Source organism: Euprymna scolopes, chromosome 5 (assembly GCF_053919585.1).
Source record: "Euprymna scolopes isolate OS-2025 chromosome 5, ASM5391958v1, whole genome shotgun sequence".
Taxonomy (NCBI): Eukaryota; Metazoa; Mollusca; class Cephalopoda; order Sepiida; family Sepiolidae; genus Euprymna; species Euprymna scolopes.
The window spans coordinates 64,020,575-64,092,663 of NC_136486.1; the positions used below are offsets into that span (position 1 = coordinate 64,020,575).

The following is a 72,089-nucleotide window of genomic DNA, read 5'->3' on the forward strand; positions in this document are numbered from 1 at the left end:
CATAACTCTGGGTGGTTCCTATGTCGAGAAAGACTAATAACTGTACCAAGTTTCGTTGCTCTACTACTATGGGAAGTGGGTCAGAGGCATTATTTATTGCATGCCCCTCGTGTGTATATATATATATATATATATATATATATATATATATATATATATATATATATATATATATATATATACTCTTTTGGTTTTACATAAGCAGTAATATGCTGCTATAGAGTCTTAAATATATTACTACTTAGCTGACCGAAAACTTCCTCTTGAATATGCAGCAACATATTTCTGCTCATTTAACAAAGAAATAAAGAGTATACAACTTCGGTATTGAACACTCTTGTATTAACCTCGCTCTATTGGTTACTTTTCCTCTTAAAATAATAAATGCAGAGTATCCATGTATGTATGTATGTGTATATATATATATGTATATATATATATATGTATATATGTATATATATATATATATATATATATATATATCGCACTCATGAAGGGAAGACTTTTATAGTTCTTGATTAAAAACGTTTTAAAATACAGTGAAGAAACAAAGATCGGTATCGTTGTCGCTTTCTCAAAACTATATCGAGGGTTTTTATTTTCAAAAAAAAGGTGGGGAATCGAGAATATGTTCTACCCTCCCCTACACAATAATAATGTAATTTATAATTTTGTAATGTAGTGGTAGTGCCAATCATATGGGTCGAGCCACATTGACATTGGATGGAAGAGTCCAACAGTACCTACCTTCCAAAATCAGATATCGTACATACCAAGCAACAGATATACTTGCCAACACATACGAATCTTCAATCACTTACCATTTCATTAAAACTCCGTAATGTGCAGCGAACTTTACAATTAACTTTTTTTTAATCCTGCGTCATTCTCACTCATTATTTCATTCAAAGATCTTGGAGAATGTTCACGGTGAGTCCGATTAGTCTCTAGGATCCTCGAGTAATATAACGTTGCTTTATTTTAATCGCTTTCCCCCATTTTTTGTTTTTCCCCACACATAACGTAACGCTACCAGATTTTATTTTAAACTGTACATATTTTCGATTCTTTCATCCACCCTAGTTTTTAAACAAAAATCCCTCGAACAGCATTAAGAAAGCGAGGAAGAAACCGGTCAGCTGGTTCCTTCACCGCGTTTACTTTAATTTAAGACGTTTTTAATAATGAATTTTAAAATACTTCCCTTCATGATTGCGATATTTAAATTCTGTACCCCACCCAAAAGAATCTTGAAATATCTCATAAAAAGGTATGATTTTGCTCCTTCTGAACTATGTATACTTCATCATGGTCTAGAATATTATATTCCATTGCCTAGCGTTAAAGAAGAACAGGTATTTTAAAACGGTTTTAATCATGAATGATTTAAATTCTGTACCCCTCAAAGAATCATTTTATATCTATATATCAATAAACGTGAAATCATCTCTGTGTGTGTGTCTGTGTGTGTATTTCCCTACCAAACTATTTTGTCAATTTTCATTCTACAGACTCGAGATTTGGCATAAGTGGTACTGAGACTTAAGAAAATCTTGGGAGATTAAACAGCATATCAAGTATGTGGGGATATTTACTTCGAGGGGATCCAAGTGCTTGTAGTTCGTCAGAGCATTCACAATATACGTACTTGTAGAACAGGCAGAGGGATGTAGCATCTGGTCGATGGGATAAAATCCGAAGCTTAGATGACAGAACAGAACCTATCAGGTTGGCGACTCTCTTTTGAACCCTGTCCAGGAGAGAGAAACTAGTAGCAGATGCACCGACCCAAATGTGATAACATTGTTCAATACATGGGCGAATGGTGGCTTTATAGATGTTCAAGATAGTTTCATGCATAAGTACCTTTCTAGAACGGTAGTGAGAACTCCCCTTCTTCGCAGCAGCCTTGGCCATGCTCTCAATATAGCTGTTCCAATTCATGTTCCTTGCGAAAATTAGGCCGAGGAGTTTAATAGAAGTACTTTCAGGTAATGTGTTTTGGCCATTGCTACTAGTAGTAGAGAAGGTGTCTTGTAATTATTGAAGGAAGCACGCTTAGTCTTGGCAGCATTTAATGTGGTCATCCATTTTGTCCCCATTTCACTACAGATTAGAAGCATTCCTCTAGTGTTCCTGCAATTTTCTTAGATATGTGTTCATTTGTTTTATCCTCGTGCCTGTTATAAAACCTGGTGTCATCAGTAAATAGACCCATCTACGAGACCATTTTATCAGGGACGTCATTTATGAATATTAGGAATAATAAAGGTCTAAGAATAGACCCCTGAGGTACACTTACATTTATATCAACTTGTTTAGATGTACGAACGTCCAGGACAACCTATATACATCCCTTTCTAAAGAAATATTAAACTATGTTATGTACACTTCCAGTGATATTATATGATCTGATTTTCCTAAGAAGACCATAGTTCCATACCCTATCCTAAGCCTTAGATAGATAAAGGGCTACCAATCAAGCCTCCCTTGCTTTGTCCAGTGAACGGTATATACGTTCAGAAATTACCGTAAGGATATCTCAAATATTTTGGCGACAAGCCGGAGGAAGCTAATGATGTGATAATTAAGTGTGTCAGTACTTTCGAAAGAAGTCTTAAAAACTGTTACCTCAGAAGCAGTTTTCTAGAGGTCACTAAAGCGAGATTCGTTAAGGCCTTTGTTTTAAAGTTTGCAGCGAATTAGAGTAAACTCACATGAGCATATTTTTAATAAAACAGCCGGGATAAAATTCGTTCCACAGTAAAAAAAGAATAAAACGTTCTTAATACGTTAGTAGACGTGAATATTTTTTTTTTGTTTTGCAACCTCAAAATATAAGGTTAGACTATTAAAATTGTTTCAGCAGATAGAGGAGATTTCTGTCTGATCCTTCGGATGGTTAAGGTGTTTCACTGTTACCGTCTGAAAAAAACAGACAGGAAAATCCTCTGTATGCCGAAACAATTGCAATAATATATTGAGATTCTAAAATGAAACACACACACATGCATAAGTGAACGTGTCTGTGTGTCTGTGTGTACATTTCGTTACGCAATAACTATGTCAATTTTTAGTCTACACACTCGAAATTTCATATACAGGGTACTGAGATATGGAAAAACTATGTAATCGGTTTTCATCGAGAAATTTGGCTATTAAGGGGTCAAAGATCAATGATCTGACATTTTAGAACTCTAACAAACTCCTCCGATAATTTTGGGTTTAAACAATTGAAATTTTAGACATAGGTCCCTTGGACATGGATCTAACTGAATAACATGATTTGAGCTCGAAACAATAAATTTTAAAGGGTCATAATAAGGGTCAAAGTTTTTGACCTCTGCGGTCTCTACTAAATTACTCATACAATTTCTGATATATATATTTGAAATTTTCCATAAAGGGTAATAAGAGATAGGGCAAGCTTTTTCATCGGTTTGGGTCGAAAATGTTTAGTTACCAATATATAAATGTATGTATGTATGTATGTATGTATGTTTGTATGTCTGGCTAAAACTTTCGACAAAGGCGACGGATTTTACCAAGATTAGTATAGTTTTGAAGTTGTACCTTTCATACGACAAATATCGAAAAATTAGCTAAAAACATTAACATCTTCATCTTCAACTAGGTACTTTTCTACATGGAGGCGTCGCTTTTTCCGCCGATATCCTCTCCTTTCGATTGTTTAGCCTTAATGTAAACATTTCACTTCAGGTTTGGCAGTGGTCGTAACCGTAAAGACGTCAGGGTTTTCCCCCGTTCTTTTCCTCTTTCGCAGTAGGGGTTCGAGCCTTCCTTCCTACTACCACCTTTTTTTTTTTGCTCGACATACACATCCAAACATCCAGGCAACGCCGGATTGAAATCCTAGTTTATATATATATATATATATATATATATATATATATATATATATATATATATATATATATATATATATAACTATCAATACAGTAAATTCATAAGTAAGTAAAGCTTCATTATTTTTCCAAGCTATTTTTTAGTAAGAGTGTTTAGCAGAAAAGCTAACCAAAGACTACCTGAAAAAATAAATATACAATAAATAAATGTTTCCATAGTCAATAAAAGTTCAGTTCATGTTTTTTGTTGTTTTTAAATAGTTTTTAATGCTCTTTACTTGAAATAATTTCAGCGAACCGAAATTAAAACGAAATTTGAGGCGATAACTACTTAAATGAATTTTTATATAAACTACACATGCCATAATCGAATATTCCTCAAGCACAAAATAACGGAAAATATTAAAATATGCTTATAAATATTCCTTACGTTGACGTAACTCTCTTAATTTCAAAGTCGCTGCCATTTTGATATCGTTTAAAACCGGTTCGTGAATTAAAAACAATTTTTTTTTTACAAACTACTTAAAAATACAAACCAATTAAATTTTCTTCCATAAAGGTAACTTTTATTGACTATGGTAACATTTATTTCTTGTATATTTATATTGTTATATATATAACATTTTCTCTTTGTAAGGAAACATCATTTTGTTGGTTACTCTTGGCTACGAATGGAAACAAAGTTGATATTAAAAACATATTTTCGCGAAAATTATCTTTACTTTCATCATATTTTGCTTAGGGTAAACTTTTTGAATATCAAAACCTATCTCTTTACAACCCCCTCCTTTTCATAACCTATCATACTTTCATCAATCGCAGTCCATTTTCTGTAGGATGTTTTTGAACAAAGTCAACGACGGGTACTTCTGCTAGTATATATATATATATATATATATATATATATATATATATATATATATATAAACTTGGAAGCCAGTCTTGCGTTCTATCGAATCGTGTTATTAGCTACCGTTCTCAATCTCTTCACTCATTTTTTGCAAGCTTATCGACGTCATGGACATTCAAATCCGCACAATTTTCTTTTTCCAGTTCAAACTAGGCCGAAAACTGCCGAGACTTTTCGAGATATCAATGAAGCGTTTGGCCGAGGAACCATAAAGGTACGTGTGGTACAACGGTAGTTCAAGAAATTTCGCAATGGTGACGTTGTTGCTGACTGTGGTTGATAAAGAACATTTGACAACCTTAATTGAAGCTGATTCTCGTACCACCAAGTTGCGGTGGACCACTCAAAGGCGTTCGACATTTAAAGCAAATGTTTAAAAGTTATGATTACGGATTGTCTTCGGCCGGTCTCATCAATCGCAGCTTCTTTAATCCGGGCGAAACGATTAGGCGGAGAAATACTGCCGACAAATCGAGGAAATGCACCAGAAGCCCCAGCATATGTGCCCGAGATTAGTCAATATGTAAGGGACAATTTCTCCTCCATGACAACGCTCGATGTTGCTAAACTGACCCTGCAGAAGCTGAATGATATGGGCTACGAGATTCTGCCTCATCCGCCATATTCACCGGACCTTCCGCCCACTGATTATGACTTCTTCAAGCATCTCATAAACTTCATGTTCGAAAAAATTCTTCAAATCCGAATAGATGCCGAATCGGCCTTCATTGACTTCATCGCTTCCAGACTCAGAATTTCTATCTTTGATCTGAGAAATAAACTTGTTTCTGGTTGGAAGATGTGTGTCGATTCTAATGATGCTTGTTTCTGGTTGGTAAAATGTGTCGATTATACTGGTTCTAATTTCAATAAATAATATGATATTATGAAAGGATTTATGATTTTTGAAGCTAAACGTAAAAAAAACGATATTATATTTGCACCAATCAAATATTACTGGGCGGAATTCGCCTATCAGGCTATCTTTGCTGTTTTAGGAGGTCACGTGGGTGATGTTTTAGCGGTATGAACAAATAAATTACTGCAGCAGCTCCAAGTTGAGTGAGGAGTGGGACCAGTGTAAGAAGCATACAAAGTCATATAACTACTTCTGAAGACAAACCGGGGTCTCTGTTGACTTGTGGACCGGCGCCAGATTATGTTGCCACACTCAGGGTCTGCTAACGGTCACCTAACATCACAAGGGGAACATCACATTCTTTAGCACAACAAATTACACATTAGTAATGACTTTCAAGTCGACATCACTGATGTCAGGCTGCATGGTGTGGTCTTCACTTAAAAACTTACCGATGACAATAACCGTGGCCAGAACCTTTTTTGTCATGACTCTGGCTACGTCACTATAAGTCGTTGCAATTCAGTAATGCAGTTGCAAACGTAAAGTTGTCAGCACCTTCGTAAGATCAGTAAAGTTTGCAGCACACTTCTCGGACCGGTAAAGAGCATCTATTGTACAGTAGCGCATTTTCGATCTCGCTCGTAAAACATTGTGTTATTTAAGGCATGGTAGAAGGTCCTTATCAGTCTTGGGATTTTTACATAACTGGACTACTAATAGATAATCGTTAACCAAAAAAAAAAAAAAACGGTTTTCATCAAATGAAAATGGAAATATACCATCTTTTCTAGAATAATAATTTTTATCGTTCCACGCCATATAATAATTTCGAGGAATGTACTACTTACAATCACTTGCATAATATATATATATATATATATATATATATATATATATATATATATATATATATATATATATATATAACATAAAGCTGAATGTCTGTCTGTGTATGTGTGTGTCTGGTCACGAATAGGCTCCGATATGGTTGACGATTTAAAAAAACTGATTACACATAACGGTAAAGATGTATCGAGACATAGGAATGGGTATGTTTGATCTGACAGAATGGTGGTTCATTAAAATTTGTGGGGCCTGCGTTCGCGCCTGGTCCACAAAGTATGGAAATAAAAAACTTAAAAAATTAAAAAAAACGTTTACAAGTGTTTTTGATATAGATTTACATAAGAATACTGTGATAAGTATGTTTACTTAAATAGGGATGATATAATAAAATTGTGGGGTCTGCGTTCGCGCCTGGCCTCCATAAAATGGAAATAGGCACACACTTTAATGAAAACTTTTCATATCTATCTGCGTTAGTATACTTTGATAATTATGTTTCAGTTTGAAGAAATATGGTATAATAAAATGATGGGGTGTTTGTTCGCGCCTGATCTCCATTGAATGGAAATATGTCACAAAGTTTAACAAGGTTTTTTTTAATATAGATCCACAGAATATTGTGATAAGTTTTTCAGTGTGAACACGTATGGTATAATAAATTATGGGGTTTATCTATTTTTACTTTCATCATATTTTGCTTTGGTTTTGATACCCCAAAATTCGAAGTAATCTCTTTACAAGCCTTCCTTTTCATAACTTATCATACTTTCATAAATCAAACTCCATTTTCTGTAGGCTGATTTTGAACCTAGTCAACGACATATACTTTTGCTAGTATATATATATATATATATATATATATATATATATATATATATATATATATACCTACAACACGTTAGTTTTATCGTATTACGATGATTCTAAATATTCAGATCATTGTCGAATATTAAAAAAAATGATATCTACATTGAATTAAAGTTGTAGATAGATTAAACAGCCATGTGAGTTTAAAGTCATGCGTTTGTATTTCATATTATAATTGCGTCCAAAAGCAGCCCTTAGATCACAAAAAGCATTCTCCCGTTGTAATTTTAGAAAATCAATGAACAATATTTAAGATCGGAAAATGAGTCTAGTGTTTTCCATGCAAATGTATGTTCAGGATAAACCGAGTATCCGTTTTCTCTTCAGTTAATCTTATTTTCATTCAGTCAAGGTCGAAACAAATGAAGGTCAAAAAGATGCATCACTTGCTTTATTCAATGAGTTTATAATCATAGGAAATTTATGGTAAACTAAAAACTGAATTAAAATGTACATTTCATCAATATTATCTCAATCATCAATTAAAGATCGATTGATATGATCCTTAGATGAAAAATGTACGCTTTGGAATATTAATTTGAAGCTTGGAGGCATACGTCTATCTGACATCTTTGTACTCATGTAATGGAATCCACAGCTAACATAATAAACGAAGGAAAATATGCAAATTAATTACAAGAAATAAATGACACGGACGATATTATCAACAAATATTTTTGGGGTAAATGAGCAATGAAATTCGTATATATATATATATATATATATATATATATATATATATATATATATATATATATATATATATATATATATACTAGCACTGATGCTCAGGGTTGCCCGGGTGTTTGGAGGTGTGTGTTGAGCAAAAAAAAAGTGGTAGGAGGAAGGCAGGTTCGAACCGGTACCGCGAAGGAGGAAAAGAACGCGAATAAAATGGGACGTCTTTTCTGTAACGACCACCGCCAAAACGGAAGTGACGTAGGTTTAAATTAAAGCTAGACAATCGAAAAGAGGGGACAGACACACAGAAACGTTCACTTTTATATATACTCGCAAATATGTGTTCAGCAAAAAAAAAAAAAATGTGGAAGTAGGAAGGCAGGCTCAAACCCGTACTGCAAAGGAGGAAAAAGAACGGGAAAAAAACTGACGTCTTCGATGTTACGACCACCGCCAAACCAGAAGTGGTCGTAACGTCAAAGACGTCAATGTTTTTTTCCGTTATTTTCCTATTTCGCGGTACGGGTTCGAACCTGCCTTCCTACTTACTACCATTATAGTAACGCCGGGCTGAAATGCTAGTATAGTAATAAAAGTGTCTGTCTGTCTGTCTGTCTCTCTGTCTGTGTGTCTGTGTAAATTTTCCTACACAATAACTCCGTCAACTTTCAGCCTACAGACTCGAAATTTAATATACAGGGTACTGAGATTTGGGAAAATTTGTAATCGGTTTTCGGCCAGAGATTTGGCTGTTAAGGAGTAAAAGTTCAACGACAATCGAAAGGAGAGGATGACTTTCAAAAATATCGGCGAAAAAAACGACCCCCTTGTAGAAAAGTGGCCAGTTGAAGGTGAAGATATTAATGTTTTAGCCAATTTTTCGATATTTGCCGTCTAAAAGGTCGAACTTCAAAACGATACTGATCTTGTAAAAATCCGTCGAAAGTTTTAGGTAGACATACAAACATACATAAATACACACATACATACATACATACATTTATATATTGGTAACTAAAGATTTTCGACACAAACCGATTAAAAAGCTTGCTCTATCTCTGAATACCCTTTATGTAAAATTTCAAATGTTTAGACTATAAATTTTCTTAGTAATTTAGTAGAGACCGCAGAGGACAATTTTTTAAACTTTGACTCCTATTATGCATCCTTAAAAATTATTGTTTTGGGCTCAAATCAAGTTATTAAGTTAGATCAATTCCTATGGAACTGATATCTAAAATTTCAATTGTTTAAACTCAAAATTGTCGGAGGAGGTTTGTAAAGTTCTCAAAAGTCAAATCGTTGAACTTTTACCGTTTAACAGAGAAATTTCTGGTCGAAAACGGATTACTAAGATTTTTCCAAATACCAGTACCCTGTATATCAAATTTCGAGTATGTAGACTGAAAATTGACAGAGTTATTGCATAGGGAAATGTACACAGACAGGCAGACACACAGACACGTTCACTTATATATATATATATATATATATATATATATATATATATATATATATATATATATATAAGTGAAAGTGCCTGTCTTTGTGTGTGTGTGTGTGTGTTTCCATACCAAATAACTGTCAATTTTCGGTCTAGAAACTCGGGATTTGACAAAATAAGTACTGAGCTTTGGAAAAATCTTTTTAACCGGTTTTCGGACAGAAATTTTGCTGCAAACTGGTCAAAGTTCAACGATTTGACATTTGAAAACGCTACTAAAATCGTCCGCCAATTTTGAGTGTTAACACTTGAAATTTTAAATGTTGGTTACTTGAACATGGATCAAACTTTTTAAATTGATTTGCGCCCCAGGAAATAAATGATAAGGGGTCAAAATTTGGGTCAAATTTAAAAAGAATTTGACCTCTACTAAATTACTCAGTCAATTTCTGGTCTAAACATTTGAAATTTTACATAAAGGGTATTCAGAGATAGGGCAAGTTTTTAATCGGGTTGGGTCGAAACTTTGAGCTGTCAAAAAGTCAAAATTCAAAAGATTTGAGCTTTGCGGTATCTAGTTAACTATTCAGCCAATTCGGAGTATAAACATTTGAAATTTATAGATAGCGGGTAATCAGACATGCGATAAGCATTTTAATCAGTTTTGGGTGAAAATTTGGCTGCGAAAAAGTCAAAGTTGAAAGGGTTGACCTTTGCAGATTCTACCAAATCCCTCTGCTAATTTGGGGTGTAAGATTCGAAATTGTAAATGTAGATAACTTGGACATGGGTAAGACTTTGTATTTTATTTGAGACTAAATTAATAAATGTTAAGAAGTCAAAATTGGGATGAAAGTTTTCAAAAATGACTTTTGCGGTCTCTAGGAAATTACTCAGACAATTTTTTTTAAACATTTGAAATCTTACATAAAGTATATTCGCACGTAGATGTAGTTATGAACAGTACATAGGGCCAGAGCAAAGTCAGGCTGAACTGCTAGTATATATATATATATATATATATATATATATATATATATATATATATATATATATATATATATATATATATAAGCCTGACGAATCCTATAGTTGGATGAAACGCAGAATATTCAGTGTAGCTTAATCGCCATATATATTTTATAAATTACTATATATATATATATGTATATATATATATATGTATTATGCATGTATGTATGCATATAAATGCATATATATTAAAATTAAAATAATATATATATAATTTGCTTTGAAAAATGATGAAACACATTTAATTTGTTAAACTAGAATTGATCGGAAATAAAGCAATAGAGTAAGTTTAGTGGCAAATGCATTAATGTAATATCAATGAATATATAATCGACATTATCTATGCTTATAACTAACTATTTGATGTTATTTTATTTTTAGAGTTGTTTTCAAGCGAGAAGTCTAAATCTGTAAACATAACAACTTTCTTGGTTGCGCTTTTCTGTTTCGAGCAAACTATAATATTGCCTTCTTTAACTCCAACGAAAATAATTTCTTATTGACCCTTAAATAAGTTAATGATACAAAATTTTCTGTCACCAATCTATTGTCTCACTGACTTCTATACACACTTATCCTCGAGTTGATTCCCAGCCTTGATATGCTGTGAAAACTTTGTAAATTTTTATGTATCTGCATGGCTTTGATGTCTATTCTTGTATTTATGTGAGCTATTTGTAATATTTTAAAATAAGTTTTTTTTTTGCATTATTTGTTTGAAAATTTTACGGCATAACAGCCATCTAGATATTGTTAAACAGTTGTCAAATGTTATCGTATGGATAGATTTATTATCTAATATAACTTGCAAGCATTAATCCTGAAGCCTAACATGTTAAGTATTCTTGCGAGCCTTTTTTGCTATGCATATGAACTCTGAGCAAATGTATTATCTTAAAATCAAATAAGCTTTTTAAAATAATTAATTGTAAAAATCAATCACAAACTATATCTAAAGTTTAAAATAATTAATTGGATTTTTTTAAATTACTCCGATCAAGTTAATAATTAAAAAAGAAACATTGAGAAATAATTGAAAAAGGTCATCGCGCCTTCACTGGAAGCAAGGTGTAACACCTCTGTATGGATTCACTCGGGAATTTCGTTTTCCTATTGCTCGGGTTTGTTCCATCACTAATGTGATATAATAGCACTAAAAATACAAAGTGTATGGCTATGGACGTATTAAATCTAGTAAAATAAACGTGAACAACTGTAATTGTAGAAATAAAAATAAATTCGCATTAAGTGCAACTGTTTCACTCGTTTAGAACCGTATTCTGAGATCATTCCATGTAGCAACATGCATTGATAATTTATTTAATAGGGAAAACAACAGTCTACAAAATTGTCTTCATAAGATGAGATACATAATTTCCTAGTTCGAACCTATATAAATTGTAGTGTGATAATATAAGCTTACACTACTCTGTAGGTTGTAAAATGGGTAAATATATCTTATTAATATTTTTACATTTTAAGGTGATTACAGTAATATTTTTCTTATTAAGATAAAATGTGATTTTGCTTACTATAAACAGTAATTTGTGTAAATGATTGGTTTTGTGAATGTTTAAATTGAGTTGCTTAGTGTCATAAAGTTAATTAAACACAGGAAAATGTTGGATGTGTTCGATTTTTTGCATTCTATATTTTTTAATACAAAATATATTATAATGCTAGGCACATACCACAATGCATAATTTAAAATATAAGAATTAAGTTGAAGATTAGAATTCTAATCTTTACTTTTCAATAGACTTTAAGGATTTGTAATGAATATTCAATAAGAATTTACTAAAATATTTACACATGTGTTAATATTTTAGTGTTCTTGGTGACTGTGCTTTTGTCGTTTCTTTTCTTTTATTTTTTAGTTTTGTTTTTGTTTTTTAATTAAGGTATTTTGAGGTCTATTATGAGGTATACATGTGTTTTATCTCTGTAATAGATGTAAAAATATAGGACATTGGATTTTTAGAATTAAACAAAATAGATGGCATCATAAATATTATACCATAAAACAACATTAAATAAAAATATAAAAATGTAATTAATATAAAATAAACAATTAATCTCCCTATATAATATTTTGATAGCAAAAATTCCACTATGGAACAAAATATCCTAGGTTTTCAACAACAGATGCCACATAGAAATTCCATGCATGAAACCTGATAGCCACTATCTTATATAGTTTACCAACATTTTTGTCGCATTCACTCGTGTTAATAAAAAGCTATATTACATTTGATGAGCAACACCAACACAATCGCCACATCTACAGACGAAGAATCTCCTATTTGTCTCTCAATATTTAGTGCTCCAATCGTACCAGTTAAGACCGATCCAAATTTTATATTTTCCTACGACAGTGTGCTGGCACCGCCATTAACTGTTTTTTACATGCATACATATAAATACTCTTTCCATTTTTGATTCACAAATAATAAGGATTCCCCTGCCTTATTCCGTCCATTGTGATTAGCTGAACTCTGGCCATTTCTTTTATTCGATATTAAGGGCATTCCTATCAATAATCAAACGCTAACCTACGATTCAAATATGGCAAGCATACCTTTTTCGCACAAACTACATTGCTGTGCTCTTTTTCTCAGATTATGCGACAAAACACACGGGACCTATAATACACGCAATGAAATAGTTGGTTCTTTCTTTTTTACCTGATTTTTCGCTATTTACACGGCGAAATCTCGGTAGATAACGAACGAACACACACACAGGTACACGTCGGCTTCAGAAGAGTAGATTTGTTTATCGCGCCTGCGTCTTTATATGTAGAAAACTAATTGTCTCCGGAAAATCTAATCGAGATTTTCGTAATCAGCCTACTCGGAAACATAAGAGTAAAGGAGGTGGACCTAATGTAAATGTATACTTTAAAAAAACATAACAGTAGGAAAAAATTAATAATAAAAAAAGTTATGAATTTTTTAGGGTAGATACTTTTTTTGTCATTTTTGTAATCAGGTGCGTTCGTCGGGAAAAAAAATACTGTTATGAATTTTTTAGGGTAGCTTGTTTTAATCGCCATTTTAGTAAATGACTTTTACACACTCGGTAAACTCGATGGCTTTCCTTGTCCGCCGGAAGTCGCCGAGCGAGACCCACTGGAAAAAAACCAGGTTGTAAACTGCAAAAGAGAGAGAAAGACAGTTGGGAATTATATATATATATATATATATATATATATATGTGTGTATATATATATATATATATATATATATATATATATATATATATATATATATATATAGTCATGGGTAGATTTGGTAAAAACAGGAAGTGAGTGCTCAATACTTTAGTATTATTAGGTATGTTTTTATTATTTCAACCTCGGGTTTTGGTGGGTTTTTTTCGAACGACAGGATTATAATATTATTCTGCCGATCTTTTCGGATAATTCAAGTCAAAAAAATTACATATCCATCTACATAATTGCTAAATACTAAATAGCTTTAACTTTTTTAAATTGCGAAAAAATTCAAATAACATAAAATAAATCCAAAGATATATTTACATGTAATTAAAATAATAGTTTATCATATTTGTATAGTTTATAAGTTTGCACTTTGAATTTGACCTTTAATATTAAACAAAAAGTTTTGTAAGGTTAATAAAATATATTAAACAATCAAAGGCTTTCCAACAAATGCATTCTGACAAACAAATTAAAATTCTTCGCTCGAAAACCGACTGAAGTAAGTACGTATTTAAAAAAAAAAAAAGCACTTTTTATATGAGAAGTGTCACCGAGTAGCCAAATTTCACGTAGATAACTGATAATCTCTTTTTGCAAGTCTGATATGACACATACATATATTATGTAAGAATTATCTTATAGCAACCAACGTTATCGTAGTGAGATTCTTCTAACCAAATTTGTGATAACAAAAGTAAATTGTTTTCATCGAAAATACTGAATTCATGCCAGCATTCTCGAACTATAGGATTGGCGTTTGTAAAACATTAAGATTTTATCTGCAAATGCAAACATCACATTAAATATAGACGTAGGAAAAAAAGCTACGTACGCATGTCTGATGTTTATTTATAGTATCAAACGCACACGCACAGACACACACACACACATATATATGCACATATGTTCTATATATGCATACATGTACATTCATGCATATGCTTAATATATTTGTATGCATATATATATATATATATATATATATATATATATATATATATATATATATATACATGTATTTATGCATACATATAAAAATACAAATAAAAATACCAGCGGTGGTTGACGTTATGTCTGGAGAAAAATAGAAAAACCGAACGAAATTATTAAAATAATCAACGTTTCGTCCCTATTTCAGAGGACATCTTCAGGATATTGAAGTAAAAATGCAAGAAAATAAAACAATCATAGACCATACGAAAAAGAGAACAGTTTTGGAATCCTACCCTTGTCGGGAAGGACATACGCACACATGTTTGTCATTCCCGACATAGGTAGGATTCAAAAACTGTTCTCTTTTTCGTATGGTCTATGATTTTTTTTCTTTTCTTGCATTTTTACTTCAATATCCTTCAGATGTCCTCTGAAATAGGGACGAAACGTTGATCATTTTAATAATTTCATTCGGTGTTTCTATTTTTCTCAAAACATACATACATATGTATATGCATAATATATTCATGCGCATATATACATATGTATAAAAACATGTACATGTATATGCACATTTCAACACCCACTCATGTATATACATGCATGTATTCACACACACACACATATATATATATATACGCATATACACACGCACATTGGTACATGCATGCATATAAAGTATACAAATCTACGCCGATACACAAACATTATCATGCAATATACCCTCAAACATACGTATATATATATATATATATATATATATATATATATATATATATATATATATATATTTACATACATACATACATACATACAAATAAATAAATATATGTTATGTGTGTCTGGGTCTATAGACAAAACTTTGATAATATGATATTTCAATCTGAATAATGTAATAGATATCATTACGCGAAATACTATAATTGATCTGTGTAGAAAGACAGAATGATGGAACAATTAAACAACGTTCCAGATGAAAAACTAAAGATCACATGTTTATAACAAAAAAGACATTTTGTATTCCATGAGTCTACATAAGTAAATAGTGAATTTTACATTGCCTTCATATTTCCTACATTAGACTGTATATAATGTTTAGGTATAAGTGTAAGGGAGAGGCATGGAAGCATATTTTACGCGAAGGAAAATAAAGACATTTAGAGGAATAATTAGAGGCTTCCATAAATACTAGGCATGGTTTATTATTTTATTTTTTTAATGTCATGTGTTTTATGAATGTTCAAACAACAAAATGCTTCGATTTTATTCCTTTAAGACGGTATACAAAAAAATGATACAAATGATCATTATAAAAATGATAAAATTATTAACGAATATACTAATCGTGGTAATAATAATAATAATAATAATAATAATAATAATAATAATAATAATAATAATAATAATAATAACAACAACAAACAACAAAAAGCCCTTGAATGTTGAAACTAACACACAGGAGCAACAAGTGCGGGCCAGACAAACTGCTGTAAAGGCAAAACATGAAACACTGCATGGAACCAAGAACACTGAAACCTCAAATCTATTAGTTCTCTAACCAACCCCTACCGCCATTGGCACATCAACCCCCACCACCAAAAAAAAAAAAAAATAGCGAGACCAAATAACCAAGATGAGTCAAGGAGGAAGGAAAGATCGATGAACTGACCAGACCTCTGCCAAATAAGTGCGAAGAGAACTGAGAACTTGGGAAGACTTGTTGCCACTCACATCCCAGCAAATACCAATAGCTACTGCCAACGAGAAATTAATGGCAAACAGCTGTTGCGATAAGGCAAATTTATTTGTAAATGTTATCGAAAGAGGTGGAGAGTACTGGAAACCTAGAGAAACTTGTTGTCACTAAGCTTCCAGGGAACACCATAGGTTGTTTTCAAGGAAAGATCTCTGAAGACCTATGTCAAAGCTCCTTGTGAGCCAATAATAATGTATTTTATTTCACCCCTCGGATTTTTTTATAGTCGTCTCCCCTTGATTTTATATTCCTTGGTCGTTTTTGACTCTCGATCGTCTGAAAGCCAACTCTGCTATTTTACCTTTTGTGAAAAAAGGGCATCTGTAGCTTTTGTTGGAGAATTAATGTCACAATAAGAACACTTTTATGAATCTGGTTTAGACGTAGACGTTTTTAGCCAGCCCAGTAATCCCTTCTTTTTATAGTGGTATCTATTGGTCAGCCGGACCTGCTAAGACTCATAGGAATTGGATGCTAATTGTGGGGTCTCTCTCACACTTTATTTGCCTTAAAGTGATTCTATTCCTGTTTATTCGTTTATTTATTTATTTATTTATCGAAAACAAACCATTTCTTACTGTAATATCATATCTCTTTGGTCAAACTTTCCTGCAGTTTAGTCCTGTATGTTGCGAAAATATCCTTACATCTTACTCTTTGTTAGATTAATTTGTTCTTATGTTTAAAGAAATGATCTACATGTGGTTGGTAATTTGCCTCTTGGCCGTTTTCACGCATATTAATTGTCTTTCTGTTTTGTTTTGTTTTTTCGCAAGAATCTCTCCAGCGTCTGGGTCTCGAGTCTCTAATCTCATAGATGTTTTTTTTTTATCTGTTAAGATTGTCTTTGCTACAATCCGCTTCCTATGTGTTATTTCTACATCCTTCCTATTCTGAAGATGACTGCTCTGGTGTACATCCTATATCCTAAATTATACATTCGTCTGTCAAACGCTATATTTGTTTTCGATTACTTAATGCTCGCCACTCTTACTGGATGTTCTACGCTAATCGCTCAGATCTTGCTGGTATATCCGTCTTAAATTCCTTTGTCTCATGACTTGTCCAAAATTTCACCTTCTCTCAACGCTTTCCTGATAACGAACTGCATCATCCTTGACATTAAAGTTTCCATATAATCGATCAGTTTTAGTTTCAACATTCAAGTTCTTTCTTTAATAATGTAGCTCTTTTCAGCATAACTAGCTGTTGTATATTCTCGGTCCTCCCCTCACTTCGGATTTTTATAAGTTTTTATCTATGTTATTTCAGTGCTCATAACATCATCATCATCATTATTATTATTATTATTATTATTATTATTATTATTATTATTATTATTATTACGCTTATCGCTCCGTCCGTTATCATGGAAAGTGGGATATTCCAAATAAACCTTGCCATCCTTCAACAATTTTTTTTTAAATTGGTGTCGCTGTTGAGGCAACTCTAATAAAAATGATTTATCTTTCTTGGCCTTTTGGCTAAGATTAAAGTGTAGTATCTGTTCTTCGCGTGCTACTTTTACATTTCTTCTCTCTCAGTGGAAGAGAAATCCTTTACGACTAAGTCAAATTTTTCCACGTTAAAAAACGGCCCTGGTGTCTAAATCTGTCCCGTGGGGAGGCATTGTGAATACGTACTATGTTTAATGTAACAAAGTTTAAATATTAAAAAAGTAACTGGAAAAAAGTTATTTGTGATTTAATTACAAAATGCCCTGGAAATGTCACTTTTGATTAATTATAAACTGTCCTGGAAAATGTCCATTCTGATTATTTTTTTTTTGTTTACTTGCTTCCCCACAAGGGCGAAATTGGGCATGAGGTCGGTTAAAAATTTAGGGGAAAACCAGCTCCCCAAAAGGGCCACTCTGGTTAATAACAAAAATAAAAATTGTATCAGTAATGAAGGATTTCTCCTCCTTCACCAAGACCAAAAAAAAGAGGGGATTTAAGTCACTGGAATGCTGAAACTGATACTACACTCAGAAATTCATGTTTAACACGTTACAGATTAGGCAACCATTGCTTAATGTTTTTATGTATTACTTTCGAAAAGCTGCTGAAACAGTTTATGATTTAAACATTACTTTATTTCAAGTATATTTTAAGCAGTGGATTACGGGATATGAAGTCAGTCCTGGAAATTACTCAAACCGTTTACTATTTAAACATGACTTTTTTTTCGTGTATATTTTCAATTGTAGGGTGGGGGATATTAAATCAGCCCTTAAAATGGGTGAAACCATTTACGGATTACACATTACTTTATTTAATGTATATTTTTAACATTGGGGTGGGAAATATGAAGTGGTTCCGGAAATGGCTGCAACCATTTACGTTTTGGTCATTACTTTATTTAATGTATATTTTTAACAGTAGGATGGGAGATAAGAAGTCGGTCCCGGAAATGGCTGAAAAAGTTTACGATTTATACATTACTTTATTTCATGTATATTTCCAACAGAGGGCTAGGGATTATAAGTCAATTCCAGAAATGACTGAAGCAGTTTACTATTTAGACATTACATTATTTCATGTATATTTTTAGCAGTGGGTTTGGGATATAAAGTCGGTCCCGGAAATGACTGAAACAGTTTACTATTTAAACATTACATTATTTCATGTATATTTTTAGCAGTGGATTAGGGATATAAATCAGTCCCGGAAATGTCTGAAACAGTTTACGATTAAAATATTGCTTTATTTAATGTATATTTTCAACAGTGGGGTGGTGGACATAAAGTCAGTCCCGGAATTGAATGATATAGGTGGAAAACATATAGCATGAAAATACCCAGCGTCGCCCGGGACCGAATAAGATAGGTGAACAATATATATTAGGAGAATATGCGGCGTTACCCGGGATTGGATAAGCTAGGTAAAACATATATACTATGAGAATACCCAGAATTGATTGATTTATTTGTAATAAAATAACCAGCCCAGGCAATATATCAAATTTATTGTTTAAGTAAGGGGGAGCGACATAGTAGGTTAAAGTTATGAAAAGTATTGTTGAAATAAGTAACATATCCAAGAATTATGAAAAATGATGAAATGTGAGTTACTTGATTGGGGTGTTTGTGATGATATATAGTTAACCCAGACAGTATATCAAATCTATCTATATAATACTAAAACTATCGTTCTTGCTTGTTTGCTTGTTTGCTTGCGCACTATCCTCCTCCTACTACTACTACTATGCCTTATCTGCTTGCTACTACTAGTACTTCTCCTCTTTACAACTACTACTACGCCTCCTCTTCCTCCTCTTACTACCATGATTGCTTTATTATCTCCTACACAGTGTATAAAAAATGATCCGCTACGAACAGGATTCGGGCCTGTGCAAACATTGCCCATTGGATTTCAATTCCAACGCCTTAACCACTCGGCCATCCCTGCTTCTTCTCCAAATCACAGAAAATATTACATGATTGTTTTGTTATTTTCTACAAAGTTTTACACACTATCCACTAAGAACAGGATTCAAACCTGTGCGGGCATAACCCATTGAATTTCAAGTCCAACGCCTTAACCACTCGGCCATCGCAGCTACTCCTCGAAATCACAGAAAGTATTACACGATTGTTTTATTATCTTCTACAAAGTGTATAGAAAGTGATCCGCTACGAACAGGATTCGAACCTGGGCGGGCATTTCCCATTGGATTTCAAGTCCAACGCCTTAACAACTCAGCCATCGCAACTTCTCGAAATCACAGAAAGTATTACATTATTGTTTTATTATCTTCTACAAAGAGTATAAAAAATGATCCGCTACGAAAAGGTTCTAACCTGTGCGCGCATTGGATTTCAAGTCAAACGCGTTAACCACTCGGCCATCGCAGCTTCTCCTCCGAATCACAGGAAATATTGCATGATCGTTTTATTATCTTCTATGCATTGTATAAAAAATGATCCGCTACGAACAGGATTCGAACTGGTGCGGATATTGCTCATTGATTTCAAGTCCAACGCCTTAACCACTCGGTCATCGCAGCTTCTCCTCCAAGTAACAGAAAAAATTACATGATTGCTTTATTATCTCCTACAAAGTGTTTAAACAATATCCGCTACGAACAGGATCTGAACCTGTGCGGGCACTGCACATTGAATTTCAAGTCCAACGCGTTAACCACCCGGCCATCGGAGCTTCTCCTCCGAATCACAGGAAATATTACATGATTGTTTTATTATCTTCTACACAGTGTATAAAAAATGATCCGCTACGAACAGGATTCGAACCTGTGCGGGTATTGCCCATCTATCTCTCTATATAATACCAAAACTCTGTCGTTCTTGGTTGTTTGCTTGTTTGCTTGCGCACTATCCTCCGCCTCCTGCTATTACTACTATGACTCCTCTTCTTGCTACTACTATTACTTCTCCTCTTTACAACTACTACTACGCCTGTTCATCCTCCTCTTACTACTACTACTACTACTACGCCTCCTCTTCCTTATCCTACTATTACTACTACTGGTTGACATGCATTTTCCCTACTACTACTTAACTACTTCTCCTACTACTAATACTACTACTACTTATGAAGAAAAAGAAAATTGAAATAATGTATTTGCCCTCAGATCATACCTAGACGCAAAGTTACAAGACCACAAGTGGCTGATAAAAATCTAAGCTGTGATATAGGACCACTTATAATTCAATGGCCGTAAGTTTTTTTGTTTATTTTTGCAAAAAATAAACAATTATAAACAGAATGACTCATAGAAATCTATCTATATTCTTTTTTTCATTTTAATATACTTTCATAGAAATGTTTCTGTTATGTCACAAGAAAACTATTTTCTTTAAGTCACAAGTGTCATGGTCATCCCATAGCTAATATAACATACTGACCCCTTAGGGGGTGTTTTGCAACTATTCTGTATTACAACTATACTGTCGCAATTTTCTCACAAATAAATCAACTTTGACCTGTTGACAACGTATTTTTTTACTGTGTACGTTTTCAGCGGCCTAATTTTTTTTGCGTTTTAAATAATCCAAATAAACAATTGCTAATACTTTCTGCATTTTTTTACATCGTTCATTTCCGTATTACGTTTAAGTTATTTTAACGCAATTTTCTTACAAATAAATCTACTATTTTACAATGTATTGTTTTACTGTGTACGTTTTCAGCGACCCCAACAATCCATAAATGGCATTTTTCACTCCAGATTTTTTTTTAAAATATGCTTTTTGAGTATATGCCTGGAATCAAGTTAAAAATAATATATCGATAGCTTTAGCCATATAAGAAATATTTGATTTTATAACTTTGTTAAACAAAAACATTTTATATATATATATATATATATATATATATATATATATATATATATATATATATATATATAATGGGCCAACAATCAGCAGTCGTATCAATCACGTTTATTGGATTTATTAAATGTTGCTATAATTTCTTAACACTGAGTGACCCAACGGGTTACGGGTTGTCTAGTATATTATATAAGTAAGATGGAGAGGCATAATGTGGGGTTTAATTATAAAAATTATTGTCGAAATTAGTAGCATATCCAGGATTATTAACAAAGATTAAACGTGAGTTAATTGACTGTGTGTTTATACTAAAATAATCAGCGCAGGAAATATATTAAAGTAATTATGTTAGTAAGAGAGAGCGATAAAGGTGGTTTTAATTATGAAAAATAATTGTCGAAATTAGTAACATATCCAAGAATTATGAAAAATGATAATATGTTATTTAATGCATTAGTGTGTTTGCAATGAAATAATCAGACCAGACAATATATCAAAGCTATCATTTTAGTAAGTGGGGCGATGATGTGGGTTACAATGATTAAAAATGATTGTCGACATTAGTAACATATCCAAGAATTATGAAAAATTACGAAATGTAAGTGAATTGATTGGTGTGTTTGAAATAAAATACTCATCCCAGATAATACATCAAAGTTATTATTTCAATAGTGGGGGGGTTGGTAATGTGGGTTAAAATATTAAAAATAATTGTGGAAATGAGTAACATGTCCAAGAATTAAGAAAAATGATGAAGTGTGAGTTAATTGATAGTTGTGTTTTTTATGAAATAATCAGCTCAGACAATATATCAAAGATTTTTTTTAGTATGAGAGGGCAACGAGAATTGTTTAAATTATAAAAAATTATTGTCGAAATTCGTAACATATCAAAGAATTACGAAAAATAACAAAATGTCATTGAATTGATTGGTGTGTTTATAAAAAAATAATAAGCCTAGACAATATATCAAAGTTATTATATAAGTAAAGGGGGAGGAGATAAGGAGGGTTTAAATTATGCAAAATTATTGTCGAAATTAGTAACATATCCAAGAATTACGAAAAAATGATGAAATATTAGTTAATTGATTGGTGTGTTTGTAAGGAAATAATCAGCCTAGACAATATATCAAAGTTATTATTTAGTAAACCGTTAAAATGTGTGTTAATATGATGAAAAACTATTGTCGAAATGAGTAACATACATAAGAATTATGAAAAATGATTAAATGTGATTTCATGCATTAGTGTGTTTGTCATAAAATAATAAGCCCAGACAATATTTCCAAGTCATTATTTTATTAAGGAGGGGGCGATAATGTTGGTATAAATTATGAAAAATGAATGTCGAAATTAGTAACATGCCCAAGAATTATGAAAAAGGATGAAATGGAGGTTGATTGATTAGTGTGTTTGTAATGAAATAATCAGCCCACCAAATGTATCAAAGTTATTATTTTAGTAAGGTTGGCCGGCAAAGTTGGTTTAAATTATAAAAAATATTGTTGAAATTAGTAACATATCAAAGAATTACGAAAAATGATGAAATGTGACTTGATGTGTGTGTTTGTAATGAAATAATCAGCCTAGACAATATGTCAAAGTTATTATTTTAGTAAGATGTGCGAGATAGTGAGTTTAAATGATGAAAAATAATTGTACAAATTAGCACCATATTCAAGAATTATTAAAGATGATGAAATATGAGTTAATTTATAGATGTGTGTTTTTATACAAGAATCAGCCAATACAATATATCAAATTTTAGTAAAGGGAGGGGCGATAATGTGGGTTGAAATTATGAAAAAATATTGTCGAACATAGTAACATATTCAATAATTATGAAAAATGATAAAATGCATGTTAATTGACCGGTGTGTTTGTAATGAAATAATCAGCCCAGGAAATATATCAAAGTTATTATTTTAATAAGGGGGCAGTACAGTTTTAATTAAAAAAAACTAAAATAATATGAGTGTGCCTTCATTCATGCTGAACAGAACGCTCACATCATGTCCAGCAACAATATATTACATATGAACATGCTGCTGTGGGATTTCTACAGGTCCCGCTAGTTATTATTATTATTATTATTATTATTATTATTATTATTATTATTATTATTGTTGTTGTTGTTGTTGTTGTCACGTATATTTCCTTTCTTTCTGTGACATATTCGTTTTAGTTGCACGTATTAGTTTCGTTTTTCTGTCACTTTGATCTTTACCGTATGGTGTTCGAGACAGGAGAATCTACACTTTGGCAGATTTTTCTCTGCTTGTAAATTATTGACATCTGGTCTCCTTTCTTGAATGTGTGTTTCCACACCCATATTTGCTGCATTTACTTATAATGTGGTGTTCAGTTCGATCTTGTTGTCCACAAGATTTACATATACTCTTTTCCTGTATTTTCGCGGTTTTAAAAGAATTTTGTTAGTGCTGATCGCGATGTTCTGTGCAGATGTCAGTAGATGTTATGTTTCTTTGTTAAAGTATTATTTCTTGTAACGAAATCCAGTTTTTTTTCGGATTCGTTTCTCTTGTCATTTTTTTAAATTGTCCGGAAGGGATGCTTTTCGTACTTTCTTATCTGTTTGCTTTTGTTTCCCCCCTCTCTCTCTCTCTCTCTCTCTTTCTATCTTATTTTTCTTGATAGTGTTGCTCCCTGCGATGATTGATCTTTCTGTTTTCCGCTTTTCGCTCTTAACTGGTTTCTTAAATTATCAGCTATCCTCTCCATTTCACCTCTTTCTACTTAAACCAGATCAGTATCATCTCGCGGGTGTTATTCATTACGCATTTTCAGCAGTTTCTTTTCCTTTTGATCAAGTTGAATACGTTCTTCTTTGTGTATGTGTGTGTGTTTGTGCAGTTAGCACCAACCCTATTCAGGGTTTAACCGCCTCTCTCCAAAGGAGGAAGTTTCATGGGAGCATAAAATTCACAAGCGGTCCCCAGTCGCATGTATATCTCCGTTAGGGGAGATGACGACGTTAGGTTTTTGCAACTTTTTGCAGGGAGGTGTCGACGTCCTCCTACATACAACATCTGGACTTCCCAAATTGGTCACCCATTTTAGTAATGACCAGGCTCAACGTTGCTTAACTTCGGTGATCTGACGGGAACCGGTGTGTCAACGTGATTATGCCGTATGTTTTTTTTGGGGGGCCCAGCATATTGAATGATCTAGAGTAGCTTATTAGCAATGGTGGTTAAGTGTTTATTATTATTATTATTATTATTATTATTATTATTATTATTATTATTATTGGCTCACATGGAGCTTTCACACAAGTCAACAAACGATCTGATTGGAAACCCGTGGTGTTCTCTGGAGGCTGAGTGACAACAAGTCTCCTCAGACGTCCGGTTTTCTCCACCTCCTTCGATAGTATTTGTAAATGAATTTGCATCATCGCAACATCCTCTTACTATTGATTTCTCACCGGCAGTTGCCATTGGTTTATACTGGAATTTAAGTGGCACTAAGCCTCCCCAAAGTCCCAGTTCTCTTTGTGCTTGTCCAACCGAGGTCTGGCTGGCGCTCTCTCCTCGATCTTTCAGTCCTTCCTGACCCTTCTCAGCTCTTTGGTGTCACTTTTATTGGGAAGGGTGGTGGTGAAACTATGGGGGGGGATGCATGATGGGGGTGTAGAAGTTGTAGATATGCAGCTTCGGTGTTCTTCATTCCCTGTAACGCTTCTTCGTTATATTGTCTTGTGTTATTCTCTGCATTCAAGGGGTCTCCTTAATATTTCAGCCGTTTTCATTATCGTTAGGCATTTTTTTGCAGCTATTCCTCTGATTCAAATTTCTGCCATTCTTTTTTCCAGGTGTTTGAGGATTGTTCCTTGTGCTCCTACTATTATCGGTACTATTTTGATTTTCTTCATCATCCAAATCCCTTTTAACTCTCTGGCTATTTCTGTGGATTTGTTTCGTTTATCTTTTTCTTTCATACTCACCCTGTGGTCAGCTGGGACAGCAAAGTCTACGATTTGATAGGATTTCTCTTTTTTGTAAATTATTACGACATCTGGTCTTCTTGCTTGGATGGATATTATTATTATTATTATTATTTTAGTAGTAGTAGTAGTAGTAGTAGTAGTAGTAGTAGTGTGCCAACTTAACTTTTGTGTCTTAGCCTTATTGAAGGCGAGGCGCTGGTTATATTGGAGAGAAAAGTGCCTTTACCCACTTTGTCCACTACAGTAATTAGCTTGGATACTTTAGCTTTTAGATCTAAGATTCTCCCCATTATCAATTGCAAGAATTATTCCCAACCTCTGATTGCCATAGTTAATGATGCTACCTGAAAGTTCTTCGTTCAAATGTTTTAGCTTAACGTTTACAGGAGATATGAATTGGAACAAATATTGCAACGCATGGCAAAATGGCTGCGAAAGTGAGCTCTCTCTACCGTGCTTGAAAGTTATTTACATCTGAGAGTCATTTCGTTGTATTTCAACAACGCCACCATACGCCTATGCATGTTGTATTATTGCCACATTAAAGCTGGTGCATTAACTAATCTTTTAATTCTAGACATGAGTAAGAAAAAAGATTAGTGGATTCCGCACTGTCTACCAAACTTCAACTTCAGTCATATCGACGAAACTTTGCAATCTTGTGCCTATTTTACAACTATTTTAACAAAAGATCACACAATCCACTCAAACTCTTGTACTCTTTCGACGTACATACCCCTTAATAAACCGACAAGCAGAAAAATACCACCCTCACACTGCAGAGAGTCCTAGATTGTGGAAGGCCTTCTACTCTAATATTTTCTTCCCTCAAATAAGGAAGTCTCTCCTGGATCTCTTCTTCATTGACTGTACTGACATGCAGAAGTGCATGTGTGATGTAAACAGACATCTTTCTGTTCAACGTCTTACATGGTATCCTTGGAAATGTTGTCCCAAATAGTAGCGCTTTATATTCCAGTGTACTGTTCATTTGGGGGGGGGGATGAGAAAGCAATAAAAAGATGAATGGTATACATTTTTATAATAATACGTATTTGTTATATTCATTCTAAAGTGCTGTTTTGATTAACCATAAAAATAGAAATGCATACTATGATTTATAAGTATGTTAGGATCTCTCCTGTTGGATTGATTAAATATAGTGCAGATTTATTAGGATTATCTCACCCACTTGTTTTATGTGATTGTGTCTAGAAGACATGGCTAACTCATGATAATAATGAACAGATCGTTGCTACTCTTAATAATATATAAAAAGAGATGTAAAGAATTATGTATAATATATTTGACAAACTTCAGTGGGTGATCAGTCACAGATCTTTATTACAATTACTTTGATTTGAACATTATAAAGCATTAAGCCATTATTTACATACAGAATGATATAACAATAAGCTACATGCCATACAAAACGTATATTTCTCCAAGCTATAAATAGTACTTTTAGAGTAAGTTTTATTCATGACAAATGTTTAAATCCGTTTAGCCAACATACCAAATAAAACAATATAATCACGATTCTTGTCCTATAATCTTCTCTTCTCTTCTCTATATAAATAAAATGAACTCATTTTTTCCCGTCGGATTTTGACCTTAATAGGATTAAAAATCAAGATATTTCATGCAAATATAATATGCACAAACGGCAGAACAATATCTGAGGTGTGTTATAGGCTTATTATTTCTCAAATTCCTCGATAATCTTAGATTTCTATACTTTTTCTGCTGAGAAGTCACGGCCAAAATCGGTTAAGATCAATGGAAGTGGTAAAATATTTTCTCTCTAATAAATTCCTCCCCCCCCTGCCACCACTTAACACCGTTTGGGGATCGTTCACAAGGAACAGTTGAGAAGAGAACACCGGTTTGGCTTCGTAGTTCTTTCATGTAAAGTTATTTAAAATCACTAAACTAAGCTGCAGTGCTCTGTGGCGTAGTGGTTAGCGTGCTGGACAATTCACATTATATTTTCACGTTCGCGCCGACCTACCGTAGTCGTTTTTTTTTGTTTTTTTTCTAAACAACTGGAATGGACTTTTCTTGGTGGCCGAACTGTTAACTTGCAGATGTTTTTTTTTATTATTTCACACTTTATTTTCCTACTTTTACTCATGACTCCGGGTTTGATCCTTCCTACTTACCTACCATAACATTTTTTAAAACTTCCCCCCCGTCCCGGAAACAAACACTCGGGCAACGCCGGGTACCCCCGCTAGTGTCTAAATAATGAAAATCAAATGTGTTAGATAACAGTTTTACTGGAACTATGTTATTTACGTTACTCGTAATTTAGTGAAAACATCTAAAAGCAAGAAACTAAAATCTTCTTACATTCTGGACCAACTAAAAGGAACTGAATCGTTGTTTCCGCTTGTGAAAGCTGACGAAATGTCCTTTTCGCATTCGATTCAAGTCTCACAAATCGATAATCTTATCTTCTATAAAAAAGAATCCGGGTCTTTTATAAATACAACATATGTATTATAGAGGTCAATGTAATATTAACCCGCCAGCCATAAGGAAAATGTGTTCGATTATCTGGACCTTTATTTGTCTGCTCAACCATGAAATTATTAGCAAATTCAGAACCATCTGTAGCAACATCAGCTTTCCCAGTTTTCTTTTTTATATCCATTTACTACTTAAGTAACGTGGAGACAGACGGCTATGCTCAGAATAGAAATACGAATATGTGAAAAATGCAGTCTGTATTATTGGACACTTAAGAAGAAAATATGATTCTCAAAACAAACATTTATTATATAAACTTGTTGAGTTACACAGAGTAGAAATAACGTCTCATTGCTTCGATGAAGCTCACCACAGTCAAATAATAATGTCTTAATCATGTTATTGCTTAATCATGTTATTGCTTAATCTATGTCGAAAATAATCTATAGATACAAACACGTTTAACGTAAACACGCTATATGATGCATTTTAAAAAGTAAGTCTTCAAAGACAATCGTTATAAAAGACTATAAAAACGATACTGATGAAAGTATACGCGAGAATATGAATATTATATATATATATATATATATATATATATATTCTGAAAAAAAAACATATATATATATATTCGATTTACGAATTTATTGCTTGACAAAGAAATATATAGAAAGGGTTATTTTAATTTCCTTAATCCATGGATTTTCAACAATGGCTTATATTTTCTGCCGACCCGGATTTGTAACCCCGAATGACACTGGACTCCTTCCGATAATGGACTACCCAGGTTTTATCAACTTCTCTTTTCGTATATTTTTCTCCATATAATTATCCACAACCACTCAAAAACTATGTTCAATAATTGTGCTGAAAAGCAAAATAACGTCCATTCTCAGCTGAGCATTTTGCTAACTGCATTTAATTTCCTCTGATGATATGAGCCATTGTTGAAAATCCATGGATTAAGGGAATTAAAATAACCCTTTCTATATATTCCTCTGTCAAGCAATAAATTCTTAAATCGAATATATGGCTCTATATGTTTTTTTTTTCAGAATTTAAAATTAAACCACGAAACTTATATATTGCTCTATTCTTAAATATTGAGCTTTTCCTTTTTGGCTAGGATCTCCTTGGAAGTATTACTTCTGAATTCTATCAGAAATCAGAATCTTATCTCGCTTATATATATATATATATATATATATATAATTTAAAGGAGATTAGAATAATAGTCTAAAGAGCTAAGTGTATTTTAATGTAATAGTGAAATTACTAGTTTAATTAAAATACAGGAAATGCTCGTTGTAATTTAGATATATAATAAGCTCGATAGTTAAATGTCCTAGAGCTAATTCAATATTAAGTAATGTGATTTATAATTTAAAAGTTTTAAAATTTTTAAAATTTAAAAATCAAAATTTAATTAAATTAAAAATCAGTTTCATAAGAAGGAACAACAACAAAGTCAATTATCTGTACGATCGTTTCGGAAATCCGTGCTTTTTATTTGTGGTATACATGAAGTCACGTAGAATAATTATACATAGTTTTTTTGGTAAGCACGGTCTCCTCATCAGCAAATTTAGGAGGATTTCTATTGAATTGAAAAGACACCAAAAATAAACCTAGCATTAAAAGTAAGGCAGATGAATCTTTTGGTTTTTCTTTTTTTGAAATCAGGAACTGTATTTAAAGTAGTCATTTAGATGTTTGCTATAGCTTTTTATTTTATTGAATGTGCTAAAATAAAATAAAAAGCTATAGCAAACATCTAAATGACTACTTTAAATACAGTTCCTGATTTCAAAAAAAGAAAAACCAAAAGATTCATCTGCCTTACTTTTAATGCTAGGTTTATTTTTGGTGTCTTTTCAATTCAATAGAAATCCTCCTAAATTTGCTGATGAGGAGACCGTGCTTACCAAAAAAACTATGTATAATTATTCTACGTGACTTCATGTATACCACAAATAAAAAGCACGGATTTCCGAAACGATCGTACAGATAATTGACTTTGTTGTTGTTCCTTCTTATGAAACTGATTTTTAATTTAATTAAATTTTGATTTTTAAATTTTAAAAATTTTAAAACTTTTAAATTATAAATCACATTACTTAATATATATATATATATATATATATATATATATATATATATATATATCCGCAACCTTTTTGAAAATACAGTCATCAATAAGGTCAGCAGGATAATCATTATTGATGAATATGTCCCTGATCTTATCGAGTTCGGCGTCTAATCTGTTAGGCGAACAAATCAAATGAGGGCTCTATGTACCAAAGTAATAATTAGGCCGACCTTACGTGATTTTGGTACAAAAGACAACCAGTTCACGTATAGGCCAGTAAATGTCGGCTTTCTATAAATTGTAGTGAGAAAGCCCCCCCCCCATTCATCGTTCAACAAGAACATCCAAGAAAGGAAGCGAATTGTCCTTCTCGCTTTCCATAGTGAACTAAATGATATAATAATCATATATATATATATATATATATATATATATATATTATGTATATTCATTATATATAATATATATGTATATATATATATATATATATATATATATATATATATATTATACACCATTTAATATTATAATACTTATATAGGAACTCTCTTCCGATTGCCTCATTTCCAGCTGACTACAATCTGATTGTCTTCACACGTAAACAAGTTCTTGATGAACCCTCCTCCTAAGTAAGCCAATTTACAAAATTCACACTGCTTATGTTTATTACGCTATAATCACATTGATTAATGTGTACCCATTAACCCTTATCCTCGAGTGGCCTCTGAGCCTTGATATGTGGTTATTCATGTGTAAAAAAAATCTTAAAATCCATAGAAATGCATAATATATAGAATTTATCCATCTGTGATTAAAATACGATATGTGTAAATAAGAAAATGTACGGACCACACATATTTTGATTTACTTCGAAAATTCATTACAATTTCATTGAGTTTAAAACGAACAATTTAAACCGTTAAAAATATGAAATCTCTATTCATCTATATTATTCGTACTGTTGTAACTACAAATGCGCTTGGAGATTCCCAAGTTTCATACAACATATATTGAGCATTACTAACTGGCTTAAAATCGTTCCAATAAATGTCTATTCAGCCCGAACGATACTATGAAATTGTAATGTCCTCCACTTTTATCATTACTACTATTTTTGTACATTGGTTTATTCAACATTTCCTAAATTATGGCATATATTCTAAACGATCGTGTTTAATAATGAATCATATGGATTGCTTTGTTTCTATAAAATCCTACACTTATTGATGTTGTTGTTGTTGTTGTTAGTTGTAGTAGTAGCAGTGGAAGTAGTATTTATAATTTTACTAGACTATCCGTGACCTGTTGGGTCAGTATGCTATATTAGCTATGGAATTCATGTATGAGCGAGACTCTTGTGACGTTAAGAAAATAGTTTGTTTTTTTTTGGCAAAACAGAAACATTTCTATGAAAGTATATTAAAATGAAAAAAAGAATAATGATAGATTTCTATGAGTCGTTCTGTTTATTATAATTGATTATTTTTGAAAAACAATTTACAGTTACTGAATTTGTATTTTTTTACATCATTCATTTCTGTATTGCGTTTCAGTTATTTTAAACCCCACTCTTCCCATGTTAAATAATAATTTCGAAATAATACCGTTAATATTTCAGCGGCCCAATTGTTCTTTTGTTTTTTGTTTTTACGCGTTTAAATTATCCATATAAACAATTGTTAATACTGTCTGCTTTTTTTACGTCGTTCATTTCTGTATTACGTTTAAGTTATTTTAAACCCCACTCTTCCCATGTTAAATAATAATTTTGAAATAATAACGTTGATATTTCAGTGCGAAGGTCATGCGCGCATGCGCAACCGGATGTCGTAAACCGGAAAGTCGGTTACATACATCGTTACAAGGTCATTTGAGTTTTATAATTATATAGATTGTATTCATTTTCATATATACTATTATTCTCATCGTTATTAGTTATATTACGATTTTTGTTATTATGTATAGTACGGATGTTTTTTATTATGCATATCAGTGTTTTTATTATTTTATTCTAGAGTAGTACTATTACGCTTTATTATTATTAACTGAGTTCATATAGAAATAAATTTGTATTATTTTGATTCTAATTTATATACGTAATATTTTTGTTTTCATATATACGTATGTTTACTTTACGGCCACGCTTTATAAAGAGTCTATTAAGTATCTAAATTTTCACCAAAACATTACATAATATAAGAGTTTAAAAGAATTAACAGAGAAATATATTTGATATGCAGAGTTTTGTCGTTTTAATCCCATCTAGTATTTTGTGAACTTGTCTGCGATTTATATATATGTATATCATAACTTTTACCCACTGGTATTCGTAATATCATATATGTTAAGCAACAATGAAAATAATTATAAGTAATAGGTAACTATTGTATGTTAAATATGTTTAGCCTGTTGAGGATAGATATTGCCGCTACATGCTATCTGTTGCAATTAACGTAATCTGAATACAAAATAATAAGGTGCGTGGCTCAGAGGAATAAACGCCTTAATGTAATTTTACGTAACATTTTGCACAATTTTCTACCCGGAGATTTCTTCTAACACTAGGTTTACTTTGTCTGAATAAACATTTATAATAAGCACTGCACTTTGGAATTAAACCATCACCGATGCTATATGTTGCTAAGTATAAAAAGATAATCATACTATGCTTAATTTTAGATAACATTCGTTATTAGTATTACAGTATAACCATGGGATACGGCATTAAACATTCTTAACAAGAACCAGTACAGTATATTATACACATGTATGAATAACATTATAAATAACACCGTAATGCGGACAAATACCGTAAGCAGGTGACGTAAAAACATCGTATTCTACATCGTCCTGCGAAAACCATATTCTAGGGCCACTGTATCCCGGTGCTTACAGTATTCTGTTTATTCGACGATTGTTTAAACTGGAGCTTCGCATTTCGACGGGCGTAACATTTGGTCTTCTTAAGATACGTCTTCTCCTACAAGGGAGAATTTACGTTGAACTCAGTAATCTATACAGAATAGATGTACTCCCGAGTTACACATCAACTTATTAAGATGGATCGTATGAAGAGAAGTTTAGTGTTATGAAAACAAACACCTACGTCAGAATAGTAGTCCTACATAACAAAAACAATACAAATTTTAGAAATTCTTAAACCAAGTATATGAAAATGCTTTTACATTAAAACAAAAAAAATGGGTTTTTGATTTTAATGTAAAATCATATTCATATACTAAAATATGTAGAGCTATAAGAGCAATGGATTAAACTGTTGTGTGTTAATTTAGCTTATTGACGACGTTCTGCAAGATGAAAATTCAATTCGTTTTATCTACGATATAAGGAAACATAAGAATACATATTACTTACAAATTCACCAGAAAAATAGAAAACTATTAACTATTTAATAACACTTCTAGCAAAACAATATTTTCCTTTGCTTTAGACAGAAATTCTGCGTAGATTCCCGCGTTTTATATAACTTAATGGCTTTAAAAACTCACAAAAATCCAAGTGGGAAGTTACATCGGACGAAACGTTATAAAAATAGAAACCAGGATAAGAAAAGTAGTTCTAATACTTTAAATAATGCCAACCATACCATTATTTATGTAATGCAAAATAAGAAATATTGGCGGATATCCATCAACGTCTGCAAATAGAAGATTTAACAGCAATCACGTAATCACTGAGAAAATAAATCCGATGTTCAAGCTGTAATATGTGATGTCTACGACTTCTCCCTATTTGGATGAAGTAAATAATATAAAACCATTTTTGCTATTGAATATTACTGCGATTCCGGTATTTGCTCTTTGTATGTGAGAAAGTTGGGATTACGTAGACAAATAGGATAGGAATAAAAAATGTCTTTGGAGAAATATTTTCATCGTGCTATTGTAAACAGTGCCACTCCCATCTGGTGCCAATGTGTGTATGTGCTCATGTGTTCTTCGCTTTTGTCCTGCAAGTCCGACAGTGAATACTGATCTGAAAAAAAAATCAAAGAACATATTGATTTCCACGAGATACTCAACGTCATATTATTTGCGAGACGTTCGTTCCGGTTTTCTGTGTCCGGTGGAATTTAGTCGAGAAGGATTACCCTTTGGCAATATGTGATGAAAGTATGAAATATTTTCAATGTGCATCAGGTTTTCTGATAAGAAAGAAAGATAAATAGACGTAAAGTTATGTATTTATAATGATGCTTACTTCTATTCTGCGTTACTAAGAGAGTTATTTTTTTAAATTGAAATTCAACAAAAGTTTTGCTCGTAAACATGTGAAGTCGAGTAAACTATAATACCATTTTAACCATATACGACCAGTTTGTGTTCTCATGATATATAAGTTATTAACTTTTAAATTTGAATGACACAAAAATACAAATATTTTTTTTTATTCAGAAATATAATCTGAGATATTTGTTTTTGACATTTATATTCAACTTTACGTTCGATCAGCTAAGAAATTGTGGATTATAACCCCATCAACGGTATAGGTTTAATTCGAAATTTAACACGTTTTATTTCTTATTAATTTAATTTAATTATTTCTAAGTGTACCTATATATATATATATATATATATATATATATATATATATATATGTGTGTGTGTGTGTGTGTGTGTGTGTGTGTGTGTATTGCCATATATGTTTTTATCATTTATTACATCTTATCATTTACTTGTTTACTTGCATTTACTCGCGTTTATTGTTGTATTCCGGTTTCTTTTCCGACTACCTTTGTCTGATTTCAGCGTTTAGTGTCGGCCATTACCTGTATCGACCTCTATTGGACGACTCTGAAATGAAATTGTATGTCTTAAATCGTGAGCACTGGTCGTCATTGACGTTTTTAGGCTGTTATTTGCGTTGGTTATTGTCGCTCGCTATCCATCATGACCAGTGTCGAGCCTTATTAACTTTTTGAAAAATAAATTGCCTGTTTTCAACATCCGTAGTAATCATCCAGTGTATAGTAATTTCATCTAGTCGTGGCCGCTGTTAAATCAGTGGCTGATAGTGACGAATATAGTCGGGCAGTGGTGGATTGCGGCGGGTTGTGCCTGACAATAACTAGCACTGATATTCCGGGTCAATTTCTGCTGTTTTTAAGCGTAATATTTTGTTTTAAAAAACTTACACTTTTTAGGCGATAACTGCTGTTCGATCTGCTTAATTTCCTAGCTTGCGCTGTTGTTTGCGTCAATTATTGACGCATACTAGCAGTTGGACCCAAAGTTGCCCTGTATTTAATAATGATCATGGAATAATAAACACGTTGATATTTATATTGTCATCGGAATTGGTGAAATCGACCATTTTAAATAAAATCGATTGATTGTCAGTTCTAGTTGGGGACTCATCCGGTAATCGGAAGAAGCTTCATATGATTCACTGTAATTACTTAGTTCACAATACAATGTGGTCGACATAATTTTTTATAAAATTATCTTTATATGTAACTAGTCTGGTTGTCCGGTGTTGTCCGGGTGTTTGGAGATGTGTGTTGAGCAAAAAAAGAAAGTGGAAGTAGACAAGCAGGATCGAACCAATAAAGCTAAGGAGGAAAACAACGTGAAAAAAAGCTATGCCTTTGACGTTGCGCCCATCGCCAAACTGGAAGTGGCGAAGTTTTACATTTAGGCTAGTCAATCGAAAAGAGGGGATGACTTTCGAAAATATCGGCGAAAAAACGACTCCTCCTTGTAAAATGTTCCCAGTTTAGGGTGAATGAATTAATGTTTTTGGCCATTTTTTCGAGATTTGTCGTCCGAAGGGCTGAACTTTAAAACAGTACTGATCTCGTGAAAATACGTCGCCTCTGTCAAAAGTCTTAGGCGACGGACAAACATACATACATACATAGATACATTTAAACAGACAGGTGAGATTTGTATTATAAACTAGCCTGGGTGCCCGACGTTGCGCGTGTGCTTGGAAGTGTGTGTTGAGAGAAAAAAAGTGGTAATAGGTAGACAGGCTCGAACCCTTACCGCGAAGGAGGAAAAAACGTGATAAAAAAGTGGGATTTTGCTGTTGTGCCCACGGCCAAACCGGGAGTGGTGAAAGTTTAAATTTAGGCTAGTCAATCGAAAAGAGGGGATAATTCTCGAAAATATCGGCGAAAAAAGTGACCTCTCCTGTTGAAATGTGCCCAGTTGAGGATGAAGGAATTAATGGTTTAGGCCATTTGTCGATATTTCTCGTCCTGTAGGTCGAGATTCAAAACTAACGAAAGTTTTGGGCATGCATACATACATACATACATACATACATGCATACATGCATACATGCATGCATGCATGCATGCATACATACATACATGCATGCATGCATACATACATACATACATACGTACATGCATGCATGCATGCATACATACATACATACATACATACATACATAAATGTAAACAGACAGGTGAGATTTATATTATAGAAGATGGCTTTCATTACAGTTTACATTGCAAAAGTAAAGTATCGTGGTTCAATGGTGCTCTAAACAGAAAAATTCATTTTGAACACGCCCTTGTCATATAAAAGAATCTAATGTTGATTTTATATGAGTGGCCTTTCTGCGTGTGCTGTTATAATGACTTTAATTAATTTTTTTAATGTAACAGTCAAATATCATGGTTCATTGCGCTTTAAACAGTGACACACATATCTAACGCCCCCCTATAATACCTAAGAACCTACTGTTATGGTAATTCTCTATGCCGGTATTTTTGCTTTTGTTTAAATATATCTGTTCAAATGCACTTGTGATGATAGGCTATATGAGTCATTAACTTCACACAAAATCCCCATGCTCCTACCTTCGATAGAATTCTTTCTATTATCGATTATCGAGGCTTATCTAAGGTATTGCGACACAAACTTCATGTATCTTGCAGTGTTTCTTAGATAAGTTTTATTTGTGTGAAAGTTCGTACAAATTGACCTGGACGTTTCAGGGTTCACAGGGAACAAACTCTCTCAAACAAACTCACACACAGAAAATTATTTTTTATAATTCTAGAAATATGTTAAAAAACTTCGAATTAGGAATAAGAAGTCCAGGATAAGAAATGTTTGGTTGGTTAAATAAATTGTAATCGACACGCTGGGTAGGTGAGAAACCCGTAGAAGCAATTTCCACCTTTGTACTTTATTCCGGAACGGACTACGTGCGTTATATAGTTATTATTATTATTATTATTATTATTATTATTATTATTATTATTATTATTATTATTATTATTATTATTATTAGACGAAAGTACCACTTGTGCGCGTATGTTACGTGAGTTCTTATTAGTAAAGGCATGAGTCTTAGTGAGAGTTATTGTCTTATTACATATGATGTTGTATCTTAGAGAGATTGTTTAAGAGGAATGTGAAAGACTCAGAGAGAGAGAGAGAGATTGTTGTATGTTGTTGTAAGAGACTTAGAGAGATTGTTCATGTTATGATTCTTATATATTAAATGTTCATTCCTTAGATGTGTAGAAGAAGAAAGCTATTAGCATGATGAGATAGTGTTCACTGTTCGGACATTATGTAGACATGCTGATGTTGATTCACATTGTGGATATGAGATGGGTATGTCACGACATTTTACAACACAGACATATAATAACAAACAATTTACCTTTTTGTAGGAATCACAAACACAAGACGACGTTCTACAAAAATACAGTTGAGTTTATTCTTCACACGACCGGCCGTGATTTCCATCATCAAGAATTCAAAGCTTCACATTTTAGTTTCAAAGTGATCGTCTCGCTTCTAGACGTTCAGATTACAAACTACAAACTCTCTCTGAGATTCTCACTGACTGTCTCTCTGACCGTCTTCTTTTGCTCTCTAAAGTTTTTCTCTATCCCTAGAACTTTCTATTTTCCGTGACGTCATACACATGTTAAAACATGTGCCTTTTTTTTCACGTGTTCTGGACATGCGTGTCCAAAACTTTTTCTATTTCTACAAAAGGAATTTTAACCTATACTCAGTAACCTATTTTTCCAATATGTTAAAAACATTATCTTATAAGCTGCATTCTTTCTATTTAAAATTTCATAACAAACTTGACAGCTCACATTCTTTTCTTGAAATATTTTATCTCTATTCTAAACAAACGTTTGTTTTACATTTTTAAATTCTCACACGTAATCTATTTCTAAACCTGAATTACGAGGTTCGAATTTCGTATATTGCTATTAAATTTTCATTATAACTAATCTCTCTATGTTTATACTTACATGAAAAGGGGACAGCCCTTATCATGTAACACGTGTACATAATTTGAACCAAAAAATTTTTATGACATCAAAACTAAAACTGCATATGTGTCCAAAATTATGTATTGAAAATACATAGAAGGATTAATTCAGTCAGTATTTAAGTAAATTCTTTGCGTGACGAATTAAAGGCATAGATATGGGTAAAAAGTTGAAATAGAATCAGGCAAGTACGAATAGGAAATGCTTAATTTTTAAAGCAATTAAGTCATACTGCTAATTTCTGTTGTCTTTTCATGTAGTTTAAGGAAAGTAGATTTGCGTAGGTCCAAAATATGTAGAAGCACTTATCGCTTTTTTACTGGGTAATGAAATACTAAAAGTAATGTAATTTTTGAATGTAAAACACAGTATTTTGATAATAAAGCAAATATTGCAAATTGTCTATGCCAACTCCTTTCGGGCGGAGAACATAGTGACTTACTTTGTCTTTTCGTTTTATTTCTGTCGCTGTTTTCATATGGTGGTTAATGTGTGTAACTTACGCGGGTTAGTTTCCGCATTCGTAATATTCATTTAAAAAAGTCCTTTCGAACTGTTCCTAGTGATGCCGCAAATTTTTATATTATATTAAAGTTAAGGCTCCATGTTCATAATACTTCTCTAAAAATGTTCACGTATTTGTTTTCGTCTGTATAATATTCACACTGTGGTCTGCTTAGAAAGTTAAATCTAATATTTGGAAGTCTCATACTTGTTAATTATTTCGAGCTTTAGGTGTTTTTATTTAATGGTTTTATCTGTTTACTTCTATTTTGTGATTTTCATTCTATGATTTACCGTCTATTTGTTGCTGCATAATTTCCTTGCATGTTCGAAGTGGAGTTGTCAAGATATTTACAATGTATTCCATTCCTCACAATATAATTTATGCTAATGTAACAGTTATGCAATTAAGATGCATTAACTATTTTACCTGGTTTAGGGTTTCGTTTCTTTGGTCACAGAGTTTAGAGTCACCGTGCATTTTAGCTTGAGTGTGGCTAATTCTAACCGTTTTATGGAGCTGTTAATATAGTTTCTCTTTCACTGGCTATTTATCATTTTTAAGCATGCTCGACTGATTTGGGGGTTCCCTTCTGTTGTCAATTTTTATAATTTGTCCATGTTGGTTTTTCTCTGTTCACTTTTTATTATGTTTGTTTCTGGTTTTATCATTTCTTGTATTGTTCATATTACGGTGCTTCGCGCTGCAGTTAAATTTTTTGTGAATTCCGATTTATGTACAAGTTGTTTCTATTGATTTTTGTACACTATTCCACACCTATACGTCTTCTTCCTACCTTAGATTTCTTTATTATTATTATTATTATTATTATTATTATTATTATTATTATTATTATTATTATCATCATTATTATTATTATTATTATTATTATTATTATTATTATCAGTATTATCATTATTATTATTATTATCATTATTATTGTTACTATTATTATTATTATCATTATTATTGTTACTTTTATTATTATCATTATTATTATCATTATTATTATTATCATTATTATTATCATTATTATTATTACTATTATTATTATCATCATTATTTTTATCATTATTATTATTACTATTATTATTATTATTATTATTATTATTATTATTATTATTTACTCACTAAAAGTACTACCATAGGTCATCAACAAAGATTTCTCTTTGAGAACAACTTGTGGGATTCTCTCGAGTCTGAGTGACAACAAGTCTCCCCAGATTCCCAGCACTTTCTACGTGTCTGATGATCTTAGCAGTTGAATTTGCCTCCTCGAAACAGCCGCTTACAACTCATTTCTCGTTAACAGTGATTAAAAAGCTTGCCCTATCTCTGAATATCCATTATGTAACATTTCAAATGTTTAGACCAGAAACTGTCTGAGTAATTTGGTAGAGACCGAAGCGGTCATTTTTTTTTAATTTGACCCCTATTATTACCCTTAATATTTATTGTTTTGGGCTTAAATCAACTTATTAAGTTAGATCCATTTCCAAAGAACCTATATCTAAAATTTCATGTGTTTAGACATAAAATTGACAAAGAGGTTTGGTAGAGTTCTCAAAAGTCAAATCGTTTTACGTTGACCCCGAACAGCCAAATTTCTGGCCGAAAACGGATTACAAAGATTTTTCCAAATCTTCGTACCCTGTATATCAAATTTCGAGTCTGTAGACTGAGAATTGACAGAGTTATTGTGTAGGGAAATAGGGAAATGTACACAGACAGACAGACAGACAGACAGAGAATCAGACAGCCAGATAAGCAGACAGACAGACACTTTCATTTTGTATATATATATATATATATATATATATATATATATATATATATATATATGGATATATAGATCTATTTAATTTCACTTACAAGTCTCTTCGCTATTTGGAGTCATAATCTCTTGCTATATTCGATACATCCTCGCTGTAGTATCCCAATAAAGCCAAGGACGTAAAGTTTTGATCTCCCACGTGCGAATCTCCCCGATTACTATAAAAATCCTTCTGATGGGTTCTTATATACTTATATAATTATTCCCATTTTGATAAATAATGTTCAACCATTTCGATATAAAGGTCAATTTTTTATTGCAAATATTTTCCATTATGAATTTTTTGTTAATGAAAATATCCTTCACTTTAAAATTATTTGACTTTTTTATTTGTTGCAAACATATTTGGGCTTATCGAAATGTTTATTATAATGTTATCGTAACACTGTTTTCATTGTAACCAACTACTCAAGTTATTCAAATTGATAGGTACTAGTTACGTACCCGGATTTCTCGTATCGAAGGATCCTAATTTCTAATAGAAGCTCCACATGAAATCGTTGATACCAAGTGTAAACTAGAACATAATATTATTACCGCGAAAAGCAAGAGATGCGGATTAACCGGAATCTGGCAAATACCACAGCAACTGGTTGCAAGAAAATATATAACCAATAAGATATTTCCATAAGCTTCTCTGAGAGAAGGTATTACAATAGAAAACTATAATTCAATAACTTGAGTTTTATTTCTTCCGCCCGTCACACCAATAAGTTCCTGGGTAAGGTTAAGACTTTTGTCCAAACTTCCAACTTCTGTACACGTAACGCACCTTCTCTCAACTCCCAACGTACTTCTGCTAATTCAACTTATTTCTTTGAAATCCAACTTCAAAATAAACGACCCTCTAATAAAACAACTCTCTTTTATCTCCAACCAGGAGCATCCCATTTGGATATCGGGTGGTTAAATTGCAGGCATATAAAGAGATAAGGCAGCCATTTTTGTTTCTTTCTTCTTCATTCATTTCATTCTACGACCGACCCATTGAATTATGCACACGTGCTAATTAGTTAAGTCGCACATTTCCCTACACTCCCCCCTGATCTCATGATCACACACAGAGCAGGGGGGCAGTCGTCTTTGTCGGGTACTTCTTCGAAGAATCGGGGGAAGCACTTCCTCATTGCCATCTTCCTCATTACCACCGTTATTGCCACCAGTCTGTTCCATTATCCCCTCTTGTGGTTCCTTATGCGGTGTTTCACAATCAAGGCAAGGGGGCAGTATCCGTCTTTGCCGAGTATTCCTTTGAATAATCGGAGGCATCACTTCCTCTGTTCCATCTTCCTCAGTATGTTTCATCATTCCCTCTCCTGGTGCTATAGGCGGTGTTTCACAATCACGGCGGTTTGGCAGTATTCGTCTTTCCCGGGTACTTTGATGAGGAACTGGTGGTATTACTTTCTCATGTCCATCGTCCTCATAACTATTGCCACTAGTATGTTCCATCATTCCCTCATCTGGTTCTGTAGGTAGTGTTTCTATGCTCACCTGTGTGATCTTCCTCATTATCCTCAGAATCAGAAGAGATATAACAGGGGTGGATATCTTTTACATGACGTGGTACACCATTAATTACCACGGTCTGAGGACTTATGATTTTGTCTATTTTTCCTCTGCAAAATTTTACAGTGCACCCAGCATTTGGGGGTTTTACCCAAACACGGTCCCCCACTTGATATGGTGTATTGACAACGCTAACCACTGATGGTGTGACATCAATTCCTTTTATACGCTGTTCATAGCAGTAAATCCCATTAGCTGGTGCAGTTTCTGGTGTTGCATCGTCCTTTGGTGTCACATTATACCAGTACACAGCTTCTAGAATATAACACTGTGGCCTGGCCGCAATTCTTTTAATGGTGCGGTGACACCGCTCCGCTATACCGTTAGCTTCTCTAAATATGCACATCGGTAACGCATTCTAATCCCCCATTCCTGCGTAAATTTCTTAAATTCTTGACATCCAAACGGAGTGGCGTTATCAGAATTTCCAGCCGGGCACCACGTTCAAAAAAGACAGCTCTCAACTATCGTATAATACTAGATTCATCCTGTCGTGTCAACGGGTGCCATATCGTGAAACGTGTCGGACCACAATCTGTCAAGGTCAAAAAATGCCTGCTCTCATAATGCGTTACATCCATTCCTACTCGATACCAGTTGTCCTCCACCTCAAGCTTCCCTTTTTGCCATTGGGATGGTGACGGATCAATTCGCTGACACTCTTCACACGTGCGTATAGCTGCCTTGATTGATGCTCTTGTAGTTGAGGGACACACTCTTCGGACAAAATATGTTGTCCTCCGAATTCCGGGATGTCCACTCTGCTGATGTATTGTACGGATCTGGTCAGGTGTTAATTGATCTGTTACGGCCGCGCATGTCTGTTGTGGAGGATCAGATCCCTGCCTCATTACACCAATCCACCTCTTTGGTAATCTAGTCAAGCTATCAGCCAAATTCTGCATCGAAGAAACTAAGGCAATGTCCACCTGCAAGCTGTATTCGTCAACTATATGCTTTATTATTGCCAGTCTCCTTCGTACTAACATCTCACTTGCAGCTCTAGTCTTAACTCGAGCCTTTCCAGTCAAGGTGTCGGTCAACCAGTGGTAAACACACAACGAGTCAGTGTGGAGATGCATAACCTTAGCCTACCATTGCAATGCAAGATTAAGCCCTTTTAACGTGGCATTGAGTTCTGCCAAATTTATATGCTGGGTATCATTTTTCGGACGAAGCCAGCACGCATCTTCCACAACGGCACCCAACTGTTCCAACACGACACCTGTAGGCAGTGAACTTGCGTCAACCCATGCATTCAGTTCGTTTCCAGATACTTGCCACTCACCCTGGGCAGGGTCGTTTCTATGTACTCTGGACAACATTTCAGCCATCATTTGCTTGTGAGAATCATCATCTACCATGTCGTCCCATTCTTTGGTTACTGCAGCTACTCGTCTTTTTAACACATCTGTTGCCGATGGGAGCCATCCACAGACAGGTAGATGCCGTACTAATTTACCGCAAATAGAAAACACAATGCATCTTGTCAATACACTGGGTAACTCTGGAATTGCGCTCCCTCGCTTCCATCGCAAAGTATTTCTCTTCTCATAGACCTCTAGGCCTAACACGGGCACCCCGTCCTTAAGGCGCTTAGGGTACTTGCTTATTAACCCAAACGATTCCAGTTTTGCTCGAACCACATCTGCAGACATTATATCCCATTTACGTAGATGTCGTCAATATAAGCTGAAGCAGCTTTTGCTGTGGTCTCATCATGCATCAAAACAGGTTTAATAATAGTTGTCATTAATAAGGGTGCTACGTTTAGGCCAAAACCTAAACGTGTCAAACAATGTCGTTTTCCTTTGATTATCACTGTCTGAAATGGCCATAATGACTCATGGACATGTATCTGCAGGTAGGCTCTCTTTAAATCCAGCAGTGCTACATTACTTCCTTTCTAACGCCACTCTCTTAGTTTAGCAGCGCACACGTCTGCGTTTCCAGTGAAAGCATCAACATGTCGATTCAATTCTCGGTAATCCATTACGGGCCGAATTTTGTCTTCAATAGGTTGTTCAACAGCCATGAGCGGAATAAATCCTTTGGGTGGTCCCAGACGTTCCTGTGGGTATGGTATTAACCATCCGTTAGCAATCCACATCTGAAGCTCTTCTTCATATGCGGCCCTATTCTTTGTGGAAACTGCATACTCTGGAATGGTGTTGCACAGCCGATCTGGTGCCTGGCTCATAGTCCATTTCCACTTTGCAGCCCCCGCAATTTCTTTGTCGTCAAACGTAGCACAGAAGTCCCTTTTCTTCAATAGACATGGCTGCACAGACTTCCTTACCTGCTCCAAGCATTACACCTCCAGTCGCTGCGATTATGACGCCTCCTAGTGCTTATATTGCATCAATTCCAAGCAACATGCGATAGCAAGGGGTTTTTCTTGCATCACCAGAACATAAACTTTGGCTGTGTCATGTTGTATTGTGGAGTGGCTCCCAGGTTGGGAAATCGTAATAGTGCGTAGGACTCCCTGGCTGTGGTACATAGCAGTTTTAACTACGTCGGTCGTCAGTGGGTTCACTTGTTTACTAAGCGGTTGTCATGACAACGAGTTAAGACTAGTGAGTTATCTCACCTTAGACTGGCACTTTTTCCTTATCTTGCCTCTCGTCAATTGTCAAAAATGTCATAACAACGTTGAACCTGAAAACAAAGCGGTTGACAACTTAGAACAATCAGCCGTAACTTAACAATATGCATTAAAAGACGTAAGTCACAATTGCGTTTGTTTTTGTATAAAATTATATTTTACAATATTATACAATTTAAAAGAGTTCGTCTTTTTTCTTTTGGTGGTTCTGAAGTTCACAGCGATAGTAACAGTTTTCTCACAGTGCTCTGAGGAGGGAAAATGACGCTTCAACGATCCGGTCTTCAGCAACACATGCTGTCCCTTGTTTCTCCTCTCTCTGCTCGATTCTCTCTGCTGATTCACCGTTTTTATTGGCATTTTGTCGCTTTGTTTTTTCTATCCACGCGTTCTGTTAATCAGTTGATCGATAATAGAACATGCGTTCTTTAGTCACGTTTTGACCTCAGCTGATCATTCGATTTTATCTTCAGCCGAGCGACACGTGAATTTACCACTCATGCCAATATCTGTACTTCCAGAGCTTACGAGGAATGTCACGTTTCTTTGTTTTGTAAACAAAAAAAATCGTCGTCCGATTTCTCTGTTTATGACGTAAGCACTTTCTCTTTTCAACTGGTAGACAATCGATTATTCGATGCCCACTATTTTAAATCTTTTATTAAAGTTTTTTTTCTTTTCAGTTATGTATGATGGTTCCAGCCATCCATTACATAACACCCCTCCATTAACCATATTTTTTTTTCAATCATCTATCGGTCCATCGATATTTCCAATAATGTTTTTAATGTCACAATTTTTTTTTCATCCCTTTTACTGTATTTTTTTCCGTTTAACTTAGAAAAAAAATAAAAATAAACAGCAACACGAAAAGCATAAGGTCTTCTTCGGTATAAGTGCATCGGCCGCACTTAACAGCAAAATATACGCTGCACATTTTCCAATTTTACCGAAGTGGTCGATTTGTCCAATATTCTCCACTACCTCGGCTCTTTAATTAATATGACTAATTAACTAAATACGAGTCTTACATTTTAATGACTTGTTTAAAATGTGGGCAGCATATAGTACAAAAATTTCGACCATAACGCCAGGATTCTAATTATGGTGGCAACTCCGAACTCCCTATGATAAGGATGTTGCCTAACATCAACAGAGTAATTTTCTTAACCACTCCAAACATCCTGTTCCGCGCTCCCGACCCGCAGTTCGATTATAACCTGAGTTCCCAACCCCCGTGCTAGCCCTAGCTACGGTTGGCTGATCCCTACTATCATAATCAACTCCGCACGACCTGGGCACTAAGTTATATATATCTTCCTTCCATATTTCATCAACTTCTTTAGCCCTTTCAGCCGTCATGCTACGTGTGATTATTTTCCGTTCCATCAACGGGACCCTGTTTTCCTGACTTGGGGATTCTCGTTGATGGCGATTGCTCTGTTGGGGATAATTTTCTTCCTCCCCACTAGAGGATTCTTGATCTGAACTACTATCCTCTACCGGTGCTGACAGGGTAGTTTTTCTACAGCCCTCTTGCTTGTTGGGGATATCCCATTCCTCCAGTTCTGCTTTCCGAAGGTGTTCCCCATGGGCTTTTGTTACTGCCCCCGTCAGTTGACTTCTAATTCTATACGAGACTGGCCCCGTCTTCTCTATTTTTACGTTATATGGAGACCATCTTACATCTAGCTTTCCCTTTTTTCTATTATTTTTATAATAAACTAAGTCGCCAACTTGAAAATCGACTGCTTTTGTTTTCTCGTTGGCCCTATCTATCATTTTCTTCCTAGCTCTCTTTACATTGTTCCTGACTAATGTAAAGGTCCGATGCATGTCCTGTAGAGCGATCTCATGATCCTCTTCCCCGTAGTAAATTCTACGCGGCCTCAGTATGTTGTCTAACGGCAAGACAACGTCTCTATTATAGAGCAAATAATAGGGGGAGTACTTTGTTGTTTCGCTGACATGAAACCTTACAGCAGCCAGCATCTGGTTCAAGTACATGTCCCATGAACGGTCATTGTCCCCTATTTTCTTTGCTAGTACGTCATGCATCGTCCTATTGAATCTTTCTATTTTCCCGTTACTTTGCGGGTGGTAAAATGAGGTGGTCACGTGATCAACATTAAGCTCTTCTAAAGCCCTTTTCATGATCCCATTGACGTTCTCCGGTCCGTTATCCGTAAGTAACTGCAATGGTGCACCAAATCTGGGAAATATTTCCTCAATTAAGAGATGCACCACTGTCTCTGCGTTTTTATTAGGCACAGCGAAAGCCTCAGGCCAACCACTATACATGTCGATGAACGTGACTATGTATTGATTGCCTGACAAAGTCCTCGGATAGGGTCCGGAAATATCTAATGCAATCTTAGCAAAAGGAAAAGAAGGCATGTCGGTCTCCTGCATTTGAGGTTGTTGCTTCCTCAAATTTCTGGTCTGGCATGGGACGCACTTCCCTATGTGTTCGTTTACCTTCTTGAACAGACCAGGCCAGAAATACTTTTGTTTAATGGAGTGGAACGTTTTCTCCACACCCATATGACCATTCTCATCATGGTATTGTTTCAATACCTTCATCCTCAAATGTGACGGAATATATAATCTAACTAATGGATCGTCGTCGGGTTGCGATAAATAATATACGATATCATCCATTATGATGTACTTTTTTTCTTCCATCTTGGATGTTTTACCGCTCCTCATCCGTTTCTTTAATTCGACGATCTGACTATCGGCGTCTTGTTCTTTACACATATCCAAACCTGATAGTGTAGGACGCTCGCTTACTACCGGTGAGTCTTCGTCATCCTTATGCGATACAAACTCACTTGGTTCAAAACGATTCGAGTTTATCGCACTCACCGTGTAATTCCTATCATCTATTTCTACTGGAGGATCGTCTTCATCCCGACTCGCATTTACTGCACGGGATAAGAGATCCGCACAGACGTTATCTTTTCCTTTTAGGTACTGTAGGGTGCAATCATAGCCAGCCATACTTAATGCCCACGTCTGTATCTTCCTATTCTGTATCGGAGATTTCAGCAAGTACTCAAATGGTCTGTGATCCGTGTAGATGGTGAACGTAGCACTATGCAAGTAGTGATTCAAATTGCTTAAGGCATAGTGAATGGCATATGCTTCTTTCTCTATTGTTGAACATCTAGTCTGGGTATCAGACAACTTATGAGATAGAAAATAAATGGGTTTCTCTATCTCCCGACCCTCCTCCGGGTCGTAGACCATTTGAGACAAGGTTGCTCCGATCGCATAATCGGAGGCATCCGTGTATAACCTGTATCCTTTGTTAGTGTCCGGGTATGCCAGCATCACCATCTCTGTAAGCTTCGATTTCAATCGATTAAAAGCAGACTGACACGCATCGTCCCAACAGAAACGTGCATGCTTCCTAGTTAACCGAATTAACGGTTCGGCGATTACAGAAAAATCCTTGATAAATCGCCTGTAATAGGATGTCATGCCTATAAAGGATCTAACCTGCTTCACAGTGGTTGGGGTCGCAATTGCCTGAATTGCTTTAACCTTGTCCCCCTCCGGCTGGATACCTTTCTCACTTACTCGGAATCCCAGATATTGCACTTCCTTGCCGAAAAACTCACACTTCGCCGCCTTTAACCTTAAATTATGCCTACGTAAACTACCTAACACTTTTTCTATATGCCTAACATGTTCCTCCTTTGTTTTGGAGAATATCAAAATATCATCCAAATAAGGCACGGCGAATTCTTCCTGTCCCTGTAACACTACGGACATTAGCTCCTGAAACACTCCCGGAGCGTTAGCAAGTCCGAATGGCATTACATTAAATTGGAACAGTCCTCTATGACAGGTGAACGCAGTTTTCTCTTTATCTTTTTCGTTCAACTTTACCTGCCAATACCCTGATTTCAAGTCCAACTTTGAGAAGTATTTTGCTGACCCAAGCGAGGCCAGTATATCATCAATTACTGGTAGCGCTCGGGCATACTTCTTTGTTATCTTATTCAGGGCCCTAAAATCTACACAGAACCTCTTTGTTCCGTCTTTCTTTTTTACCAAAACTATCGGGAAACTCCACGGACTGTTTGACCTTTCTATCACCCCTGCCTGTAGCATTTCCTCTAGTGCTACATTAACTTCTTCTCGTTGTTTGAGAGGTGTTCTATACGGATTTTTCTTTATGGGATCGTTTTTTACTGTATCGATCCTCATCTCTACTGTGTCAGTCCGGCCTAAATATCTATCCTCTGTGACGAATAAATCAGAATTTCGTTGCAGGACTTTATTTAAAACTTTCCTCATTTCTTCCGGCACTTTTATGCCGTTGAGGTTACTTTGGTTCCCGACCTCTTTTATTTATTTGGCTTTGATATTGCCATTACTACTTCTGTTCTTCTACATCTACCTATCTTGTAACCTTTCTTTAATTTTACTGTCTGGTTCGTGTTATTCATAATTAGCAAGGAAAAGCTTTTCCTACCTTTAATTTTAACTACCGTGTTCGCTACGGATACACCACTTAGATCACTTAGGAAGCCTTTATCTATATGCACTACTTCGTAATCTAAACCCTGACCGTTTCTCATTTCGGCACGAGCTGTGCACGCATGTAAATGCTGCGGTTTCAGGGTGACATCGTGCCTTAATCTAACTATACTCGAAATATGAGCCTCCTCTTGCAGCGCTATGTACTCGCTGCCTAATCGGATTGCTCCTAAATCAAAGTACATTCTAACACTATTTTGCTTGAGCCAGTCTCGGCCCAATATGACGTTCCTTTTAAGGTTTTTCGTCACTACAAAATCATGTCGAATATACTGGCTTCCTACTTTAATTTGTAAACGCGCCACTCCTTGCACTATGAGAGGTGACCCGTTTGCAGTCCTTAAATTCATCTCTATTTTCTTTATCTCAGGCTTCTCTCTGAGACCTTCTAATACAGTACTTTTTATTACAGAAATTTCGGCGGCAGTATCTACTAAAGCCCTAAACTTATTTTTCTCTATCTTAATAGGGATGCAATTAGCGGCGCCCATATGTCCTATGATCTTTGACTGTTCACCCCTCTTCCTCTCGCTGGGCGTCTTGCGGGTGGGGTCTGCTCGTTTCCCGACTTAGGGAAGGTGCAGTTCCTGGCTATATGGCCTTTTCTGCCGCAATTGTAACACTTAATCCCCGACCAAGGGCGCTCTGTTTCTCTTACCTTGAAGACGGGTCCCCTATTAAATCCTCTATAATTCCCCTGCCCCCTATCTGGCTCTGGGAATCTTTTTTTCCTTATCGCTTCTATATTCCTCTGGCGCCCACTATAATTTATTTCCATAGGTTCTTCTTCTCGGTCATTGCCTCTTATGCGGGTTTGCCACCGTTCCTCGATTAGGGCCTTTTCATAGGCTACCTTGAGGTCCGATGGTTCTTCCCTCATGACAGCGATTTTGACTTGTCTGTCATATAGCCCATCGATGAAGAAACCTATCACTTGGCTTTTTATTACTGCATTGTTCGTATCTAGACTACCATACGAACCTATAGCCAAGTGCACTAACCTCTGCATGTAGTCCTGCAGAGTTTCGCTTCTACCCTGCTTAATATTTGCTAACTCCCTAACAAACTTGGTAGGATCTGCCTGGACCCCAAAATAATTATCTAGAGCTCGCTTCAAAGCTACCCATGCCACACTCTCATTGTTGGCTAGTAGTCCTGAAACAAACTGTCCTATTGGGCCAGCCGTCGTCATTAACGCTAATTGGCATTTTTCTTCCTCTGTTTGGCTAACTATTCTAATGTATTTATCTATATCATTTAGCCATCTTCTGTATTCCTGCGATCGTCTAGTGTCTAATGTTTTTATTTTTGATAACAACGCCACCCCCTCAGAGAGTTCGAAATGGCCTTCCCTACATTGTGTAGTTCAGCCCCTAGGATCTGAGCGAAATCTGTGAAAAACTGCTGTTCCCTCTTTTACAATTATTTTCAAAATTATACAAGAAAGAAAGAAGAAAGAAAAGAAATATATATTAACTTTTTTTTTTTTTAACAAAACTTTTTAAGAGCCGAGGTTTAGAAAAATATTGAAACAATCAACTAACCTTTGCTTTTCCTCAGGTCCAGTGTTCTTTCTTCTTCTCTTTCTTGCTTCTGCGTTCGCGTTTCTCTTCGTCGATTGATTCACGTTGTGTTTTTTTTTCTTCTTCTTCTTTGTTGTTGTGTATGTGGTAACCAAGTTCTTTTAGTGTAAGAGTTCTTTTTGTTTAGTTTTGTTTTTGTTAAAAAGTTCTTACTTATCACTCTTGCGGAGTGAACTGGTCATCAAGGCACCAATTAATACTATGTTGTATTGTGGAGTGGCTCCCAGGTTGGGAAATCGTAATAGTGCGTAGGACTCCCTGGCTGTGGTACATAGCAGTTTTAACTACGTCGGTCGTCAGTGGGTTCACTTGTTTACTAAGCGGTTGTCATGACAACGAGTTAAGACTAGTGAGTTATCTCACCTTAGACTGGCACTTTTTCCTTATCTTGCCTCTCGTCAATTGTCAAAAATGTCATAACAACGTTGAACCTGAAAACAAAGCGGTTGACAACTTAGAACAATCAGCCGTAACTTAACAATATGCATTAAAAGACGTAAGTCACAATTGCGTTTGTTTTTGTATAAAATTATATTTTACAATATTATACAATTTAAAAGAGGTCGTCTTTTTTCTTTTGGTGGTTCTGAAGTTCACAGCGATAGTAACAGTTTTCTCACAGTGCTCTGAGGAGGGAAAATGACGCTTCAACGATCCGGTCTTCAGCAATACATGCTGTCCCTTGTTTCTCCTCTCTTTGCTCGATTCTCTCTGCTGATTCACCGTTTTTATTGGCATTTTGTCGCTTTGTTTTTTCTATCCACGCGTTCTGTCAATCAGTTGATCGATAATAGAACATGCGTTCTTTAGTCACGTTTTGACCTCAGCTGATCATTCGATTTTATCTTCAGCCGAGCGACACGTGAATTTACCACTCATGCCAATATCTGTACTTCCAGAGCTTACGAGGAATGTCACGTTTCTTTGTTTTGTAAACAAAAAAAATCGTCGTCCGATTTCTCTGTTTATGACGTAAGCACTTTCTCTTTTCAACTGGTAGACAATCGATTATTCGATGCCCACTATTTTAAATCTTTTATTAAAGTTTTTTTTTTTCTTTTCAGTTATGTATGATGGTTCCAGCCATCCATTACATAACATGTCACCCTTCTCAGTACAGATCGTAATCGTCCCTTCACCACAACATGCTCGGGATAAACCATTGATCGTCATAACACCGACTGGTTGCTACCGCCACATCTGACAGTAATGTGCACTAACTATAGACCGGGAACACCCCGTGTCTATGGGTGCTGAACACTGCACATTGTCAATTTTAACGCCAATGACCGGTATTCCTGTGTTTATTGGTTGGCAAGGGGCAAGGGTGGTGATCGTACCTTGCCCCCAACGTCGTTTCCCGAACAGTTGCGAGATATGTGCCCATACTTATTGCAGCGATAGCATTGTACTGTTCTCTGTACTCGTGGATATACACACCTCCTATCACTCCGGCAATACTTAACAAAATGATTGGCTTCCCCACATTTATAACACACTAGACCTACACGCTTATTACTACCTGGGAGAGAATCTACATTGCTTCTATGCGGTTCGACTATCGCATGTTGAATGCTAGTTGCTACTGCAATTGGCTCCTGTTCCTTACAGATGTTTCGAGCTCGGGCTAATAACTCGTCTGTTGTCAATTCATCAATTCGTGACGATGCCCGCAACAGTTTGCTGACCTACTCAGGTAAGCCTACTAAAAAGGCACATCTTATTATCTTATCGTTAACCCCACCAAATGTCACCGACAATTTTCGTAGGTCGGCTAGGTATACATTAACGGTTTCCTTGGAGTGAAGTCGCTTGCTCGTGAACTGTTGCCATGCAACAAACGGATCTGTACCAAACGCTTTATACAGGAGTTGTTTGATTGTATCCCAGTCTGGTTCATCTAGTTGCTGGTAGACTGCATTGGCCCCTCCGGTTAACTTCAATGGAGTGAATGTGGCTGGTTCTTTAATTCTGCACAGTGTACAGATCTTTTCAGCCTTTTCCACCCATTCGACGACAGACGGCCCAGTGGTAGATCCATCAAACTCGGGAATCAAGCAAAAGTCGAGTTTGTCCATTTTCTGCCTTTCGAGTCACCGTAAACCGACATCCGAAATAGCTTATAATTCAATAACTTGAGTTTTATTTCTTCCGCCCGTCACACCAATAAGTTCCTGAGTAAGGTTAACACTTTTGTCCAAACTTCCAACTTCTGTACACGCAACGCACCTTCTCTCAACTCCCAACGTACTTCTGCTAATTCAACTTATGTCTTTGAAATCCAACTTCAAAATGAACGACCCTCTAAAAAATCAACCCTCTTTTATCTCTAACCAGGAGCATCCCATTTGCATATCAGGTGGACACATTGCAGGCATATAAAGAGATAAGGCACCCATTTTTGTTTCTTTCTTCTTCATTCATTTCATTCCACGACCGACCAATTGAATTATGCACACGTGCTAATTAGTAAAGTCGCACGTTTCCCTACAAAAAACTCTGGTATAATTAGCTATCAAAATGGCGAATTGATGGAGATCACAAGACCAATCAGTCAAGCCAGCTAGAGCAATTAAAGCAGAATAAGATAATTATGAATAACAAATATTATTTATAAAAAAGTGAATGCTAACTGGCAGAATCACGTCTATGGGATGGGAGATAATGTAGAGTGTTGATCTATAAAATAATGTGTTTCCCTTATAAATAACTCTCATATCGGAAAGAAATTTAAATAGAAATCAATAATGTTGGTCAGCTTAGGAGTAGCCTTGTGAATCATGTTTAAGATATAGAAATATAAATCTGTGTTCCTAAGTTTCGTTTTAAAATCAATTCCAGATTTTAAAACGTTGAAGCATACTACTGGAGTAAGATATAAAGTTTGTCTCAGTAGCAGTTAAACTATTTGGGTTTACGCGCGTATTCAGTTCTTTTATTTCTTTTTTTTTTACTTTTCAAAAAACGTGGCACTTAATTACTATAATTACTAATTGCTATTAGGTTGACGAGAACTTTCGGGTGAAATTTTTATTGTTATTTCAAATATAGTCTTAAATAATTTGTTATAATTTATTTCTCTATTATTTTAAAGGGTGTTTTTCCCTCGATATAATCGTTTTAATTACAATCATCCGAACACAATTATGTCTTCTTTTTAGAAAAGTTAATACAAGATTAAAAATAAAATTCTCACAATTTTATTTCAATTTAAGCTTGGCCGAAAAGCTGATGAAACAGCTTGCGATATCAAGGAAAGATTTGGACTAGGAACCACTACTGAACCCACAGCACAATGCTAGTTAAAAATTTCCTAGCGACAACGACAGCCTTGCAGCTGATGAGCGTAGTGTTTAGACATACGTTGTTGACAACGATCACTTAAGAACCTTACTCGAAGTCTATCCACCTACAACTGTTCGAATACTTGCTTCTAAATAAGAGCTAACGTATACCACGATTTCCAACCATTTGAGAGAAATTAGAAAGACAATCAACTTGATAAATTATTGCTTCATTAATTAAGACAACCAAAAGAAACAACGTTATGAACTGACACCTTCCCTTCTTTTGGCCAAAAATAACGACCAGTTTCTCGAACGAGTTGTGACTTGCGATGAAAAGTGGGTTCTTTACGACAACCCGGCGACGCTCAGCTCAGTTGTTAGACGCCGACAAAGCTCCACAACACTTCCTATAGCCAGAGCTTCACCAATAAAAGGTAGTGATGATTGTTTGATGGTCTGCTACGTGTCTCATCCATTAGAGTTTTATGAATGCAGGCGAAACCATTACGGCGGAAAAGTGATGTAAGCAAATGAATGAAATGCATCAGAAACTTCGTCAACAGTAGCTAGCATTAGTCTCTTCCCAAGTCTCTTCCACAACAATGTTCGACTACACGTTGCTAAACCGACACTGTAGAAGTTGAACGAATTCGGCTAGGAAACTTTGCTTCTACCGCTGTATTCTCCAGGCTTCTCGCTTATCGACTACCCCTTTTTAAGCATCTCGAAAACTTTCTGCGTGAGAATTTCTTTAAAAACCTAAGCGATACAGCACACGCCATCAGCGACTACATCTTCACCAGAACGCAAGATTTTTACGTTACTCTTTTAAATAAAGTTGTTTTGCGTGACAAATGTCTTAATTCTGATGGTGCTTATATAGATCAGTAAATTATTGTTTGAGCCGAGATATGATCATCTGAATTTTAAAAACAACTTTCCAGTCAGCCTGATATATTGGACAACTATAAAAGTCTAGGGAAACACGTGACTTCCCTAACACAATTAATTAGCACGTGTGCGTAATTCAACGGCTCGGTCGTTGAAAGAAATGAATGAAGAAGAAAGAAACAAAAATGGCTGCCTTATCTCTTTATATGCCTGCAATGTGACCACCCGATATGCAAATGAGATTCTCCTGATTGGAGACAAAAGAGAGTTGATTTTTTAGAGAGAGTTGATTTTGAAATTGGATTTCGAAGAAATAAGTTGAATTAGCAGAAGTTCATTTGGAGTTGAGAGAAGGTGCGTGACATATACATAAGCTTGGACGTTGGAAGTTTGGACAACAGTGTCAACCTTATCCAGGAAATTATTGGTGTAACGGGCAGAAGAAATAACACTCAAGTTATTGAACTATAAGAAGAAAGAAAAACATGTAACACCACTCAGCACTGATATTGGACAATTATAGAAGAAAGAAACACATGTAACACTACCCAGCTCTATGATATTGGATATCTTAGGTAGTTGGTTACAATGAGAACACTGTTCCGATAACATTATAATAGACATTTATATTACGCAATGAAAAATATTTGCAATAAAAAATTGACTTTTATATCGAAATGATTGAACATTATTTACCAAAATGGGAATAATTATACAAGTATATACGAACTCATCAGAAGGATTTTTACAGTAACATGGGAGATACGTTAAACAACCGGTAAAGTCTACATTATCTAGATTCAATTCACAAGAAACCTAGCCGAACTTCCAGTATTATTTACTCAGTGATATAAAAACCTTCCTGGGAATTAGTCCAACGTCGGTTCTATAAAAATCAGACGAATAACTTCACGTCAGAAGGAAACATCTAGACTACTCATCCAGTACTATTACTTGGTATAAAACAACAAAGAAATGTAAGTGATATGTATGTTCTCAGATATCTCTATTATAAGGTTTAAATCAAACAATTTCCCCTGTAATATATAGTGTAATATCGTATATAACAATTTCCCCTGTAATATATAGTGTAATATCGTTGAGAATGTTGAGGAGAAAATATGGAAAACGATAATTTCGAGACTTCCGTAATTACATACCAGATTTTCTGCAATGCATCAATGTGACTTTGCATCATTTGCATTTGTCAGATGTGTTCCTACTTTATAGAAAATCTATACGCTTTAAAAAGTAAATATTATGCATTGATATAAATTACGATTTAATCAAAAAACATTTTTTACGTAAGGACAGAATTTCAAATTATCAACTCGAAATTATAATCAAATTCATAAAAATCAAATTCTTGTACATAATCAAATTCTAAAAAAAATAATCTTTTAGCATGTCTGAGAAAATAGAAATGGTAGATGATTGTAAAAATAAATCTTTTGTGTTATCCACATTTCTGTTTTCTTTATTTTATCACGCAAATCGATTGCCTGCTTTAGTCGGGGATGTATTGCGTTGCACCGGGAAAGTGAAAGAGATTTAACTTTATTGCAGTGACTTAAACCACAATATAAGTATGAACAACTGAAGCGTGATATTTAGAAGGCTGGGGCGCCAAATTGGTATGGAATGTGAGGCGTGTGGGAGACTATGTCCAGGCAGAGTTGGCCTGGTATACCACGAGACTACTCATAAGCGAAATCATTCTTGTGTTGCAAGATCTAACTTGTGTCAACTGCGAGCAGACGTGCGAGACTGCAGGCAGTTTAAAACGGCATATGAATATTCATTAAAGTGATCGTCAAACACGTGCTGTAAGTGGGGCTCATGTCTGCAACAAAGAATGGCAGAGCTTTAAGGCCACTTTTAGTGCGGTTCACCTCTGATCTTTCTCCGTGTTTCAATTTTCTAACGCTATATCAAGTTATGACAATATTCGAGAACGAATTTGCTGCCATTATATATATATATATATATATATATATATATATATATATATATATATATATATATACTAGCAAAAGTACCCGTCGTTGACTGGGTTCAAAAACAGCCTACATAAAATAGACTCTGATTTATTAAAGTATGATGGGTTATGAAAAGGAAGGGTTGTAATGAGATAGCTTCGAATTTGGGGGTACCAAAACCAAAGCAAAATATGATGAAAGTAAAAATAGACAATCCCCTTAATTTAGTATACCATGCCTATTCACACTATTCACACTGAAACACTTATCACAATAGTCTGTGGATCTATATTAAAAAACCTTGTTAAACTTTGACATATTTCCATTCTGTAGAGGTAAGGTGCAAACTAATACACCATAATTTTATTATACCATATTTTTTTCAAACTGAAACATCAAAGTATAGTTACGCAGATAGATATGACAAGTCTTTATTAAAGTTTGTGCCTAGTTCCATTCCATGGAGGTCAGGCGCGAACGCTGACCCCGCAATTTTATTATACCATCCCTATTTAAGTTAAAACATACTTATCAAAGTATTCTTATGTACATCTATGTCAAAAACAGTTGTAAACGTCTTTTTTTTTTTTATTTTTTTATTTCCATACTTTGTGGGCCAGGTGCGAAGGCAGACCCCATAATTTTAATGACTATCGTTCTGTCAGATCAAACATACCGATTCCTGTGTCTCGATACATCTTCTATCATTATATGTAAGCAGTTTTTTAAAATAGTCAACCATATAGGAGTTTATTCGTGACCAGACACACACACACATTCAGCTTTATATTATAGATATATATATATATATATATATATATATATATATATATATGATTAGAGATACGAAGTCATAGTCAGAGTAAGAGGAATAGTCCTGTTCTTTTACTCTACTGCTTTTCCGTAGGAATATACTTAACGGTTTAGATATATTTAAACGGTCTTGTGTTTTCAGACTTAAATAAATATGACGTATTGCTTCTAGTAGAATTATAGCCATATTTTATATACATTCTGTGACAGGTAGCATGATTTTATTCTTATTTGTTTTTTTCATAAATTTTGATATAATATGTTTCTTATAAAGTATTTAACACTTATTTTCTACATTTTTATTGCATTCCTTCTCTCATTTCAATATAGAACACATTTAATTTGGTTAGAGTAGTAAAATATTTACTGTTCAATAACTTCATTTGTTATCGATATTTTACTACCATTAAAGGATATTATGGGCTTTTTTTAGAAACGCTTTACATAGCTGATTTTTTGCTTCAGATTGTTTCCTTATTTATTACACGTGTAAGACTTCTTATAGAAATATGTACGCCAATATTTTCAAGAACTTGAATGAATATGTCTTATATGCATCTGAAATGGCACATTTTCTCTATACTTTCGATGTGCTGATACATTTGAAACAGAGTGCAGTTGTATGACAGACAACGTATGCACATGACCGAGTCGTGTTCAAGGTGACTGTACAGCAAGAAAGAAGAAAAGAAAAAAATAATGAAAAAATAAAAACGACACATATGGTCTGCGAGCGACAGTTAAGGACGTGCTCCAAACATGGCCAGATGAAGACTGAGTACCACGTTTTTGAGACCGTGCAACTTGTTAAGCACATTATATTATTGAAAAGCATTTGAACAAGCGAAAACATCTTATTCTGAAAACACCTGTAAATAAATATGTTTTTCAACTGTTTCAAAATGTGAGGCGAATTCGCTGATTGTCTGTTTACTTTGTGAATGTTGATTACAGCATGTGGAGCTGGTATGCTTACATGTACATATTGATCTTAGACTAATTTGGAAATCTTTAATATTTGCATTGATACATGAAAATACTTATATTTTTAAGTTATTTTGGAAGTATATTATCAATATTAGTAATTATCATTTTTTGCACTGCTAATTATTTATATTATATCAGCGTGTTTCGGTGTATTTTTCATCGAGGTGCAAGCTGGTGTTTTATCAGTGTTAGATTTATTGATAAATTGTTTATGCCGTTATTTAATTTGAATGCACTTGCAATTTAGCAATTGATTTCTTAATTTAATTCGGGTTTCATATTTAGCTGATTTTTTAATCTCAGTTCAATATTTCTAATTATGCATTCGTGGTTGATTGATTTCCAGCTCGGATGTTTTCAATGCTGCAATGATATTGTGGGTGGCGTTTTTTTATGTGCATCGCACTTTAATTTATACGTTTGGAGCCATTGGAAACTGTCATAAGTTTCGTATAAATAAAACGAGTGTTAACGAACAGTTTCCTATGAGCGGTGTATTAATTAATATAATTGCCTCAGTAGCTCACAGAACGATAAATCAATGTTACCTTTTACGTAATCACTGGCATAAAGAAAACAGCAATTCAGACCCAAGAAATTTACGAAAATGTACACACGCGCATATATTTAATCATCCTCAATTATGTTCCATCGTTATACGACCCCACATTGTGCCTTTACATAGAGAACACGTCTATGTTAGCCATAAAGTGTTGATGTAAAACCCTAATGAAAAGTGAACACTGTTATCAAATACCATGCCATATGATTTAATGAACATTCTATAATGAAGGGAATTTATTATATTCTTCAAGTGAGTATTCTTGCTAAAACTTGTATCATACTAGTAAGTCAAATTATTGAATCCTTTTAAAGATTTCGGAGAATCAGAGGAACGGTCGACTTTGCCTTTTCAAAACGAAACAAGATTCAATTTAAATGTCAAACGCTTTGTTGATATCACGAGCTGTTTCAGCAGCTTTTCGGTCTTGCTGGAATTGACATTAGAAAATTCTGCGAATTTCCTTTTTTTAATTTTGTATGCAACCCTCTGAAAAGAACGCATCATGTTTTAATGCAGTTGTAATTTAAACGTTTATATAGAGCAAGTAACGCTTTTTAAAATAATATATAAATTAATGGTATTAAAACTAAAACTTATTTGAAAATGCATCCTTTAAATACAAAATTTAAAATTCTGCAAGAACGTTTATGTCCACCTAATATATATATATATATATATATATATATATATATATATATATATATATATATATATATTATATATATATATATATATTATATATATGAATATATATATACATATATATTCGTGTTTGATGTCGAGAAAAAGAAAATAGGTAGTATTAAGTATACAGTTTTAGTAAATATGAGTTGCTAATTAACTAAATTGGAATAGATACACAGAAACATGCGTATCACAAATACAAATGATGGTCGTCTAAACTTTGTTGTGTAATGCTAATAAGGTTGCGTTTAATAGTATAGCAGATTAGATAGCAGTAGAGAGGTTAATGCATGGAAGGAAATTACTGGTTTTAAAATTTACAAGCCGTGACAATTACTCGTTAGTAAGGTGTATTCTTATACCTGCTGTAGATGTTCCTTTTAACCTGAAATCATAAAAATTAGTCATTAGACACAATGTGGGGTCGTATAACGATGGCACATAATTGAGGATGATTAAATATATGCGCGTGTGTATATTTGCGTAAATTTGTTGGGCCTGAATTGCTGTATTCTTTATGCCAGTGATTACGTAAAAAGTAACATTGATTTATCGTTCTGTGAGCTACTGAGGCAATTATATTAATTAATACACCGCTCATAGGAAATTTACAAGCCGTGACAATTACTTGTTAGTAAGGTGTATTCTTATACCTGCTGTAGATGTTCTTTTTACCTGAAATCATAAAAATTAGTCATTTATCTCATAAGACATATAGCAATAACATACTAAACTTTCAATACTTGTGCAAAAAATGGAAACTTATTGATAGTCCATCGTATATATACTACTATAAGGTCAATGAGTTAATTATACATACAATATTTATGACTGCATATAGACTCGTACTTAACACATGCATATTTTGTACATATGTTTCATATTGTAGCTTGCACTTAAGCTCGGGTTATCCGATAAAATGATGAAAAGAGATGGAGCTGCATTATTTTATGATGTTATTTTGGGGCCATATTATTGAAGTTGAAAAGACATCTTAAACAATAATATTAACAGGGTTCTGTAAGAATTAAATGAGACAAGAATTCGGTTAATGGCAGTTGGAACATTTGCATAACCAATCGTTAAGATAGTTTATCATAAGGACGACCTTGAATAAACTGACCTTTTTATTTGACGCAGTAACTAACAAATAAACGAGTAAAAGTATGATTCAAAAGTCGAGGGGGTCGCTCTTTGGTTAGAAAAGGTGTTGTTTTACATGGAGTGATGAGAAGTCAGAGCTTTGTAGTCCAAGCGAATACGTATCTCAGAACAGGTACATTAAGTAACTGGGCGTTGAACACTGTAGACATTGTGTGGATGTTTGGTGTTTTGAACGTCTTACGTACCTATGATTATGAGTAATTTATATCGACTCTTGAGAGCGATATGCAAGAACAATGCGGGATTGTGCCTGAGACTTTTTGGACGCCAATGGAAAAGAAGAGTTGAAAAAACTCCTTGATGAAATTCACTCGAATTAAATAATAAATAATAGGATTTGATCTTAACATGACCCATTTGGTTGTGGAAAAATATTATGATTGGGTTTTGTGAGCAAAAATTCTGGCGAAATTCGGGTTAGGGTTAACTTGTTTTGTTTTGTAACTTGCACAGCTAATCCAAACAGATACGAATAACATATCTTACAAGAACACAATTTATAAACAAATGGCAATTCGTCTGAATAAAAAATAAACAATAAAAATAAGTTGAACTCAGTTGACAGAGATGACGCAATTGAAGTTTGAAAAAGATAATTATTTTATAATATTGGTTACAAAAGATATCGTTAGTTAGTGACAGAAATAGTCTTTTGCCGATAGATCGTTGTGGTACGTCCTGGAATGAAAATGTGCACAAGTATAAGTCTTGTAGAATATCTGCGTTGATATAATTACACGTTATAGTTCACTAAAGATGTTGAGCTGACAAAAACCTGTAAAACAATTAATTAAAATGGACGTTTAAAAGAATATGCAAATTGGCTAGATCTATTGAAGATAAATGCAATTCCACGACTCATATATTACAAAGGTGTATTTATTTTTTAAATAAATAGGAAAAAGGATTTTTATATGAATATCAATGCACAAAAACAAATTCATAGGAGTATTTATATATGTATGTGCTTGCATGTGTATACGTGTATGTGTGTGAACGTGTTTGTGTACAAGTGTGTGTCTACATGCCGATATAATTATCAACAAATTTTTTTTTTTAAATTAACTAGTGCAAATATTATAAGACAAAACCATATGTTGTCTAGAAATAATTTATAAGAAATAAAATTCCTAGATTGAGAATTTTTCGAACGAAGGAAACAACCGCTTTTATACGAAGTAAGGAAAGCACACGATCTAATTTAAGAACGATTAGATAAGAAAGAAAGAGCATACCTCCCAAAATCGATTGGTTCTCCAGAACAGAGTCATTCATGTGATTCTCAAAACATTAAAGGCTTGCGATTGAAAGAGTTGAAAATAATTTTCACACGAATAAATGAACTTGCCATTCGCAGCCAATTCTACAAGCGAGCTGAAGTAACTTTCTTTATCGGCTGTATATTTCAACTGATTCCAGAGAGATTGGCGAAAAGTAACAGCAGAATAGGGATTGGTATCATCGGCATAGATGTTAATCTTCTGAGATTTAATCGTAAAAATGATTGATATATGGAGAAGAAAATGTGTCCATCGAATGAAATACTAGGGAATACAAGCATTTATAGTTTATGCAAATGAGGATACGTGCATTTGGTGAAAAACATTTGTTCGTATATATATATATATATATATATATATATATACTTTGTTTGTAAGTTATTTCCGAATATAAATCGTGAAACATTTGCGTATTTTTATGTTTCTTCGACCTACTTCGAAATAAGTATACTTTAAAGCATCATAAGAAGTAGAAAGGCTCTGTCTATCGCCCTGCTTCATATTTCTTCTTTGCCTATTAGCCAGGCTCAAAGGTACGAGGACAGGGACTCGACAGAAACACACAATGTTCGACCTTGTTTCCTTTCTTGGACAATGAAACCCATTCTCCACTCTTGCCACATTCATATCCTCTATAGTTGGGCACTTTGTGGATGCTTGAGTGCCATGCATGCGAATACAATTAGATTGTGTTGATTTTGTGTGATGGGTTGAAGGTACTGGTTAGTCCGTTCTTTGCCGCTGTTTCCGACTGATAATACAGGAGCTCTAACTCTTTGGTAGCGCTTAGCAAAGTTTTAATATTAAAAAAGAAACTGGAAAAAGTCATTTCTGGTTTAATTACAAAATGCCCTGGAAATGTCACATCTGATTAATTATAAAATGCCCTAGAAAATGCGCATTCTGATTATTTTTTGTTTTGTTTATTTGCCTCCCCACAAGGGCGGAATTGGACATGAGGCCGGTTATAAATTTAGGGGGAAACCAGCACTTATTATAAAGTGTTGATACAGAAAAAAGTCTGAAATCTAAGATTTGAAGGCATCTCGTATCTTAATAAAAGAAATTGAAGGCATATCGTATCATAAGTAAAGAAAAAAGTATAGCTATTATGAACTAAGAAAGACGATATTAAGGATTTAGCAATTATTGTCAAGTATTTTTATCAAGGCTACGTTGCTACATATCCTCGATTCAAAAAGGGTTATGCTGTTGCAAACGCAATTAGATATGACTGATAACTACGTTTATCCCTGTGATTATGCACAGTGTCAGCTTTACTTTCTTTCATCTTCTTGAGGATATTTCGTTTGAACTCAGAATATAAAGAGAATTTAAATACTTTGATCAATATTTAATCGGCTTGCTCATCTATCTCTTCTACGCAATTTACATGCATATTCGTTAAATCTTCGCATGCTTAACCATGTTCACTATAGTTGAGAATTACACCTCAGTTTTCTACATGCATAAACGAGTAAGAGTAAATAAATAATTGCCGCTATGCTGCCATGTCCACGTAAGTAGAAACTGTTCAGCTTTTTGAATATTGGAAATCATGCGGAGATAAAACTTACGTGGACTAAAGTAACCGCGTCTTATCAATTATTTTAACCGTTATATATCTATATATATATGCACATATATACATGTATATATATATATATGTATGTATTCATATATATGTGTGTGTGTGTGAGTGAGAGAGAGAGTGTGTGTGTGTATGGATAGTAGAAGCCCTTTTTTTATTTACAAAGAAAATAAAACTTGGTTATACATTGTTTGTGGAATTGCATTGACTAGCAAAATATCTAGCTTATTTGCAGATACTTTACTCTATTCAGTTTAATTAATTCACTATTAGTCTTTTTTTTTCGGTTTTCTTATCAGATGATAATCTTTAGTTAACTATTACGTGTAATTATATCCATGCAGATATTCTATATGATTTATATTTGTTTAATATTTGCGTAAAAAGTTTATAGAAAACAAAAATCTCTTTCTATATATATTTGTTTATGCGCATATATGTTTGTTTTAAAAATATTGCCTCCCAAACACCTCCGTCTCGTTTTGGTCTACAGACAGGAAAGTAATATGTAAGGTAATCGAACACGTGCGAAATTTCATATTTCGGTTAAGCCTGAGAAAATCGGTGCAAAAGTGCCCAAAATTAAGAAAATTTGCCAGATGAATGTCGAACGACATCATTACGAATATGCATGCGTAACCTAATAGCAATTGGTTTTCATTTTAACTTTACAGCAAACACGTGCTCATAGCTAAGACATTAACTTAAAAGGAAAAAGTAAATCGTAAGCTAAACGTTTTGTTTTTTATTCTCGGTTATGGCGCACGAGTCATATTTTTAAAACTTTGTAAATCATTACTTTATATTAGGTTCACTATAATATAATATAAAATGCGTAATTATTTACTATAATAATTATTAAATATATATTATTAAATTATATATATATGTGACCTTTTCTGCGGTATGCTGAACAGTCTCTACAAAACTCTTTTCACCTTCTTTTCTGCAGACGTGAAACTTGATTTCTAGGGTATTCAGACCTATAAAACGAATTTGATCAGGTATTAAGTCAGTAAGTATTGATTTCAAATAGTGAAATTAAAGAATGAGGCGTGTCAGGCGTATATAAACTACATGAGTCTTTACAAATGCGCAAATAAGCATCTATCAGTTAAACTTTTTTTAAATTCCATATGCTTTTATAAACCAGCATATATCTATATCTATCTATCTATATATATATACATATATGTATATATATAAATATATATATTGAGTACAGTATAATATTCGTATATATATATATATATATATATATATATATATATATATATATATATATGCATTTAGTAAAAATGGTAATTAGTAAAAACATGAAGAAAGTGGTCAATACTATTGCAGAGCAACTAGGTATTTTATTTTTTTATTACCGTTTTATCTGTTCAGTTAGACATGTTTCGTTTACCAAATCGTATTAACGGGCCAATAACTTCCTCAGACTTTACAGAAATATTTCTGTAAAGTCTGAAGGAGTTACTGGACTGTTAATACGATTTGGTAAACAAAACATGTCTAACTAAACAGATAAAACGGTAATAAAAAAATAAAACACACACACACACACACACACACACACACATATATATATATATATATATATATATATATATATATATATATATATATATATATATATATATACACACATTATTTTGATTGTAGAAATTCCCCTCTGTACCAAAATACCGTAGTTTTGCAATAACAGATGCCACATACAAATTCAATACGGCAACCCCGACAACCACTATCTTATGTAGCTCACGACCAGCATTTCTGCTATATTCAGTCGTGATGAGAAAATGCTACATTACATCTGATGAGCAACGCCATCACAACCGCCACATCTAGAGAGAAAAGATTCCATATTTTCATCCCTAACAATTAAGTCCTAAACTGCGTGCAGTTGAGACCGGAACTAATTCTACATTTTTCTACGCTACTATGAATACACCGCTGTTAACTCGCTATCAGCTACATAGACATAATATACTTTTACAAATTCCGATTTAAGAATAATAAATTCTCCCCTCGGCAAAGAACGCCAACTCCAATTGGCTACTACCAGCCTATTCCCTTATTCCGGAATGGATATATTCCAGATAAACGAACATTTACCCTACACCAAAACATGTCACTTCGCTACATCGTTCCCCCAAAAGGATTCTTCCGTTATTGAATATATCGGAAAATATATTACATGTACATACACGTTCCTACATTGCCACTTATCTGGATAACTATAAATACATTCATACATACATGGTGAGTATACTTACTTTTTCTTACTACTCTTTTCCTTTTCCACCCGTTAGTTTGTTTACACAATCGTACAAATCCAATTCCGCTAACAGTTTATCTTTTATTCAGAAATATTACTTAGTTTTATCGATTCTTTTGTTATAACGATACAAAACAAATAACACACTTATTACATGATTATGTTTGTGTTGAAACAAAATTAATTATTTTATTTAAAACATTTGTTTTATTGCATTATTATTTTAAACATTTGTTGTATTTCTTGATAATACAAGAACTTTCTTTTGTACTTAAATTAGTCATTTTTGCGGTTTCCCGAGAGAACAATTACTTTTAAATTCTTCTTATTTGATAATCTAAAAAGTATTTTCTTTTTGGGGATTTTAGGATAATATAGGAACTGTTTAAACAAAAGTATTTCTTATATATATATATATATATATATATATATATATATATATATGTGTGTGTGTGTGTGTGTGTGTGTGTGTGTGTGTGTGTGTGTGTGTATGTTATTGTTTTGCGTGTTTGGACTCTGTTATTCCGTTCTCTTTATATGCCTTACATAATATACCGTATCCACTTCCGGTAGCTTTATTTTGGTTCGAGCTCTGATTTTAGACATTACTAAATAAGCATATATCTACCTAATTATCGATGAATCAACGAAAAAAAATGATTAAGCTGCCGTGCAGACACCGAAAAATACCTATTTTTCTAATTTCTTCGAAAATTATTTCCTAACTTTATCATTTTACAGCTTTACATTTTACTTTATTTGTGGGATATTTTCCTTAATGAGACAGGACATTTCATTAAATACGACTGGTTCACATGAACACCAATACTTCAGCTGTATTTCTTATATGCAATTTGTAAATAATATCAACGTACTTAGGTATTTCTGGTATCGCGCTGATATAATTACGATAATACTTCACAAGCCATTCCTATACCTATTCTGTGGTTCAATCTAACAATTTTCTAACAAACAAAGACACCGTGAAACTTTAACTAAACTACTTAAAAATAGCGCGGTACCAAAATTACATAAGCATCAAGATGCATTTTTTCAAAGAATCATTTACATATAAACATTGTTGGAATGAGCTGTTACGTGCTTTTTTTACATGGCAGTCACCACTTACCAAAGACCGGAAGCCACTCGGGGATAAGGGTTATTGCGTGTACAGTAATCAATGGGATACTACTGCGGTAATCGTTAGTAGTAAATGAGATTTGATAAAGTGTCTTAATTAAGGAGGCGATTCATCAGGAATTTGTTTATGTTGAACTTGAAGACATCCAAGTTGTAGTCAGATGGGAAACAGGCAGACGAAAGAGAGTTCCACAGGCGTTCACTTCTAAGAAAGAAGTTTTGTTTATGGAATCTACGTTTTCATTTAGGCACAAATAAAGAGTGAGGAAAATTATTTACAGTGGTTTCAGCTAAACGAGTGTTTTCCGTGAAAGATTGACGATTGACAAGGGGGGACCAGAGATTGAGGCTCAGACGAGCACCTGCCATGGAAATAACGATAAAACAAAGACAGGCTCGCAACATCTCTTCTGTGAGAGAGAGATTGCAGGGAACAGACAAGGGCATCCCCCACTAAGACACGAATTCTATTTTGTACTCTGTCAAGGCAGGGTGGGCTGTTTTTAACAGCTCCTGCCTAGATGTCGCAGAAGTATTCCATACTTGGACGTACTTGGCTTTTATATAGATAGAGAATTGCATCAGCAGTGAGATATCTTCTGGAGCGCTAGAAGAATCCCACCATTTCTCCAGCGACCTTGGCAACAGACTTCATGTGCGTGTTCTATTTCAGATCAGGAGTAAAGGACAAACCCAGAAGCTTGTCAAAACATGGAGTCTCCCCAAGACGAGAGCCGTCCATTTCAATTGATGCCAGATGGGTATCAGAGCGTTGATGATATAAAGATAGAAGCTTGGTTTTAGATGCATTAAGACTAAACAGCCACCTCTTCCCCCACTGTATCACGCGCTTAAGATCTGAGAGAACTTTGTCATTTACGGCCTTTGATGTGTTGCCAGATGTCAAAGAATGATTTAAGTATGTATTTGAAGAATGATTTAAGTATGTGTTGCACAGATGTCAAAGAATGATTTAAGTATGTGTTTTGAGATATCATTGATGTAGATCAGAAAGGGAGTTGGGTCCAGGAGAGACCCCTGAGGTACTTCAGCATTAATACTGTGGGCATCTGATTTATGCCCGTCAACAACTAGTTTTATGAGCCTAACAAAGAGAAATGATTTAATAATTGAGAAAACATTTCCAGTTATACCGTAGATGGAAATCTTGTGAAGTAGGCCTTTGTGCTATAACGTATCGAAGGCCTTCGATATGTCAAGAGCAATTGCCCTAAAAAGGAATCCTTTGTCGAGGGATTCACTAATCCTATGAGATATAACTGTTAGCACATCATCTGTAGATCTAGCAGAACGTAAATTATATGGCATATCACTAAGAAGGTTATTTTTGCTGAGGTGGTTGACTACTTCCTTATTTAAGTCTGTACTGAGAAGGAGATGACTTATCACCTGAGTTCTTTAGTACAGGGCATATTGATGAGGTTTTCCAGGGTGTTGGGGAGCACTTCTCGTAAGTTTTGTAAGTATGGGGGCAATTTCTTGTTGAAGCTTTTTCAAAACTATAATTGGAATGCCGTCAGGGCCAGTTGCTTTACTGGAATCAAGGTTCTTGATTAGCTTGGCGACGCCACGCACAGATATTTATATGTTGCATAGCGTGTTGTCTGTTATAGGATCAAATACGGGGAGTTGATAGCCTTCGGCGAATAGGGTAGAATTAGCTGCAAATTCTTGGCAAATAGTTTAGCCTTGTCTGATGCTGACGAGATGACTTCAGGTCTATTGATGATGGTTGGGATAGAACGCATGCTTCTGTTCAGGATCCTGTTTGCTATTTGCTAAAACTGGTGGGGATCAAGCTGCTGCTCGGCTACTTTGGATTTAACAGACGGAGCATATAACTCTTTTACATTTTTATTACTCTTTTACAGTGGTTGCTGGCGTTCCTGAAAGCAGCTTTAGTCTCAGTGTATCTATTACGTTGGTAGCTATGGAAAAAGTGATTTCTGTGCGCGATGGCAGCAGCACATTTAGGGGAGAACCATGGCTGGCTGTTAGGTTTTTGTTGGAATTTTCTGGATGGTATGAATCTGTCTATGCCTACAATTAACCAATCGGTCAGGTCTGATAATATAGAGGGCACATCCTTTTTAAACATGGAATGCAGAGGTAGATCAGATATAAGTGTACGGAAGCTATCCCAATCAGCAAAAGAGTATCGATATACTGTACGATGGAGAGGTACGTCTGAAGACATTACATTTCATTTTTATCTTAACTGATAGAACCGAGTGGTCGGAAGATCCCAGAGGAGATAGAACGGAACAGGAACATAGCTCTGGGGAAGTTGTTAGAAAAAGAGATAGAAGGCTTGCATACTGCCCGGTAGTATCGGACACACGGGTGGGTTCGTGAACAACCTGAGTGAGGTCATAGGCAATGGTTAAATCATGACAGAACCGCCCCTCGTCATCCGTCTTGTTTGAGTGGGCGAAGCATTTCACATAGTTTACATTGAAGTCACCACAAATGTGGATGTTAGCCGAAGGATGATCAGAGAGGATGTGGTCATTTTTTTCAGTTATACTCTTAAAGATAGTAACTCTGCTTTTGTGGGGCGATAGAGGGCAAATATAACTGCGGTGGTACAAACTTACAAGCAAGTGTAACCCGAAAGCACATATAAGGTAAATTAGGGTCTTCTCTGGAGATATATCTACCACACGGAAAGCCATTTTTAATGAAGGCACATATTCCATGCCATGGCGATCGTGGGGGTAAGATTTGGATGTTAAGTTAGAGTATCCTTTAATTGTGAACTCATCTTGGGCAGTGGTCGGCCTTATTCTAGTTTCGCTTAGGAAGAAAATGTCCTCAGAAGTGATGCTGGAACTATCGGCGTTTCTGTTGGGGTTCATAGTTGTATCATCGCGGGGAATAATACGATCCACAGGTCATCGTTGGACGATTCACCATCACTGCTACCCGCCAATTGGTTCGTATTAAGAGCAGGCCGGATATCCTTCACATGGCGTGAAGTACCATTCACTGGCACGGCTTGCTCACTGATAATGTCAGTGATTTGCCCTCTTTGAAAGCTACTGGTGCATCGATTATCGGGAGTTTTCACCGAAACAGCGCCACCTAACTCATACGGCCCTCGGGTTTCCTGCCGATCAGGCAGACGGGAGTCAATGTCCTTGGTGCGCACTCGATAGTAATGGATCGCATTGGTGGGTGCGCTTGCAGGGGTCATGGCATCATTTGGAGTTGCATGATATCTATAGACAGCCTCTGTGGTTGTGCATTGTTTTCTTGCTGCGATCCTCTTCACGCTTCGATGGCACCACTTGGTGCATATGCACATCTGTGTCTGAGCTGGATTCCCCAATCCTGTTTTATTAACGGGCTAATGCCCGTTAATAAAACAGGATTCCTCCAGTGTAATCCAGATTGCAAACCTTGTCGGTCCACAATCGATCAGGGTGAGGAAGTGCTGGCTGCCGTAGTGGGTGATGTCCATACTCGGTCGGCTCCACGTCGCGCTTATTTCCAGCTGACCTTTCCGCAATCAAGCCGGAGCGGGGTCAATTGACTGGTATGTTTTTTACATTCCTTGACTGCCGCTTTCACTGCATTTTTGACACCGGCGGATTGGACAACTGCACAAAATAACATGTCCGTCTCACAAAATAACATGTCCGTCGTACGCGGGTGTCCACTGAAGTGGTTTATCTTCCTGATTTCATCCGCTACCTCAGTAGTGGAGGCACATAATGGTACTGGCTCGGCTTTCTTATTCATGGTGTCATACCATCTCTGTGGCACCTGAGCGAGCCTATCAGAAAGATTGCAAATTGAAGTGACCAGTACCGCATCCACAGAAAGGTTGTACTCTGTTACCAGCTATTTTACGGTCTCCAACCTCCGTCTGATCAGCATCTCGTGGCTGCCTTAATGCGCACCCTAGTCTTGCCTGTCAGTGTGTCTGATATCCAGTGGTACACGCATAGTGAATCTGTGTGTATGCGTAATTTCCTGACTTTCCACTGAAGTGCCAGGTTGATACCTTTTATCACCGCATCGAGCTCTGCCAGGTTGACATAGGCAGCGTCACTCGCCGGCCGCAACCAGCAAGCGTCCTCAATCGCAGTACCATTCTTCTCCAACAGCACACCAATTGCTAGAGAGCTCGCATCCACCTACACACTCAGTTTGTCTCCCTGCACGCACCAGTCTCCTTTAGCGGGGTCATCCTGCTTTACCCTTGCTATGGTCTGCTTTACCAT

General features: G+C 34.7%; 2 non-coding genes and 2 pseudogenes across 2 annotated transcripts; 1 reads left to right on the forward strand and 3 right to left on the reverse strand.

Annotated features, from left to right (window-relative positions):
- The first annotated feature begins 17,886 nt into the window (after window positions 1-17,886).
- On the forward strand, window positions 17,887-18,003 carry LOC145277216 (U2 spliceosomal RNA; annotated as a pseudogene).
- Window positions 18,004-19,902: 1,899 nt separating this feature from the next.
- Window positions 19,903-19,984, reverse strand: Trnas-uga (transfer RNA serine (anticodon UGA)). Its single transcript has one exon. It is a non-coding gene; the product is annotated as a tRNA-Ser (tRNA).
- Window positions 19,985-20,055: 71 nt separating this feature from the next.
- Window positions 20,056-20,137, reverse strand: Trnas-uga (transfer RNA serine (anticodon UGA)). The gene has a single exon. It is a non-coding gene; the product is annotated as a tRNA-Ser (tRNA).
- Window positions 20,138-24,756: 4,619 nt separating this feature from the next.
- On the reverse strand, window positions 24,757-24,875 carry LOC145277153 (5S ribosomal RNA; annotated as a pseudogene).
- Window positions 24,876-72,089: the final 47,214 nt, after the last annotated feature.